We start from the raw sequence: 72089 nt of genomic DNA, 5'->3' as shown, positions 1-72089 counted from the left end.
GTATTTACTTTGGGTTCAGGCGCTATTTTATGGAAGTCTTCAAAGCAGGCTTGTATAGTACGTTCTACCTTGAAATCAGAATTCATTGCTCTCAAGTTGGCAGGGCAAGAAGCTGAGTGGCTGAGAAACTTTTTGACAGATGTTCCTTTATGGGGAAGACAAATATCACCAGTCTCTTTACCTTGTGACTCACAGTGGTAAAAAGATATATATTCGCATTAGATATAGTGCAGTGAAACAATTGTTGAACCATGGTGTTATTTCCTTGAAATATATAAGATCCGAAAGAAATTTGGCAAATCCTATGACCAAGGGTTTGACAAGGAAAATGATCCTTGAATCGTCGAGGGGGATAGGGTTAAAACCCATGGATTGAGGTAATATGGTGGATTCCCATTTGTGGTCAAACAAAGCCATATAATCCTTCAATAAATACTACATATTCTATCCCTATAACGCGAGGTAGTGTATTATAAGATTGAGCTTATTTTAGCTCTTAATGATCCATAACCTTAAGGTGGTCTATGAGATAGACTTGATGGATCACCTACGTGAGTGTAAAAGGCTGGTCACCTTTTTATGAAAGAGTTGGGTCGTTTTTCTAGAGAACTCATGAGACCCAAGGTTTGTGTACATGACCATAAAAGCACTTTGAAGTATCACGGAGGTTGCTTAAAATCAAGGATATTTGGAGGGTCTCAACTTATGTCCATCTAGTTCAAGAGTACTTCACTTTTTTGATATTTGTTATTTCCTCATATCACTACGTGTCAATTCAAATCAGAATATATTGACACTTAAGTACATGTTCCTTCCTTTTTCCCAAAGTTGTTCTATTCTCTATCTTTGCATTAGTGGGGGATTGAAGGATAATTCCTTCTTAATTAATGCAAAGATTAAAAACTCTTATAACTCTCCGTAATAAATTTGTGTGAACATCCGTAATTCATAAGAGTTAATAGGATATTGAAGTTACTACTTCATAAATGTACATTCATTCAAATGATGATTAAATGTAACTTTGTGAATGAAAGACATTCAGAAGTCTTGAAAGTTACGACCCTTTATGACTTGTCATTAATTTAAGAGTAATGTTAATTTATGTACATTAACTCTGTTTGTCTTCATTCATTCTTTTGATGAATGAAACGTAAATGATATACCTATTTAAGGAGTATCATTTGAGAACTAAAGATGAAAGAAGAAAATATAGGAAATAAAATACTCTCCCCACTTCATCAATTCTCTACGGTAATCTTGGCTTCCTATTCTTTGACAATTTTGGGCAATTGATTTGGGAAACCTCCAAACTTTCAGCCATGAGTGGACGTGTTTGGAAGTAGCTGTGGAACCTTGGGGAGCGATTGGCTAGAAGGATTTGCACCGGAGTCGGGCCAAAAGCACTTTCAAGGCAGTGGCTTGCATGACACAGTGTTTGTGACAACTCTCTTACTATCATTAATTTCATGTCCATATCAATATTGTAGCATTTTTTCCAACATAACATTTACCTTAAACTTTGATAGTGCATAAGTAGGCCCTTTAACTATACAAAACCTGAACAAAAAGACACTCCGATTTTGCAACTACACGCGTGCACCTCACTTGCTCTGACGTGGATTACTAATCCACTCATATGGTGCCACCTAATAAAAAATTACATTATTAGTATGATCTTTAACTTTGTTGGTGCACAAATAGGCCCTTTAACTATACAAAAGTTTAACAAAAAAAACTTCAATTCCAAATCGGACGCGCGCCGTTTTGCGTGTACATCACGCGTTTTGCCACATAAGATCGGGGTGTTTATTTGTTCAGGTTTTGAATAGTTAAAAGTCCTATTTGTGCACTATCAAAGTTTAACGTTAATGTTATTATTTGGTATCAAGATTAGTGTCATATTTATGTATTATGCCTTGAATATATCATAGAACACGTCCTACCACTCCGTTAGGTATCCCCTGGAAAATTGATTGCTGAAACAAATTCCTAATGTAATTTAGCATTGTTGGGCGTTCTTGAGATTTTTATAAACTATCAGTACTTGAGAGGATTTATAGCAGATTGGGAGATGTATTCTAGATTATATTAATCTTTAATCTCTCATGCATGTTCAAGAATTATATGTTATGGTGTCACCTAAACTTTTGCACATTAAATTCATTGGGCTGGAGTAATTATAGTTTGAATGTATGAATCGTGGAAATCTGAGGCTGTAATGCACCTGCATTGAGGAGCGGAGCCACAATTTCAACTAAGTGGTTTCAATATTCAAAGAAAATTTAGTCAAAGGGGATTCAACACCCACTATAACCATATAAAAAATAATTTTAATCATGTATAAATAGTACTCCCTCCGATTAAAAAAGAATGACCTACTTTCCTTTTTAGTCCGTTTCAAAAAGAACGAACCCTTTCCTTTTTTGCAATACTTTAATTTCAACTTTCCACATGACATATTTAGGACCACAAGATTAAAGGGCATTTTGGTACATTGGACACAACTGTAATTTAAGGTCACAAGATTCAAAAGTCTTTTTTATTTTCTTAAACTCTATGCCAAGTCAAAGAAGGTCATTCATTTTTAAACGGAAGGAGTATATTTTTCCGTCGAAGGGGGTTCATTCGAACCCCTAAAGAAGGTTGGCTCCGCCCCTGATTGAGGGGTGTGAAACTGAAATGGAGCAAGATCCTGTTACCTAAGTATAGATTCCTATTGCGATTAGCAATGCAAGGAAACTGCTCACTAAAGAGAGGTATACATTGTGATGATGATAAGTGTGTACTATGTGATCAGATGCAGATAAAAAATGCCTCTCATCTTTTTGTAATCTGATGTGTATCTGTTGTACTACTAGAGTTTTGATGATATTACTGGAGTTTTGATGATCTGCAAACTATACCATAAAAAACTTGATTGGTTGCTAAATGACAATTGAGTATAGCCGGAGTCTGGAGACTGCACTTTTGGCGGAGAGTTGGTGGCACTGCAGTAGAGGTAGCCAACCTCAACCAATGGCAAGCATTTTATGTTTCATTCTCTTTTATAAAGGGGAACATTGACAAGGAACAAAACCTAGTTTTTGCAATGACGATTACTCTCAAAAGCAAAAGGTCATTTCACAAGAACACTGCTCATACTCCACCAACAAGGGACCTGATCGAGTGTTGACTAAGTATTGTTATGTCTTTTCTCTTACATTGTAAATCTACTCCCGAATTATAAAGGATAGTAGATCAATAGCTTATCTAAGTATTAGCTTGAATTGCCTCAATTAGAGTTAATTGATCGAGTCACTTTGTATTTGGTCAAGTTTATTTTCACCTTGGGTGAAGTGTTTTCCGGGTAGAGTTACTTAGGACTGTCGGCTAGAGCTAGTCGACAAGGAGTGTGATAAAGTTGTGACATCAGTCTTGTAGTAGAGTTATTACAAGAGGCTAGGATTAAGAGTTTAATCATTTGTGATTATTTGAATCTGTAATCACTTTTTTTCTTGAAGTTAGTGGAGAGTTGTAAAATTCTATGAGAAGGGTCGTGTTTTTTTCTCCCTTGAGTAAGGAGATTTTCACATAAACATCACTTGTATTTTATCTTTTGCGTTATCTTTCTTTTATAACTGTAATACTGTGTTTGTCCGTAGAGGGACCTGGTCACCTGTTACTTGGTGGATGGATCCCTACGTTTCATCAGTATCTCAGCAAATCTACAAACACAGTGTAAGCTTTCTCCGATTTGGTTGTACGATTTATCCTTTAATTCAAGTAATTGGTACTTGTTTACTTCATGATCATACATATACCATAATGATTCGGAAACTCCCAGCTCTGATATCAAATGAAACTATGTTATGTATGATAAAAACATAAATTAAAATCATCTAATAAATAGACAACTTCGCTTTGCAAACTCCTTCCCTAAACGAATATATGTAATTCGTGAAGAACTAAAATGAAAGAGTGCCACATACATGAGACGGAGGGATATATATATATATATATATATATATATATATATATATATATATATATATTTTCTTTTCTAAAATTATGAGTAATAGTTTTTTTTAGGAATTTGATTCAAATTATTTGCACCGATGAGTACATTAAGATAAGTTTTTTTAATTAATTAATGTGTTACATTTTTCTTAAAAGATTTTGGCATTTTCTCACTCACATACATTAATTCTAATTTTTCTACTCATAACAAACTCACCTTTTAATTTAATTCAATTTTTCTGAGATGACTTTTTATGTTTTGACACTTTTGACTAATTCATAAAGTGGAGAGCAAGTTCATTGAAATTATAGTACATAAGTAAAATAAAAGATTAAACATGTAATTGAATTATTAGAAATGACTCTTCTATGTCATCTATTAAAAGTTTGGCTTATTTATGTCACTGTCATAAAAAATCTAACTCATCTATATATCATTGACATTATAGAAAAGTTTTATTCGTGCTATTACTTTCTGGTGATGGTTTTGCAAATTCATTTTTTCCACATGACCTCTTATTAGAAATACACGTCATCAAATCTAAATTAATCAATATTAATAAAAATTAAAATTAAAATTCGAACCTAATAAATAAAATCCAACCCACACCCTACCCAATTAAGGTGAGTGATTTATTATGAAACTAAGTGTAAAAATAAATAATGAAATCTATTATTAAGTGTTAGTGTTAGAGATTTGTTTAAATTAATTAGGTAATTGTCCATAGTGCAAAAGCCATATTAATAGAATTCACTTCTTTTTTTAATATTTTTTTTTTTAGTGACATCCTTCAATGAAAGTTTCTTTCTTTCTTTTTTTTTTTTTTTGAAAGAAAAGTGTGATTGGAGTTAATTAGTAATAAATGAATTTGTTTAATTTTAGAGAATATATAAGTTGTAATTTGTAATCTTTTCTTATTATTTTCAAGTCAAATTTTTCTTGTTGGTTTCTATCGTTTCTTTTATTTAGATTTTGCATGCTATTAACTTCTCTTCAATATATAATTATAATCTTGTTTTCTCTTCTTGGTATCTTTTTTTTCTGTCTTTATCCACTATTCTCTCTTCTTCTTTTCTTCACTTTCATTTTTTTATTCTCTTTTTTCTTTTTCTTCTTTAGTGATTATGGGTTCGTGGAGCAATCAAATGATGTAAGTTTTTGCATAAAAACTATTTTTCTAATTAAATTTTTGATGTTTTCTCCATATGTGTTATCATGATTTTTTTTTTGTTAACTCTAATTTTTTTTAATGATTCTTTGGTTATATTCATTCTTTCCTGTTTTTATGTTCACATAATTTTAAGTTTAAATGCTCATTTTTAGTCAAATAAACTTATATGACATGTTATATCTTGATGATTTTTTGGAAATATTTTTTTGCTTATGTTTTGATAGTTATTTTTAAGTTATAAAAGTAGGGAAAATGTATATATTTTGATTGAAACAAGTGATATGAGATTAGTGTGGAATAAATAAAATGTCTCACTTGGTGGTCTTAAGAAAAAAATTGGGTTCTATTTGAAAGGATTAAATCGGGCCGTATTAATAAATGAATAGGATTAAAACTTGTTCAATTATTTTTGTGCACATTTATATTTTAGGTCACTTACAATTTCTTTAATTTTATGTCTTTTTTACGAAAGATCTTAATATTTACTCAAATGAGATTTGAAAAGATCATTTTATGTTATTTATTTATTTATAAGTGACCAAGAAATCTTAATTCCACAATTTTTGACCAAGAAATAAAATAATGTACACATCACTCTTCTCAGACTCCATCTATAAAATTACACTGAATAGATATTACTATTATTATCATTTTAATGAGATAATATTAAATTTTAATCCAATTTTAAAGAGTAAATAGGAGTAACTACTTTTTTCCTAAATAATTTGGACACTTAAAAGTCCACTTATTCAGATAAGACCTCAATTAATGATGGGATCAAATATGAGACAATTCATTAATTCCAAGGCAAGGAATAGACACAAAAATCTAATTAATGATAAAATTGACCAATTTAAAATAACACAAGGGAAAATTTTAATAATAATCAATAATACAAATTTGAGAGTAAATTAAATTATTTTTTCATCGAAATTTTTTATCTAATTTTTAAATACTTAAATTTACTAATTATATTAATTTTATTTCATAAAACTTAAACTTTTTATGACTAAGTTTAAATGTCAAAATTTTGATTACGCCACATAATAAAATAATTTATGATTCTCTATTGGAAATTTCAGGTTTGACAAGTATGTGCATGATTACTTGGTTAAAAAGGGGTTGCATCTGACTGTTGATTTATTTCCCATTGAAGCTAATGTTGTTGATCCCAATCATGTTGGTAAGTTTTTTTTTAATAAAAATTATTTTTGATTTGAACTTATTATTGTGCTATAATATAATCTTAATTATCGTTTGGCTATTAAACCTCTTTAAATTTTCAATTTGCAAAATGATCTACTGAAATTGTTTGGCTATTAAGCCTCTTCAAGTTTTCAATTATCAAAATGACCTACTTCTATTTTTTCATTTATTAGATTGATAATTGATCTATTCACATATAGGTTGGAACGATGATCGATCTGTCGAATTGATAATTGATCTGTCCATATATAGGTCAGATTGATAATTGATTTATCGGATCGACAATCGATTTGTTGGATCGATTTAATCAATCTGTCTATATATCGGTCGAATAAATAATAGATGTCTTAAAAATGGGTTATTTCCCTTAAAAAAACTTGTAATCTATTTAATTAAAAAGAAGAGTTGAAAAGGTCATTTAACAAAGAATCCCAATTATCATTTATTAAAAGTTGTCTAAAATCTTGCATAAGTCATGGGTAACCATGAAATTATTTATTGATGCTTGAGTTAGAGTAGGCTGTGTAGGTAACTTTGGGTGAATGCAGGATGCTTAGTGCATCGAGATTATCACTCATTTGGAGTTAGCTACTGTTGTGTGGGTTAGGGTAGCCTACTTAGGTCACATCCCTTGGATCTGCAGATCCTTTTCCCGGACTTTGGATGAATGGGTGATGCTTCGTGCCTCCTAATTATCATTCATTTGAAGTTACCTCTGATGCTTGGGTTAGGATAGGCTACCTAGGTTATATCCACTTGGGTGGGGGGACTTTTTCCTTGACTCTGGGTGAATGTAGGATGCTTTGTGCCTCGAGATTATCATTCATTTAGAGTTAGCGAATGATGCTTGGGTGGATGTAGCCAACTCCAAATGAATGATAATCTTGAGGCACGAAGCATCCTGCATTCGCCCAAAGTCTGCAGCCCAAGGGTATGTAACATAGGTTGGCCACCCTAACCCAAGCATCAATATCTAATTTCAAATGAATGGTAATATCGAGGAACAAACCATTGTGCATTCACCCAATGTCCGGAATAAAGGCCCCCCACCCAAGTGGATGTAACCTAGGCATCCTATCCTAACCAAGCATCATAGCTAACTTCAAATCAATGATAATATTGAGGCACGAAGCATCATGCATTCATCAAAGTCCGGGAGAAAGGCCTGCAGCCCAAGGGGATGTGACCTAGGTAGGCTACACTAACCCAAGCATCTATAAATAACTCCAAATGAATGTTAATCTCGAGGCACGACGCATCATACATTCATCCTAAGTCTACGAAAAAAAGAGATGTGAATCGATAGCCAACTTCAAATGAATGATAATCTCGAGGCACTAAGCATCCTGCATTCACCCAAAGTGACTAGAAAACCTACTCTAACTCAAGCATCAATAACTAATTTAAGAACTCTGTTTATTCCTTTGATGTCATTTTAGTTTTATACGTATGAGTACATCAACAATAACATACCAAGTGTAATCCCACAAAGTGGGGTCTGGGGAGGGTAGAGTGTACGCACTCCATACCACTATCTAAGAAGAAGTAGAGAGGGTTTTTCTGGTAGACCCCGACTAGTTTTATTTATGTGGCTAATAAGGAAAGTGTTCCATATCAATTTTTCTTGAAAGTGTTTTTCGTGTTTCTAAATTGCATTAATTGCTATTTGTTAATTTGGAGGGACGTGGACCATGTATTGACTGATACTTTTATTTGTGGTGATGTGCTAATGTACAATTATTTGATTTCTGCCATTTGTTTTAGCTATTGAATCCCCGGAGGGGTTTCTAAAGGAGTGGTGGGATTTTTCTATGACACATACACGTTTCGTCAGGCTGAGCGTGCCCAAGAATCCAGTACTGAGGTGTTACCTAAACTTTTCCAAGTTAAGTTCATATTTTTCAAAGACTATTATAATCTAAATGAATGATTTTTTTGAACTCTCAGGCAACAAATACTATTGGAAATGTTGTAGCTAATATCCCCTCCGCTCTTTCGGCACTGTCGTCTCATTCTACCATGCTATTGTTTGAGCATAATATATCTCCTATGGTGCCGGTCTTCCACCTGACAATACCCGACTATGTGCTGATGTATGCTTTAAGCTTTGTTGATACGCATCATCCAACTCAGCTGGTGCCATTTGAAACCAATTTTAGGTAACAACATGTTTTGTTTATTGCTTATCCAGACAAACATTACTGCGCTTGATATATTTTATATTGTTTGCACTCCTCACTTAACATTGTGTTATATCTATTCTGCTTCGTTCTTGAACAAAATCACATTTCCATTAGGTTTTGTGCAATGCAATTATGACTGTAAAATTGAATTTATTCAATTTTGTGTTGCATAGTGAAAGCATGAATTTTGTTGCTGAAGTTCGTGAATCTGTACATTTCTAACTCTTTTTGATGTTCATATGTCATACAGCTACCCGATGGAGCTGATACCAGATATGCCTCACCAATGGGAGGCAAGAGTATGTGTTTACATTTCCAAGACAGCAACATATTTTTTTTAAGTTGCGACATAACTGTCGGTTTTATTCCTTACGGGATGAAGGAGAGGGACTTGGTATTTTCGCTGAACAAACTAAGCAGAGGGAACCAAATTACTCCGATGCTCTTGCTACGACTATGCTTCCGATGCCAGATACTTCTGAAGCAGGTTTTTTTGTATTGGTTTCAAATGCCTGCGTTTTAGAAAAAAAGAAAGTCTTTTACCACAAATTAAATTTCTAATTCTTTATTTAAATTTATGTGACATAGGGAGTGATTTTAAGAAAGACAGGGAGTCTTTTGAAACATGATGGTTAAAATAAAATTTTTATTATAGTAAAATCAGAATTTTAAAGTTAAATTATTCTTATTCATATAATTGATTCATTTTGTTAAGGAAAAACTAATAAGGAAAGTTTGCCATATAAATTAGAATTTTGTTGTTGTTGTTGTTGTTGTTATTATTATTATTTCTAAAAAGAAAAGACTACTCATAGAAAAAAGATTGTATGGAATGATTGATAATGTCATTCTTTGAAGTTTTTGGTGCACTTATCGGAAGTTATTTTTTTGCATTAATTGCTATTCTTTATTTTGGAAGGATGTACACAACATAGTGACTGATCATTTTGTTGGGCTAATATACAATTATTTAATTCTGCGATTTATTTCTACAAGATTGGTGGTATGAGTTCTACAGTATGTTAAGCTCTAATCAGGCCGAGCATAACGAAGAACCCTATGCTGAGGTGTTCTCTAGACTTTTCCAGGTTAAATTTAACTTTTTTTTGAGACAACTATAATATAAATGATTGATTTTTTATAAATTCTCTGGCTGCACAAACTATGGAGAATGTAGTACCTCAAGTCCCATATGCTGTGCCAGGTAGCTCTCTTACTATGCATCGTTTGGTCCTTATTTTATAGATTACAATGTCTCTCTTCCGATGTCAATCTTTTGTCCTAACTATAGGCACATAACATATTATCTGCGGTGCGGGCGTTTAGTCCTGAGAGATCACAAGGGCAATGCCCTTTTGATCAAACTGTGCAGATGGAACCAAGTCCCTGTGCCCATAAAAATATTAAGCTTTCGGTGCCAGAACCTTCGGAAGCAGGTTCGTTGTATTGGTTTCAAATACTTTGAGTTTATGTTTTAGAATCTTTTATCTTTGATTTTGATAACACATATGAGCTCACCTAAGTAGTTTATACTCTTATACATTGACTTAACATGCATTAAGATGATAACCAAATACTGCTAGAAAGAATGTATCTATGGCCTAGATTATTTGGTCATTACAGAAGTGACTCAAAAAGTTTTTTGTTTTGACTTGTCAAAGTATGCATTTTGAACCAGGATACTGATGTCAATTTTTGTTAGTGTATGAAAATGTTATGGCTGTGTGGATGATTTGATTGTCAATTATAAGCTCTTCAGCGAAAATTAAATAGTTCTCTATTATAACGGAAACTCATGTCAGATTCTTTGTTGATTATCGTTGTTAGGTTTTTCCATTGACTCCAGGTCAGAGGTACTGCGAACTGATCAATATCTCGCGATTTCTGATCTTAATCTTGGCATGGCATTAAGAAGGTGATTATAATTCGTAGCTGTTATAAAGTATATGTAGGCTATATATGCCATGAATAAAGACAGCTGAATTTCTTTTACTTAATTTAAAGAAACAATATATTGATGGTACTTGTATTCAAGTCCATTGTTAGGTATATATAAAAGATCGTATTCTTCCTTGGTTGTGAATTAGCCTTTCTTAGATTAGCGAGAAGCCTAGTCAATCATATCTATAGATTACTTTGATGCATGAAGGATTCTGTGTTTACGCAATTACTTTGATGCATGAAGGATTCTGTGTTTACGCAAGGTTTGGGGAGGGGCCATATCCCAAGCGATACAATGTAGGCAGCCTACTCTGATGCGAGCATCAATTGCTGATTCCATTGCTCGAACTTGTGAACTAAAAGTGACACAGTGGCAACTGGTGCACCAAGCATTCCACATTAGAAGGGTCTAGGGAAAGACCGGATTGCAAGGGTTGTGATGTAGATAAGCTATCCTAATGCAAGCATTAATGGTTGCTTTGACGTCTCGAACCCATGACCTGTAGGTCACACAGAGACAATTTTACTGTTCTTGCTAAAAAATTTTATTACAAGTGATTTATATGTGTGATCTCTTGAGATTACCTCAAGAGTAGAGTAGACCAAGAATTCTTTCTCAGAGAAACGGATGAACTAGACTTAAAAGAGTAGAGCCTTCCATATGAGAACACTAGTTTGATTCGCCCACTCTCGTCATTATTGATGTAATGATCACGCTGTCAAGCAAGCTTAGACCAATAGGCTCCAATGTTTTGAAAAGCGAAAAGCACAAAAAGGAAACAAGATGTATGGGCGTGAAGCGAAAAGTGAGAACTAAAGCGCATGCTTCTGTGAAGTAAAGCACATGAGTTACAGAAAACCAAAAAAAAACTAATATATATGAATTTAATGCTATACTAAAGCTATATTAATCCAATTCCTCATATTTATGCCAAAAATAACTGCTTATCAGTGGAGTTATTTTGCGCATCATCATTTGAGCGCACATTTCTCTAAAACATCGTCTCTTCCTCGTGAAGAGATAACTCCTCGCTTGGCGTGCTTTATCGCTTTAAAAGGGAAAACTCTGACCCTTAATAACACTATGAGTCTTAGCTGATCTTGCCATCATAACATGAAGGAAAGTTTCTTTTATTTACTTTGATCACTTGTGCAAGTAGCTTAGTATAAATCAAACATATTTTAATCTACTTTGGCTTTGCAAGTAGTATAAAACCTTTTTATCTTGGACATTCCAATTTCAGCAAGTTATTAGTAGAGGGGTCCGACCTGGTACAAGTAGTAGTGATGGAGAATGTTATAAACTAAATAGAAACATTCCATTTGTGACTTCCTTCCACTTTTCGTTATAATTTTCATAATATAGAATATAAAGTACACAATGAAGTAAAACGCAGAAGTTATGGAAACTAAAATAAGAACAATACATGTATGAATTTAATGATATAATTAAGTTATGGTTAGGATTTTTTGCGTGTCTTCATTTGAAGCGCATTGTTTCGCTCAGAAAGCAACAAATCCTCGCTTGAATTGCTTCTCGCTTGAATTGTTTTTCGTTGTTATAGTCCTGTTGCAAAAAGTCCCACATCGGTTATATAGGGAGCTGATGTGGGGCTTATATGACGATGGGCTTTCCCACCTTAATAGCTAACTTTTGAAGCGTGGTTCTCCTAAGTTTGTATCAATGGTATCGGAGCCACCCATCACCCTCCATGCCCACCATACCTTGGGTGGTGAAGCTGGTATGGCACTGTTCGGCCAGAGCTAGCAATATCTAGAGCATAGCCCTCAAGGCGCCTAGCACCTCACCCAAAAAGGGCTAATTGGGAAAAAGCTACGTACACAAATAGAGTGAAAGAAACCGAGAGTGGAGCCGTTAAGGACGATAGATGCGGAGTGTGGTGGTTTATTATGATCCTATTGCTAAAAGTCCCACATCGGTTATATAGGGAACTGATGTTGAGCTCTCCCACCTTAATAGCTAGATTTTGGGGTGTGATTCTCCTAAGATTGTATCAAAAATCTTGCCATCTTAACATGTCTGAAATTCATTTCCCATTACATTGATCGGTTTCTATATTCTTCAAGTAGTCTAAAACACTTCTACCTCGGTCATTCCAATTTCCACAAGATAATACTAGAGGCGTCCGACTTGGCAAGTTGTATTAGAGAATATTGTAAACTAAATAGAAATATTCCATTTGCGACTTCCTTTCTCTTGTCTCTTATAATCATCATAGGGATAGAGCATAAATTAAACATATAAATATATAATGAAATAGAAACCTCTGTTTTTTCAGTTTTCAATTCAACAAATCATCATAAATGCATAAACAATAAAGGCTCAATCTCATTTTATTTTCTAATGACTTGGTGGTTGTTGCGCAAGGTTGTTTGAATACGTGGTCTTAATAGTAAGTGTGGCTTTCCATAAGAGGCGGGTATAGTGTTGTGGTCCTGGTTTCATCTGCACACATTACTTTCAATGCAAAATATGACTTATGCGTAAAAATCTAGTAAAATTTTGATGACTAGTATGTATGAATCAATAATTTCAAAAATACAATGGGTTCGATATGACAAATATTAACGGTTGAACCTATAGGGCTTAAATTCAAGATTTGCCTCTGCTTTTCTTTTACGTCTCATAGCTCCCTATCATGCTTTCTGATTACTTTTTACAAAATCCTATAAGAAATAATATACATTTAAACATATCTTGTAGCACACTGTTTTCATGCTTATATTATGGTCTACGTCATCCCACGCCAACATAAAGTTGGGTTAGTTAAAAATATCATTGTATCCTCCCAGGGAAAAAATATGTTCCTCCATATTTGTTGTTTACTAAATTTAAATTACGCACAACAATTTGAATGAACTGTTTCATGCTCGCTATGTAATTCTTCAAAAAAAATAAAAGATCTTACTGCTATACTGACAATTTTAATGTGCTTCTTTTCATTTTTTGTGCTTCAGGTTTGTCAAGTTATTATAGTAGTGCCTGCAATAATTAATATACCTTCGCACTGCAAGAAGATGATTCTTCCCATCTGTCCTGGTGGACAGAGTCACCTGTTGCTAGTGGATTTAATCGAGGTACGTGAAAGCTGGCCCGGACACCACAATTATCAAACAAACGAAAAAAAGAGTGAGCCATCTATGTGGATTTAAATTGGAAAATATTTTGAGATATGATCTGGCTTAATAATAAAATGACACTTAGTTTTTCTCGTATAAGTAAGTGAAGAGCTGTGGTTATAAGGAGCTGAAATTGATTCTTCAGATGATACCTAAAATATGCACTTTTTGGCCATTGACGTTGCTCATTGAGTTTCTGTTGTCTGATGATTGACATGCCTAAAATATGATCCGTTTCTTTCATTTCAAGAAACAGTCAAACGAATATTACTTCTTGTCTGATTTGAATATTTGATCTAAATGGCAACTAAGTAACCATGCGTTGAATAGTTCCTTCCTTTTGCATGATTACACAGATAACTGTACGATGCTTACCAATAATGGCATAAATTCATGATTAAATGATGAGATCGCAGAGGGTATATTTAAGTGACAGTGTTAGGACAAAAGGGAGGTAAGACTAGTGACGTGGTGCCATCAGCTGACGACCTTCCTCTCCATCCAAAGTATATATAAATCATAGTAGAGTTGAGTTTAGGGCTTCAAAAGGAACACAAATTTAGGGGTTGAGTAACCCTATGCTAAGTTGCTCGGACTCTCCAAAAATTGTGGCCGCACCTATGTCGGATCCTTCAGAAGTGCACTACTTTTGAAGGATCCGACACGGACCCAATGACATTGTTGGAGAATCTGAGCAACATAGATCCTATGATAGAGGTGTTTTGGAACTTTATGATTTTGGAAACATACGGGGATAATAGGCTTTCGGGATGACTTAAAGTGAAACCGTGATTAATGGAGGTTCCAGATTGGAAGATCTGGTTCTTCTTTTCAAGATAAGAAGTTGTTTGCTATCGGTCTGCTTGGTCCAAAAACTAAGTTGGCATGCTTGTTTGGCCATCATAATAGTTATTACTTATATTGCATAGTGATAATTAGTTATTACTTAGATATTGCATAGTGAAAGCATCGATTTGATTGTTGAAGTTCTCGAATCTGTAGATTTCAAACTCTTTTTAATGTTCATGTGTCATACAGCCACCCGACGGTGCTGATTCCATATATGCCTCAACAGTGGGAGGCCAGCGTATGTGTTTACATTTCCGAGACGACAACATATTTTTTTTAAAGTTGCGACATAACTGCTGGTTTTATTCCTTCCAGGATGAAGGAGAGGGGCTTGGTATTTACACTAAAAAAACTACGCTAATGGAACCAAACTCCGATGCTCCTACTACGGATATGCTTCGATGCCAGATTCTTCTGAAGCAAGTTTGTTTGTATTGGTTTCAAATGCCGTGCATTTAAGGAATAAAGGAATTCTTTTACCACAAAATTATTAATTCTTTATTTAAAAGCTATGTGCCTTAGGGAGTGATTTTAAGAAATAAAGGAAGTCTTTTGAAACATGGCTGCTAAAATAAACTTTAGACATGTGACTATAAATTATTATAGTAAAATGCGAATTTTAGAGTTAAATTATTCTAAAATATATAATTGAGTCATTTTGTTGAGGGCAAACTAATAAGGAAAGTTTACATAGGATAAACGGAGTGTTAACATATTAAAAGTATCCTTGATATATAGTAGTAGGTTTCAACATGCCATGTCAATTCTTATATTTACATATCATTAAAATAAAAATATTATTAAAAAAATTTAGATATAGAATTTTGTTGTTCTTGTTCTTATTATTATTTTTAAACGGTCTAAAAAGAAAAGACTACCCATAGAAAATAGATTGAATGGAATAATTGATAATGCAACACTTTGAAGTTTTTGGTGCACTTATCGGAGGTTAAGTTTTTCTGGAAAATGCTTTTCATGTTTCTAAATTTGCATTAATTGCTATTCTTTATTTTGGAAGGATGTTCACAATATAGTGACTGATCATTTTGTTTGTGGTGTTGTGCTAATGTACAATTATTTAATTCTGCGATTTTTTTCGACTGTCGAATCTCAGGAGGTATTCCTAGAAGATTGGTGGTATGAGTTCTTCAGTATGTTCAATTTGAATCAGGCCAAGCATGCTGAAGAGCCCTATGATTAGGTGTTCTGTAGACTTTTCTAAGTTCAATTTAGCTTTTTTTTTTTTATTGAGACTACTATAATCTAAATGAACCTTTTTTTTAATAAATTATCACGTTGCACAAATTATGGACAATGTGGTACCTCAAGTCCCATATGTTGTGCTAGTTAGCTCTCTTACTATGCATCGTTTGGTCCTTATTTTATAGATTACAATGTCTCCCTTATGATGTCAATCTTTTGTCCTAACTATAGGCACATAACATATCACTTGCGGTGCCGGTCTTCAGTCCTTAGAGATCGCAAGAGCAATGCCCCATCGATCAAACCATGGAGATGGAACCAAATCCCCATGCCCTTAAAAAGATTAAGCTTTCGGTGCTAGAACCTTTGGAAGAAGGTTCGTTGTATTGGTTTTAAATACTTTGTGTTTGTGTTTCAAAATTTTGTCTTTGATCTTGATAACACATGTGAGCTCACCTAAGAATTTTATCCTCTTATATGTCGACTTAACATGCATTTTTGAACCAGAATACCAATGTCAATTTTTGTTAGTGTTTGAAAATGTTATGTCTGTGTGTCTGATCTGTTTGTCAATTATAAGTTGTTCAAGGAGGATTAAATAGTTCTCCGTTGTAACGGAAACTCATATTAGATTCTTTGTTGATGATCGTTATCAGTTGTTCCGTCGTCTCCAGCTCTGGGATGCAGCAAACTCCCTAGCCTAATAAATATCTCACGATTTTACGATCTTCCTCTTGGCATGGCATTAAGAAGGTGACAAGTTTGAGAAAGATCATAATTCGTTAGGTGTTAAACCGTATATGTAGGCTATATGTGTCATGAGAAATTCATCTGTCTTAGTTCATGATACATATAGCCTACATATACGGTTTAACAGCTAACGAATTATGATATTTCTCAAACTTATCACCTTCTTAATGCCATGCCAAGAGGAAGATCGGAAAATCGTTAGATATTGATTAGACTAGGGTGTTTGCTGCATCCCAGAGCTGGAGACGACGGAACAACTTATAAAGATCAGCAACAAAGAATCTAATATGAGTTTTCTCTACAACGGAGAACTATTTAATTGTCCTTGAAGATCTTATAATTGACAAACAGATCATCCACACAGTCATAACATTTTCAGACACTAACAAAAATTGACATTGGTATTGTGGTTCAAAATGCATGTTAAGTCGATGTATAAGAGCATAAACTTCTTAGGTGAGCTAACATGTGTTATCAAGATCAAAGACAAAAGATTCGAAAATATGAACACAATATATTTGAAACCAATACAACGAACTGCTTTCGAAGGTTCTGGTACCGAAAGCTTAATCTTTTTAAGGGCACGGGGATTTGGTTCCATCTCCACAGTTTGATCGATAGGGCATTGCTCTTACGGTCTCTCAGGACTAAAGGCCTGCACCACAGGTGATATGTTATGTGCCTATATTTGGGACAAAAGAGTGACATCATAACGAAGACATTGTAATTTATAAAATAAGGACCAAACGATGCATAGTAAGAGAGCTAACTGGCACAACATATGGGACTTGAGGTACCACATTGTCCATAGTTTGTGCAGCTTGAGAATATTTAAAAAAACCGTTCATTTAGATTATAGTAGTCTCAATAAAAAAAAAAGCTAAATTTAATTCATAAATCTTCCCGTGGTGCCGGCATTTACTCCTGAGAGATTGCAAGAGTAATGCCATTCAAGGACAACGGATGAGGGAGAAGTGACATCTAATTTAAGATTTCTTGAGATTCGTCGCAGTAAGAGGGCACGATTTGTTACCAATTCTAGGTAACATCTTGATGTATTTTATAGTGTTTACTTGTTAACTTAACTTCATGTTATATTATGCTGCTTTGTTCTGAACAAAATAATGTTTCCATTGGGTTTTGTGCAATACAATTATGACTGTAAAGTTGAATTTATCCTATTCGCTGTGTTAATTTCCTTGAATAACTAGTTATTTCTATGATATTTCATTAGTGAAAGCATCAATTTTGTTGTTGAAGTTCTGATGAGAAGATATATAACTAGTTTTGATTTTCATGTGTCATACAGCCACTTGATGGAGCAGATTCCTAGTATGCGTCAACAGAGGGAGGCGACAGTATGTTTACATTTCCGAGACAACAACATTTTTCTTTTTTAAGTTGTGACATATCTGACAAGGTTTGATTCTTTCCAGTATGAGGGAGCAGAACTTGGTATTTACTTTGAACAAACTATGCAGATGGAACCAAACGCCATGCTTCTGGTGCCAGATCCTTCTGAAGCAGGTTCGTTTGTATTGGTTTCAAATACCTTACGTTTATGTTTCAGAATCTCTCGTCTTTCGTCTTGATAACACATGTGAGCTCACTTAAGTAGTTTTTACTCGTATATATTGATTTAACATGCATTAAGATTGTCACACCCCCTTTTTAACTCCGAAAAGATGGATTTTAGTTTCGAAAGGGTTTTATTATTAAAGTGACAAAAGATGAAAATTTGTTTCGAAAAGGATTATTTACTTTTAAACTTAGAGTCGCCACATGACATAATTAGGTTTGCCAAGTCACTTTTGGGAATCCTTTTTCAAAACTGTTTTTGACTCTTTTAAACTGATCCGTGAACAGAGATTCTGGTTAAGGAATTCTGTTGACCAAGGGGAAGGTGTTAGGCATCCCTCAATCCCGTGGTTCGACAATGGTCTCTTGGTGGAGCATATCGGCTAATTCGATACTAAGAGTGTATAAACCACACAAAAATATATAAACCAATCAATCAATAATACAAACAAACAAATTCAAAATTATAGTGTCTAGTCCAATTATTACAATCCAAAAATAGAAAAATACAAAAAAATATAAATCATATTCTAAACTAATCCTAAAATATGCTCCGAAGTTTTACCCGATGCCTTGCGCCTTGATTGAGATCCGCCTTCTTCAACATGATACTCGGTGAATAAATACATCAATCTTCGGGGCATTCCCCGGCCAAATGAATACACTTCAATTCGAAAACATAAACCAACACATTTCAACAAAACACCTTCAACATTCAACGATCGCAAGTCATAAACTTTGCCTAACCCACTTATATTTATCTATCAATGGTCGACCTAATGTTTATTCTGAACTAGACGACATATCACGTTCAACGTCAACGATTAATCAAAATACTATAATATTCAATTTTATCAATTTTCGATTCTTATTCCCCAAATTGCTTTTCAACACAAATTTCTTTTACGAGACATGATTATCCAACCTATACTAATCATCAAATTTGTTCCACAATCAATTATCCATAAACAAGAAATATCAACGTTGATAAGATCATCCAATCAAGATCATCAAACACATAATCATAGCCATTTAAAAAAAATAAAATAAAGAAGAAAGAAAGGGAGTAAAGAGATGGACCTCAAGAGCTTTCGATTGATTTTAATAAGAGAAATAAGATCCCGTCCAAGAACCTCAAAGAATACTATGAAATCTCAACTCTCAAATCAGTTCGAACCGTAACAGACCCGAAACTCGACTCGTAATAGCACTTTGCGAAAAATAGATGAATACCAACAATGAAATACGAACAAACCGAGACTGGCAGATGAGATTTTAGAATTTCAAATTTTGAACTCAACAAAGAATGACCTGGACTGGATTTCGGTGAATCTGCTAAACCCGAAACAGAAATCACTGAACCAGGAGAGATTCAGATCAGATTTGGATGGAATCCAACGTGAGACGGAGTTGGACTTGATTGTTTCCGTGTCACCAGAGCTTCAACAAGCTCCATCGAGCTCCGAGAGTGACAAAAAATGAAGAAAGAAAGGACGGCAGTGACATTTTCCGGCTAGAATCGCCGGAAAAAGAAAGAAATTCTCTCAACTCTCTCTCCCACTATTTCCGATATCTCCCTCTCACTCTCATTTTGTCTCTTTTCTTTTCACTTGATTTCCGTCCCCAACCTGGATATGCGTTAATGGTGCCAAGACTGGGTTCTGTGTTGGTCTAGTTGTTACCAAGAAAAGGGAGCCCCAAAAATGAGAATCCATTTTGTGTATGTGTATATGAGTATATGTGTGTGCAGCTTGGGGATTCGAAAAAATGGAGTCCTTTCTTTGTTAGGTGTACCCTGTGGGTCCCCATTCTTTTTGTTGTTAATGTATTGTGTGAGGATAAAAATGTGAGTGGGTAGGGAGGTGGAAAATTTTGATTGGGTAGGTTGTTAGGATAAGATAAATTAGTTAAGAGGTATTGTTTTTGTTTATTTTTGTATTTTTGTGGGATATAATTACATGGGGTTGGAGACATGGTAAGGTGAACTAAAAATGAATAAAATTAGACTTCGGGAGGGATAAAATTAGGTGTCTACAAAGATCGTAACTAAATTTTGCAAGTAAAGCTTCTTTGATGGAGCAATCAGTTGCATACTCGTTCTTGTATGTGTATTGCAATTACCAAGACTAAATGAATTTCAGTTTAATTTCGTATCTCCGATCCTGAACACCAAGTACTTATATGGAGTAGGATACAGCCTCGTTTCTATCCAGATTTAAGGATATGAATATTTCCCCTAAGATGAAGTTTAATTTGGCTTATACAAGATCTCTCTGTACGTAACGGAATGTATCTACAGCCTAGATTATTTGGTAATCGCACAAGTGAATAAAAGAATTGCTTATCTGAGAACGCCTTTTGACCTATAATATATTGTCCATTTTTGCTAGTGTATGGAAATGTTGGTTGGTTATTAGTCCTTTAAGGACGATTAAACAGTTCTCTATTATAGCTCCTGCTCTGTGATACAGCGAACTCCCTAATCAAAGCAAGATCTTCCTTGTGGCATGTAATTAAGAAGGTGATATCTTGAGAAAGCTTACAATTCATTAGCTATTGTACAGTAATATAGGCTATAGCCGTGAGGAATGACAGATGCATTTTGCTACTTCTTGATTGTTCTAAGCTTTTAACATTTTGTAATCCAAGATTTACTCATGAGTACTCGATCAAGAGGGGAGTGACATTCAATTTTGTTGCTTTCTCTCGATTATAAACTGACTGTTGCATATTTTTTTTATCAACATGAAGTTTTGGGAGAATGGTTCTTTAAGAAGCATCCTGTTACTTTTCGTACAAGTGGGAAGAACGACAATATCATTATAGTGCACAAGTTAAAGTGCAGTGATCAACATACCCGGTGTAATCCCAGAAGTGGGGTCCGGGTAGGGTGATGTGTATACGCAGCCTTGAAGTGCAGTGTCTTGACAGTGAATGTTAAGCTGCTAATACATTGAGATGAGGCATAGAGAATTTAGGTTTCAACACTGAGAGAACATAACGTTGATGGCCTAAGGTTATGACGTTGATGGCTTTGGGCGTTAGTGATTCAGTATAAGGTTATGCAACTTTTGGTATTCATATTAGCAGCTTTGATCGTTGATGCTTGAAGTAACTTTATGCTAATGATATTTAAGCTTTTGCAAATTAGACTCCAAATATTCTTAATGTTGATGGTACTTGTATTCAAGTCCATTATTAGGCTTATATTTGGTCATTAATAAGCTGTCATTAGATTAGCGAGGAGAGGAGTCAATCAAATCTACAGATTTAGTGTCGAAATGATAAAGGCAGCCTGATGCATGCAGCAGCGTCTTGCGTTACCGCTGGATCCAGGCAAGGTCCATACTCCATCGATGTAGGTAGACAGCCATCACGATGCAAACATTAATGGCTTATTCCACGGAGAACAACTTTACTGTTGCTTCAAGGCATCCCTTCTTACCGTCAAAATCATAAAAACGGAAAGGGACTGTGCCTGCTTTTTCTGCAGAGATGTTCTCAAGAGTATAGATTGAGGAAAGTTTCTCAAGAGGGACTGTGCATCATTTGGTGGATAAGATAGGAAGGAGAGTGAAAGAGGAAGAGGATCGCATATTGGTAAAGGGGAAAAGAAAATAATGTTAGCACCTACTAGCCCATCCCTATTTAAGCTCGAAAAACAAAGACCAACACATAAGATTGATACGAAGTATTACAAATTTGCCTCATTGAAAGTCAAGTTGAGTTGGGGGGGGGGGGGGGGATTGAATTGAAAAATTCTTTCCTGAGTCCACTGATTAGTCTTGACAGTTAACTCACCTGCAGAATAAAGTACTGAACACAAGATAAAGTTTAAATTTATAAGCAGATAAATAAGTAAATGACACAGAGATTTATCCTGGTTCGGAACACCAATGTGGTGCCTACTTCCAGTCCCCTTGGGTTTCAATTATTTCTTGAGTCTTTCAAAGTAGAGTCAGAGTACAAATATAGTAAACAAGTTCTGAAGCTTATTTTGGGATTCAGATCATGTGACACAGTCTCAATAGGTATAACTAAGTTGACTCGATTGTTCTCTTTTGTAACTATTGCAAACTAAGAAGTACAAAGCTTTATTGAGACTAAGATTGACACACTAAGAATTTCTCGTGAAGTTGCGTGGGTCTTCGGTCTTCAATCTTCTCTTTTACAGCCTTCAGCTGATTTGGCTTCTTGCTCTATAAGGAAACCCAAGGGATTTTTTCTCAATCAAGGATTTGAATTGATTCCTTGATTGAGGAATTGCACCATCACAATATGATATTCCATATCAGGTATGTCCGTGCGTGCAAGGCATCCTTCTTTTCTCAAACACGAGTTCAAAACCATACATTTTCATGTCAGATATGTCCATGTAGAGGATGTGATCTTCTTTACTTGCATAAGGTCTATGGGCTTGAAGCAAAAATTTAGTAACTTAAGGGTAAAATTTCTTATTTTGCTATAATATAATAATCCTGATTATCATTTATTAAAAGTTGTTTATAATCTTGGGATTCTTTAAACGACTTTTCAAATCTTTTTTTTAATTAAATAGTTAATAAGGTTTTTTTTTTTGGGGGGCGGGGGGGGGGGGGGGGGGGGGAAGAGGGGGGGGGGGTGCGGAGAGGGGTATCGATCCGAAAAATCGATTAGAAAGCAATAACTAAGTCGTACGACCAATGACAGTTCACTTCGGCTAGATTTTGTTTAAAGTATCCTGATTTATTTGCTTCATCCCTCTGCCTTCCACTTTTCAGGTTTGTCACTATTAAGAGGCATGGAAATGTACAAATACTATATATCTTTTGTTTCGTGCATTTTAAAGTTCTCTTTAAAATGGTCTTTTTATTTCACCAATTTTTTTCCACTAATATATATATTAAAAAATAATTTTCTAATCCATATTTAAATTGGCCGATGTCTCTAAGTGTCAGATATTCTGCTTAATCTTGTTGTTTTTTGTCTCTTGAGCTATCATATTTCAGCATTTTTTATGTTGCTCATCTGCTTTTCACTTAGCTGATATTTTGAGTTTGTGCTGCTGGTATAGCGGAGCTTTTGGAATGGAAATAGTGTCATCTTTCAAAATCTTTCATCTAACAAGATCCGTGGAATCATGATTACGTCTTAGGAAACAGTCTATAAGCCATTTTGATAGGAAATACAACAGTTGAAAAGTGATAATATGGAATGATCAATCCTGAAAGACAATTTTTTCGTCTAAAGATGCCTAACTCCTACAACAATCATTACAAATTTCTTGGGTCGTTTAGCAGGGAGCAGATGCTTCCTAAAGAGTTAATGGAGACATACGTGCAAAGGGATGCCTAAGCTAGCATCCTGCTCATGGGAATAATGATCTAAAACTGTGTATTGTCCGTAGAACTGTGTATACCAGAAGAATTAGCTACTACAAAAAGTAACAAGATCGAGAACAACGGACCTTCACCTCAAAATGTCAGAATAGGAAAATAATTTATTAGAAAGCAATAACCAAGTCGTACAACCAATGACAGTTCACTTCTGCTAGATTTTGTTTTCAGTATCCTGATTTATCTGCTTCATCCCTCTGCCTTCCACTTTTCATGGAAATGTACAAATACTGTAGGCTCTATATATGTTTTGTTCCGTGCATTTTAAAGTTCTCTTTAAAATGGTCTTTTTATTTCAGTAATTGTTTTCCGCTAATTTTTTTTCCCCCGACCGGCGTTGAATTTCTTTCTTTTATATTACCTTGAGCTGAGGGATCTATCGGGAACAACATCTCAACCTCCCAAGGTAGGGTTTATGGTCTGCGTACATTCTACCCTCCCCGGACCTCACTTGTGTGAAGTTCTATCAAAAGCCTGCACGATGTAAAGTCCAGATGAGCAGTCTCCCTGTAAATTGTGTGCCGAAGACAATTTATTGGTAATTTGGACACTGACGGACAAACATAAGGGGAGAGGAAGAAGAAATTGGGATATGTGACACTCCAACATGTTAATATCCCTTTAACACTTACAAAAATAAATCATTCTATTTCAAGATTTTGGTGATCAATTAAGTTTTTGTTAAAAGGAAATAGTGAGATTTATTCAACCAGCTAGAATTTCTGAAAACAGAATCATGCACAAATAAAGTGCTAAAACAAAAGAGAAAGAGGCAATATTACAGGAATCCAAAACTAATCAAATATTTGCGGCAAACAAATTATTTGGAACAACAGATTCCAACAACATGCTCAACATGCTAGAAGTTGAATCTTGATCTTCTGTAGGATCCCTGCAACATCTTTCATGTTGGTCCTTCTTGTTGGAGATTTGTTACAACAATCTAATGCAACTTTCATGATTGATGCCACACCATCTCGCTCCTTATTTAAGCGATTACCAGTTGATGTTAACAAGTTGGCATCTACGACCTCCATGACGGCATTTGGAAGTGAATAACTCACCCATTGCTTCAAGCTAAGATCTCCCTCAAACTCATTAGGCTTTCTCCTAGTAAACGTTTCCAGAAACATGACCCCATAACTATAGACGTCACACTTTGTTGACACTAGTCCTTCCAGTCCATACTCTACAGTCAGACAATTCATTTAAAGATGCAATATGCTTTCTAGGTTGGAAAAAAAGAAAGGAATATACCCGAATGTTGCTAAGGTTTTAGTGTACAAATCACCCTGATCTTCACCAAGCAGTTTTGAAATGCCAAAGTCGCTGAGGTGGGCAACCATATCTTCATCCATCAAGACATTACTAGGCTTCACGTCACAGTGAATCACAGGCAACGAGCACCCATGGTGAAGATATACCAAAGCACATGCCACATCTATCATTATGCCTAGTCTCTGCTTGATGTCGAGGAAGTAGTTGTACGAATAAAAATACTTCTCAAGACTTCCATTAGGCATACACTAGAGCACTAAATCCTTGAAATCAAGATTGGAACAACTAGTAATTGACTTTAACGAGATTCCTATGACGAAGGCTGCACAAAACATCACATTCGGTATCAAAAATCTTGAATGCCGCATCCAGTTGCAGGTTGAACACTTTAACTGCAATGGCAGTTCCACTTCTGAGAACACCTTTGTAAACAGAGCCAAAACTTCCAAAACCAATCAGATTACTCTCACTAAGGTCATCCGTTGCTTGGAGCAGTTCATCGTATGAAATTCTTTCTCGTGTTACGGTAGACAATGACTCAGCTTGTTGAGGCGCACTTTTACCTCTTCTATACCTTATCCATAGGAGCACAAAGGCCATAGTAACAAATACAACTGCAATTGCGAGCAAAAGAAAAAGAACAAGCAATTTTTCCCTATTTGATTTGTGCTTTGGTGAAGTGGGGCATGGCGGGACCCGAAATCTTGAAGAACCACACAATGCTTCATTGTGGATGAAAAACTGACTCGAGAGATTCTTGAAAGGACCCCAGAGGGTATTTCAACATACAATTTGTTGACAAAAACATTGAAATACTTCAAGTTTTGAAGTTTCTCCAAAGACTTAGGAATGATTCCAGATATATTATTGTGAGAAAGGTCTAGGAATTCCAAACCTACCATGTTGCTCATTGAGTCAGGTATAGCTCCTTGTAACTTGTTGTGTCTCAAAGAAAGGTTTGCCAGATTTTGCAAGCCTCCAATTTCTGTAGGAATTCCATTTGAGAATTGATTCATTGACAGATCTATCAGTGTCGCAGCCTTTAGATTTTCAATTTCTGGAGGTAAAGAACCTACCATGTTGTTTGACGATAAGTTAAGAACCACTAGATCTTGAAGGTTCCCTAAGCTTGGCGGTATATTTGAACTCAATTTGTTGGAACCGAGATGTATCTCCCTAAGGGAAGTAATATTCCCTAAACAATTAGGAAGAGATCCTGAAAGTTGATTTTGATCCAAGTAAATATCACCCAGATGCTGCAATTTACATATATGATCACCAACTAATACTGTAAGTTTGTTGTTACTCAAGTTGAAGCACTAAATGTTTTTCAAGCTGCCAATTGATGTTGGAATCGATCGTACTAAGTTATTTCCAGAAAGATCAAGGTCTAATAAGCTGCTTAAGTTCCCAACTTCATTTGGAATTCGCCCTTTGATTTTGCAATTGTTGGCGTAAAATCTTATAAGAGATGTGGAAAGGTTCCCCGTGGAGGCTGGAAGAATGCCATTTAGAGTGTTCAAAGATAGAGAAAGATTTGTCAAATTTCTGCAATTGGTTAAGGAAGTCGAGAAGCTTAACAATGAGTCGCTGGTTAAATTGTTTCCCTCCAAGTTTAGGAGTTGTAAATAGTCAAATATCCAAGAGAATTTGGAATCAAGCTAGTGAGTTGGCTCTTAGAAATATCTAGATGAGTAAGTTTTGAACAATTGGAGATGGAATGAGGAATAGTCCCAACAAGATTGGTAAAGGACAGATAAAGATCTTCAATGTTGGGTAAGATAGAACACATGTTTGGTGGTGGGAGGCTTCCTGATAGATTGTTGGATGAAAGATACATCATTCTCACCCCTGATATGTTGAAGATCTCCATATCAAGTCAACCACTAAAACTATTATACCCAAGATCAAGTAGCTCCAACTCAACGAGATTGCTTATCTCTTTGGGTATTTCACCTGTCAACACATGAAGAAAAAATGAATACACGTGAGATGAACTAGTTAGCTCAATGCTTATCTATGTAATTCATGCTTTAGTTTGACCTGATGAAAAGGTGTCGACAAGAATGTTAAGTGACAAGAATGTTAAGTGTGGAGCCTAATTAATATGTAATGTACTGATTATATATTAATGTTCACGCGGTTCAACCTACGGGTGTTAATTTTAGGCATTGTAGAACTGTACTTTCTCATTTCTCCATTTGTCTGTATAATTGTTCATACTCCGAATCATTAATATAAATAGCCCGTCCTCCATGGAGTTTACCTATGGGTGTTACCACGAAATCATTTCTCTCTCTCTCTTATTTTTTTCTCAGCCTCTCCACAGATCTATAGTGAGTGTAGAAGCAAATCGATCCTAACAAAGACCTCAAAAAATTGTTATTGATCAAAGTCCTAAGAAGGATGTACTTATTATACATTTTTTTTCTCCATTAAAATTCATAATTTAATTTTCTATGAATTTCTGATTGTGCAGGTTTGTATTTTTATATGGACTCAAATATATAAACTGATACTTTATTAGAAGTTAGCTAACTACCAACAGGAGTTCAAATTTGCGCTTGAATATTTATTTATAATTGTTATATTTCATTACTCATTACATGCATAAATTCATAAAATTTTAATAGTTCCAATGGATCTATAAAAATTAACACGAGACACCATTAGAATATATATGTACCTATAAGCTTATTTCCACTAATCCATAGATGTTGCATCTTGGTTAAGTTGCCAATCTCCCGTGGTAAGAATCCACTAAGATTGTTCATCGACAGCGACAAAATTTGCAGCGACGAGATATTTAATAAGGAGATCGGGACAGAGCCAGTAATCTGATTATACTCCATGGCTAACTCTACCAAACTAAGATTTCCAATTTCTTGTGAAATTATCCCTTAAATTAATGTGGGAAAAAATAAAATTCTGAGAGAGTATTCATAAGATGGAAGTACCAGTGAAATGGTTAGTTCCCAGATACAGTATCTGCAGGTTACTCAATCTTCCTATTTCACTATGTATTGGTCCATCAAACTCATTGTCCGATAAAGACAAAATTTGAAGTTGTAGGCATATGACCACGAAGCTTGTTAGAAGACAGATAAAGCCCTTTGAGTATTGGGAGACCATTGCATAAACCATTGGGAAGACTTCCTGATAAGCTATTGCCTGTAAATCTTATATTTTCAATTCTAGAAATGTTGAAAACTGACAGTGGTATAGAGCCCGGTAAGTTGATTAGTTTGTATGGACAACAAGTTCATGTTGTGAAGATTGCCGATCGCTTCTGGAATGTTTCCTTGAAGTGAATTGTAAGATATATCTAAAGTCTCCAACCTTGAGGCATTCGAGAGCGACAGAGGAATAGAGCCTATGAGATTGTTACCCCTCAACTTTAATTCTCTAAGGTTTCCAATCACTTTTGGTAGCTGGCCCTCTATGGAATTGAAATTCAGATTCAAAGTATCAAGTGTGGATATATTAGAAAATGAACAAGGGATGGAACCAGTGAAACTATTATTCCTAAGATTTAGAACTTGAAGTTGGTGTAAAAATCCAAACCAAGACGGAACCTCCCCGCTGAAGTTGTTGACACTTGAATCAAGAAACTTAAGCCAGCGCAAGCGTGCCATTTCTTTAGGTAAATTTCCATGGAAATTGTTTCTTCTCAAGTCGAGAGAGACGAGAAACGTGAGGTTTCCAAATTCACGGGGAATCCTGCCTTCAAGGGCCCTGTTTGAAAGAATCAAGGACTTCACTCTCTGGTGGTGAGAGCCACAAGTGACTCCAACCCAATGGCAAACGGACATAGCAAAAGACCATTGTGGTTTCCTTGTTAACCATGTTAATTTTGAATGGGTATTGTGTAGAGGTAGTAAGTTTGGTGGCAGGTTTCCTTGTTTGAATGATAATGATATGTGGGTAAGGTGGACCTTAGGATCAATAGTGGCTCCATATTTGATGAGGTTCTTTGTGGAGGTAATGAAACAAATGTATCTTATGGTTCCTAAGCCAAAGTTAGCCTTACTTTTTGGGTGTAGTAAGGCCATCAAGACCATTGTGGTTTCCTTATCTCTTGGTATTTGCCAAAACCATATCCTTTGTGCCATTCATGCTAAGCTTTTCATGACACACACAAAGGACCTGTGGATATTTTTCAAATGTGAACAACCTTGGTTTATTGATATATGTGATGGTCTCAGGTTGCACTCCTCTTCCCTTGATGTCTATCTTAGCCAAGTCCTTTGTGATGCTTGTTGTAAGTGTTTCATGATCATAACAAAGGATTGGCATGATTAAATAATTTGTGACACTAATGCTAACCCTCATACCATGAGGATTGTGTGCTTGGGTCCCTCTCTTTTGGTTTGCAAGGTGTCAATTTGAGGACAAATTCCTTTCAAGATGGAGAGGATGATACAAGAGTAAAGAGAACAAAGATTACAAGTGATACAAGTGAAAAGAGGGTACAAGCACAAGCAGCCATACTCGAACCATATCCAAGAAGAAGGAAGAGTGTGAAGACCTTTGCAAAAGAGTGGCAAACGGGTATCGAGAGCTCAAGACCATTCCATAGGAGCCAAGCTCGGGAACTACAATGTCTTCAAGGCACATTCATGAAGATGGATGTGTTTGAGCATGTCTTAAGTTTGTCCAAGGTAGTGTATGTATTAAAGTGTGAAGACATGCCTTGAGTGTCATAAAAACACTACAAGGTAGCCCCATTTATACACTCCAAACCCAGCCCCTTCATTTAGGGTAAAGGTGTAGTTTCCCATTTCTTTTGTAATAGACTATAAGTAGAACCCCTTCGTCTTATTTGCTTAGTTAGCTTATTTTTGGAATGAAGATTGTAACATTGAAACACCATTTTCCTCTCAAGAAGAGAGTAGACCACCAACTTTGAACATCACAAGTGAAAGGTTCCACTTGTGTTGTGAAACGGCTAGTAACGTGAGTGCTTGAGTGAAGCGAGTCCCTCTTGTGTTTACGTAAGAACTTGGTGCTTGTTAATATGATTTGTAGAGGTTTTAGAGTTTGATACACTCTTTAGTTGCTACATTTCGTATTCTCTTTGTGTCAGGTTATCTATCTTCTTTATCTTTCAAGTTTGTGTTTGTTGTTTCCTCTTGGTGTCTTGTATGTGTGGACTGTTTTTGTGAGTTTGTGGACTATTTCGTGCTCTTGTAGATACCGTTTGGTATATCACATGGTGCAGATATTCCAAATCATATGCCACATCTATCATTATGCTTAGTCTCTGCTTGATGTCGAGGAAGTAGTTGTGCGAATACAAATACTTCTCAATACTTCCATTTGGCATATACTCGAGCACTAAAGCCTTAAAATCATGGTTGGAACAACTAGTTATGACTCTTACGATATTATCCTATGGCGAAGGCTGTGCAGAACTTCACATTCTGTATCAAAGCTCTTGAATGCCGCATCTAGTTACAGATTGAACACTTTAACTGCAATAGCAGTTCCACTTCTGAGAACGCCTTTGTAAACAGAGCCAAAACTTCTGGAACCAATCCAATTACTATCGCTAAACGCATCAGTTGCTTGGAGCAGTTCATAGTATGAAATTCTTTCTCTTGTTATGAAAGCCAATGAATCAGGTTGTTGAGGAGCTCTTTTACCTCTTCTATACCTTATCCATAAAAACACAAAGATGCTAGGAACAAATACTAGTGCAATTCCCAGCAAAAGAAACATAACAAGCACTTTTTTCCTTTTAGATCTATGCTTTGATGAAGTGGGGCATGGAGGGACACCAAATCTTGAAGAACCACACAATGCTTCATTGTAGATGAAAAACTGACTCGAGAGGTTCTTTAAAGGACCTCCCGAGGGTATTTCACCATACAATTTATTCCAAGAAACATTGAAATACTTCAGGTTTTGAAGTTTCTCCAAAGACTTAGGAATGATTCCAGATATATTGTTATGAGAAAGATCTAGGAATTCCAAACCTACCATGTTGCTCATTGAGTCAGGTATAGCTCCTTGCAACTTATTGTGTCTCAAAGAAAGGTGTGCCAGATTCTGCAATCCTCCAATTTCTCTTGGAATTCTATTTGAAAATTTATTCATTGACAGATCTATCAGTATCGCAGCCTTTAGATTTCCAATTTCTAGAGGTAAAGAACCTGCCATGTTGTTTTACGATAAGTCAAGAACCACTAGATCATGAAGGTTCCCTAATCTTGGTGGTATATTGGAACTCAATTTATTGGAACCCAGATGTATCTCCCCAAGGATAGTAATTTTCCCTAAACAGTTGGGAAGAGATGCTGAAAGTTGATTTCGACCTAAGTAAATATCACCCAAATGCTGCAATTTACATGTAACCAATAAATCCTTTAAGTTTGTTGTTACTCAAGTTGAAGCGCTGAAGGTTTCTCAAGTTTCCAATTGTTGTGGGAATCGGTCCAGCCAAGCTGTTTGCTGAAAGATCAAGGTCTAATAAGCTGCTTAAGTTCCCCAAATCATTTGGAATTCTCCCTTTGATCTTGCAACTGTAGGCAACAAATGTTCTCAAAGATGTGGAAAGGTTCCCCGCGGAGGCAGGAAGCATGCCGTTTAGAGCATTCAAATATAGACCTAGAGTTGTTAATTTTCTGCAATTGGTTAAGGAGGTTAGGAAGCTCAATGATGAGTCCCTGGTTAAATTGTTTCCCCCTAAATTTAGATACTGTATATGAGTCAAATATCCAAGTGAGTTGGGAATCAAGCCTCTGAGTTTGTTGCTCGAAAGCTCTAGAATAGTAAGTTTTGAACAATTGGAGATGGAATGAGGAATAGTCCCAACAAGATTGGTTAAGTTGCCCATATAAAGCTCTTCAATGTTGGGTAAGATAGAACCCATGTTTGGTGGGAGGCTTCCAGATAGATTGTTGTTTGTAAGATCAATTACTCTCAGCCCTGATATGTTGAAGATCTCCATTGGGAGTGAACCACCAAAACTATTAAACGCAAGACGAAGTTCCTCCAATTCAGTGAGACTTCTTATCTCCCGTGGTAAGAATCCACTAAGATTGTTCTCCCACACAGACAAAATTTGCAACAATGAGATATTGAATATGGAGATCGGGACAGAGCCGGAATCTGTTTTCTCCATAGCTAACTCTACCAAATTAACAAGATTTTCCATTTCTTGGGGAATTATCCCTGAAATTAATGTGCAAAAAAATAAAATTCTGAAGTCATAAGATACAATAGTGCTAGTATTCATTATATTGAACGCACCAGTGAAACGGTTCATTCCGAGTTCTAATATCTGTAAGTTAATCAATCTTCCAAATTCACTATGCATTGGTCCACCAAACTCATTATCTGGTAAAGCCAAAATTTGAAGTTGTGAACAATTCGACAAACTTGTAGCCATATGACCGCAAAGCTTGTTTTTCCTGATAAGCTATTGCCACTAAATGCAGTGACTTCGATTCTAGAAATATTGAAAATTATGAAAGGTATAGAACCCATAAGTTGATTATCTTGTATGGATATAACTTTCATGTTGTGAAGATTGCCGATCTCTTCTGGAATGTTTCCTTGAAGTGAATTATAAGATATATCTAAAGTCTCCAACCTTGAGGCATTCGAGAGAGACAGAGGAATAGAGCCTATGAGGTTGTTATCCCTCAACTTTAATTCTCTAAGGTTTCCAATCACTTTTGGTATCTGGACCTCTATGGAATTGAAATTCAGATTCAAGGACTTCACTCTGGTGGTGAGAGCCACAAGTGACTCCAACCCAATGCAAACGGACGTAGCGAAAGACCAACTTTCATCCAAGAAATGAAAGGGGTCTGAAACAATTTGGGATTTCAGCGTAAAAAGAGCCAATTGATCAGTAGTAATGTTGGTTTTGGTCATGGCTGAACTAGCCATAACATAGTGAAGCAACAAGGAAGTAAGAGAAAAGGGGAGAACGCTTTCTCCATAGTTGCATAAATTTCAAGGAACTTGTTATGGCCAATAAGGTGGTTGTTTAGAGACTTTAAATAGCAACAGTATCTCCCTTTAAATATAGCCTCTGGGTACACGTGTTGTTTGTGCCGCGTGTAACCCGTCTTACAACAGTAAGAAAATACAATGGGCCAAAGATTTATGTCACATTACAAGATCATAATTATAATATAGAAACATCCAACTCTTCAAATTCTCACATTTCAAAGCAAATTCAAAATTATTAAAGGAAAAAGGCTTAAATATGTCATCCAATCTCTTATTAGAAATGACATCTTATCGTCCGTTAAAAATTTTTCTCATCTATGCCACAATCATTACAAATTCTAAGCTAAAATTAGTGGATCCAAAAGATTACTGGCTCGTGTCATAGTTGAATTATCCTGTTATTTGGGGCATGTAATGGGTCGAGTTAAGTAATAATCACAACTTTTGCAAAAGCAAATTAAAATTCTCCGCCAAGACAAGCAAAAATGATTTCTAAGGTTAGTGGTGGATGCATCACAGAGATATTAAGTTTATTTGAATCCAGTATTGGAAGTAGATACTTTAAAATGGCTAAACATTTTCAAATTGGTTGGTGACCCATTCAATTTGCCCAAAATTTTAAGGATTGAGCAAAGTATATTTTCATGTTGACTGATTTTAGCTCAACCTAACATAACCCACCTCCAAGGGGTCATTTACACATGAATTATTTTGGGGTGATATAATTTTTTTTTTCCTTTTAGCTCTTTAAGTTAAAAGAAATGGCTGAAAATGCCCTTGAAAGTAAAAAACAAAAAAACAAAAGACCGCAAAGCAAAAATGGATTAGCATACTCTCCCACAAGCTGGAGATTGGTAGACATCTAGTAGTTCCACAGCCTATGGTGATCAAATCCGCAGTTTGGAATGAGTAGTGTGCACATATTGAGGTTTAATCAGCTGTTATTTGATTTTCTCCCTGACAAAATGACAATCTATGTTAATATGCTTAATCCTCTCATGAAATATGAGTAACAAAATTCTTCAAGCTTGTCCGTACTCCCCGTGGCCAAGAAAATACCCAATAAGGGGTGAGATTGTTTTGGTACAATATCTTGACACTCCCACCCAAGCTGGAGCATACATGTAATATTCTCCGAGCCTGCCATAAATGTATTCAATCCGAGCTCCTCTTAGTGATTTAGTAAGAATAGCTGCCAATTGGTCATTTGAACCGACGAAGCTAGTGTTAATGCATCCGGACTCAATCTTCTGCCTAATAAAATGACAATCCACCTCTATATGTTTTGTTCTTTCATGAAAATCTAAATTTGAGGCAATATGTAGCGCAATCAGATGGTCACATATAAGCTTCATTTGATTGAATTCAACACATTTTAACTCTTGGAAAAGTTGTTCCAGCCAAATAAGCTCGCATGTAGTAAAGGCTATAGCTCGATATTCAGCTTCTGCACTAGATCTGGCAACAACATCTTGCTTCTTACTTTTTCAGGAAATTAAATTTCCTCCAATCATGATGCAATACCCAGAAGTAGAGCGTCTATCAGATGGAGAACCTGCCCAATCCGCATCAGAATATCCAACAATGTCTGTGTGACCTTTGTCTTCATATAACAATCCTTGTACTAGAGCTTTTTTGATGTATCTGAGGATGCGAATCCCTACCTACCAATGATCATTACATGGAGCTTGGAGAAACTGACTAACCACACTTACTCCAAATGAAATATCTGAGCGTGTAATAGTAAGATAGTCCAAATATACCGACCAGTCTTCTATATCTACCAGGATCTTTCAATGTCTCCCCCTATCCAGGGACGAGTTTGATATTTTGATCCATAAGAGGGTCAATTGGTTTGAAATTTAACATGCATGACTCCTCTAATATGTATAAAGAATATTTTCTTTGTGAGATGGAAATACTTGTTTTGGATTGTGCTACTTCAATTCCCAAAAAATACTTTAACTTCCCCAAATCTTTGGTTTGAAAGTGATTGAACAAATGTTGCTTTGCATGAGATATTCCTTCTGGGTCATTTCTAATTATGACAATGTCGTCAACATAAACTACCAGAAAAATGTTCTTTGCTCGACCATCAGGTCGATAGAAAATAGTGTGATGTGCTTTACTTTGATACATCCCGATCTATTAGACAACAGAACTAAATCTGCCAAACCTTGCTCTCGGAGATTGCTTGAGTCCATACAAAGAGCGTTTGAGATTGAAAACTAAGTCTGACTCCCTCTGAGCAACGAATTTGGGAGGTTGCTCCATATAAACTTCCTTAGCAAGTTCGCCATGCAAAAAGGCATTCTTAATGTCTAGTTGATGAAGCGGACAATGATGCATTGCTGCCAAGGATATGAGTAGTCGGACAGATACAATTTTGGCAACTGGAGAGAATGTATCATCATAGTCAAGATCTAAATCTGTGTGTATCCTTTGGAAACAAGGCGAGCTTTCAGCTGATCAACTATTCTATCTGAACCTACCTTTACTGTATAGATCCATCAAATTCCAATAGTAGATTTCCACCTTCGGTAACTAGACAAATTCCCAGGTGTTATTGGTCTGTAAAACATTCATTTCTTCAATCATAGCATCTCTCCACCCTTGATGTTATAATGCTTCGCTAACATTCTTTGGTATAGGTACATTAGATATCTTAGAAACAAAGATATAATATAATGGGGACTACTGATGATAACTTAAACAGTTATATCTCTCTGGTGGTTGATTTCTAGTAGTGCATACACCTTTGCGTATGATGATTGGTCAGGTCACTGCAACTGATGAAGGTATGAATGGAGCACGTGACGAAGGAGCATGAGATGAATCATCAGGAGCTACCAATGCATCTAGACTAGGAGTAGTACTATCATTAGTACTGTTAAGAGGACAATCACATCGGGTGTATACTTGAAGAGGATGGGGAGGAACGGTTTTGGTGTTGTCTGGAAGACTAATTTATTGTAGAGGAAGTATGGGTACTAACAAAACTTGAGGAATTAAACTACTACTTGTACTGCTTGGCGTAAAATAGGGAGATATTTCAAAACACATCACATTTGCACTGATAAAATATTTATTTGATTTTGGATCATAGCACTTGTAACCTTTTTGGTGATGAGAGTATCCTAGAAAGACACACTTAATTGATTTCGGTTGGAGTTTATCATTTCTATTACATTGATCATTGACAAAGCAAGTACACCCAAACACTCTCAAAGGTAGATGATAAGGATTTTGACCAGGAAAGAGAACTAAGTAAGTACTTTGTTGTTGCAACACATTAGAAGGCATTCTATTTATCAAATACCAAGCAGTGGGGACAACATCCCCCCAAAAACGAAAAGGAACATAATGGTGTAAGAGTAATGTTCGAGCTATCTCAATGAGATGTCTATTTTTACATTCGGAAACTCCAATTTGTTGAGGAGTGTATGCACAAGAAGATTGATGAGTGATTCCCTTAGACGACATGAAACTGGCAAAGGGTGAAATAAGTACTCCTTTGCATTATCACTGCGTAATACCTTAATTGAAACACCCAATTGATTGTTTATTTTAGCATAGAATTTTTGAAAAATAGAGAATACTTCAGAACAATTTTTCATTAAAAATACCTACGTGCAATGAGAAAAATCATCAATAAAGGTAACAAAATACTGAAATCCTAAACTTGAAATAACACGATTAGGACCCCGTACATCTGAGTGAATATTGTCAAACATATATGTTTCCCTTTTATTGACTCTTTTGGGAAATGAAGTGAGACTATATTTTCCAAGTTGACGAGACTCGCATTCAAATGAAGACAAAGTGGAAAGAGTAGAATTAATTTTTGAAGTTTTGCTAGACTCGGGTGACCAAACGGTTGTGAAGAAGATCAGTTGACGCAACAGAAGTGAAGGAAACTGGTGGTGGTAATTTTGACATGTGATATAGTCCCTATGACTCATATAATGTTCCAATCATCTTCCCTGTTCTCCGGTCCTATACAACAACAGATTCAGCCAAAAAAGTGAAACTACAGTTTAGGTGTTTGGTTAATTTGCTAACAGAAATCAAATTAAATGAACATTCAGGAGCAAATAAAACTGAGTTTAAGGAAATAGAGGAAAGAAATTGCATGTCCCCTATTCCTTTTATTGTAGTTCAGGATCCATTAGCAAGGGTAACTGTGGTGAGGGTTGTGGAATGAATAGGATTTGAGAAAAGATTTTGATTACCAGAGATATGGTCAGATGCAACAGAATCCAATATCCATTGGCAGGAGGGTGAAGATCTGGTAGACAAGCAAATAAATTAGTTTTTGGGGTGCCAGGTAAAGGTGATTATCGTGTAACCGCTTTATACTGCAAGTAATCACTAAAATCTACTCCAGACAAATTAATAGAATTGGAAAGTTGACCATCTGTGTCTTTACGGTCTGAACCACGTGAGCTGTACTAGAATTGTTAGTACGTGGTGTTCGACCATGCAATTTCCAACAAGTTTGTCGAGTATGTCCTAGCTTGTTGCAATAGTTGCAAAAGGGTCTAGAGGTTTTAATGTTTCCCCTTTCCTGGATATTTTGATCCTGTGGATTTGCATTTTTCACAGCTAATACAGATGTCTCGACATTATTGGTATCGTTTGTTTCTGAACCAATATGAGATAATTGTGCTGAAACATCAATTAAGGAAGGAATTAACGAACTTTCCAAAATTTGATCCCATATAGGACTCAAATCAGATCGAAGTCCTTTCAGCACTAGAACCATAAAGAATTATCTCTTTGTTGCTCCTGTGTGGTGACACTTTCAGAAAGTGGAATGAGAGAGTCAAATTGATCTTTCAAGGTTTCTATCTGTCCTAAATAACTCGCCATATCTTGATTATTTTGCTAAAGTTGGACCAAGTCTGATACAACCTTGTATATGCGTTGTATGTCATTTGTATACAAAGTCTTAGCTTTAGCCCAAACTTCATAGCAAGTTTTACAATATTGAAATAGATTGAGTAATTTAGGATCCAAAGAGTTCCATACGAGATTGCATAATTGAGCATCAATTCAAGTCCACTTATGACTTTCACTCGCGACAATATCACTAGTATTTTTAACTAAATGGTCCTCATATCCTTGTCCCAGAAACCACATCTGAACAGATGAAGACCATGGTGTGTAATTAGTACTACCTTCAAATTTCATGGTGGTAATAACAGGAGAACTTGAAATGGAGGAAAACACTGATTTGAATCACTTGATTCAATTTTCTATGTGACATTGGTTACTACAGATTCGCCTTTCCCTGCCATTATGACTTTGACAGCAAAACAAAATACCAAGAAAAAGATTGGTTAAAAGAAATCGAAACAGAGGAAGGAAAAGATCAAGGCTCCTCTTGATGACAGTGGATCTGGTAGGAACTTTTTTTCAGATCTGTACTGAACAAGAACCTTGCAGGAAAAAGAAGAAGCAGCCGATGTAGAGCTGCTTTTTCTGGAAAATTTTCTGGTTGCTGAAAATTATAGGAGTGATGGGTAAAACTAGAATGAATGAGTGAGATGGATGGAATAGAGAAAAGAAAAAAAAATGCTAGAAGTGGCTACAATTTAGAGAGATTTTATACCATGTTAATGATGCAAGTGTATTTCACTTCAAGCTCAAAATGATAGATTACATCAACAATATATACACAAAGCTAGACATAAAAGGTCAAGAGCATATCCCTAAGATCATGCTTCTACCTACAATAATTGACTAACACACAATATGAAAAATACTGCCATATCTTGACATTTATACAATATCTTGACATCAACAACCACCATATCTTGAAAGCAACCAACTCAAATAAAAGCTTTATGTGTTGTATACAACACACTTTATTTATGTCTCCAACAGGTGACAGCTAGATCATTCATGATCAATGGAGAAAATGTGAAAGAGAAATTCAACTTTATTGATCCATTAGTCTTTTCATTGTTGTTGTTGCTCTTATTAATAGACAGGTTGTTGAGCTGAGTGAGATTCTATTCAGCTCATTGCCAGCTCAGCATAACCGACTAACAACCTAACAACTTGTCTAACAACTTCTACAACTAACTATGCAGTTGACTCATCAATTAACCACCTAACTAACTACTTCATTAATGTAACAGTAACTCTGTACATTTGCATATACAAGCATTGATGCATTGTGGATCGAAACACTCCCCCTCAAGCTGCAGGGTGCATTATGTTAAGCACACCAAGCTTTCTTAACAAGTGTGTATGTTGATCTTGACTCAATCCCTTGGTGAGAAGATCAGCAACTTGATCATGAGTGTGAACATATGTAGCCTGTATTAAGCCATTCTTGATCTTGTCCCTAATGAAATGGCAATCTATTTCAATGTGTTTTGTTCTTTCATGAAACACAAGATTATTGGCCAATTGTATAGCTGAATTGCTGTCATTGAATACTGAAATGGGCAAGGTAATGGGATTATTGAGTTCCTGAAATAATCCAACCAGCCAGGTTACCTCTGCAACTTCTAAAGCCATGCTTCTATATTCATCTTCAGCAGTACTTCTGGACACACTATGTTGTTTCTTGGACTTCCAAGAGATTAGTTATCCACCAAAATAGATAGAATATCCAGCAACTTAACGTCTAGTGTTAGGGCGGGGAGCCAAATCTGAGTCACACCAACAAGTAAGAGTGGCAGAAGGGTCAGCTTTTAACCAAATGCCTTGACCCAATGAACCCTTGAGGTCTCTGACTACCCTAATAACAGCCTCCCAATGTGAGTGTTTAGGATGCTGCATGAACTGGTTGAGGGTTTGGACAATAGAGATAATATCAGCTCTTATGATAGTAGCATACATGATATGAGTTTGCCCATCAGTCTATGATAAGAGGAAATATTAGACAGTAACTCATCTCCTTGTACACCTGTGGATTGGACTCTAAAGGAGTGAAGGCAGGCTTAGAACCACTAAGTCAGGAGATACTGCAGAATACAGGAAGTTTTGGACATGAGCAACAACATGTGGAAAATCAAGAAATCAAAACTTAGAGGAGTTGTGGTGTAAAGAATTGGTTAATTCGGAAAATCTTTGAAGAACGGAGGTTGACTTTGTACTGTATTGAAAGAAGAGAAATTTAGGAACTTAGTTATCTTTCTTCCTCATTTATCATTGAGGGACCTATAGGTCACAGCATATTCAAGTCATGAAATCAGATGTTTGTGTCAGGCAAGTTGCCTGTATTAAAATCCTTGGGTGTGACACTTGTCTATATCTTGCGTGAATGCAAGATGCTTCATGCACCAAGCTACCTTTTTTTTTCATTGCTCTTTCTGTTTGTATTTTTGATGTTATATGTCATCAGTGTTTCCCATGAAAAGCATTTACTGTATTAATTGCTATTTGTATTCATGTTAATTCCTCTAACAATTTTAAAAATTCTGATTGAGATTTTCAAGAAGATTAATTTGGTTTTTGTTATTAAATTTATATTTACAAGTTCCACCATTTTGCAACACTAATATTATGAGGAAATCAAGTGCTAAAACAAAGCAAAGAAAGAAATGTTTACATTATTCCACTAATTTATCAAACATTTGCAACAAACAAGTGACTTGAAGCGACGAGAGATTCTAAGATCTTTCATGTTAGTCTTTCTCGCCGGAGATTTAGCACAACAATCTAATGCCACTTTCATGATTGATGCCACAACATCTAGCTCCTTCTCTAAGCGATTGCCAGTTGATGTTAGCAAGTTGGCATCTACCACGTCCATTACTGCCTCTGTAAGTGAATAACTCACCATACTCTATAGTCAAATAATTCATTTAAAGATGAAATATGCTTTATAAGTGGGAAAAAAAAGAAAGGAGTAATTAATGTTCAAATAATTAGCAAAACAAAGAGATGTACCCGGAGCAATATAACACAGTATTGCTAAGGTTTCAGTGTATAAATCACTCTCATCATCACCAAGTAGTTTTTAAATGCCAAAGTCTCTTAGGTGGGCAACCATATCCTCATCCAGCAAGACATTACTAGGCTTTAGATCACAGTGAATCACAACCGACGGACACCCATGATGGAGATATTGCACACACTTGTTTCCTGTAGATTCTGATTACTCATCTGCAGCACTACTTCTAATTGGTATACAGCTTTGCTATTGTTTCGCACACCATTATATATTCATAAAGTTAACTCTACCTTGATCACAAACTAGTTGGTATGGAATGAATCGCAGGCCTCCATTCCACTCTATTAAGAACATTTTGTTACACTAAAAAAAATTAAGTTCTCTAAAACTTAACATCCTCTATGTCACTACAGAAACAAAATTACTCCATTAAGACAACCAATTGCAACCAAGATAACCCATAGAACTGAATAGGTGTCATTTTCCTTTATGTGTTGTTCTCCTCATATCTAACCTTTCTAAGTTTCCTTTCACGGGTAAACAAAGAGGTGGAGTTCCAATAAAGTGCGCAAAGAATCCAGCCTAGAGTTCGACTGATAATACGGCAAAGAGCCCCGAAGAGAAAAACATGCATTTTTAAACTTGACTTACACCATAACCTGTACCAAAAATGTATAAAGATGAGTAAAGTATGAAAGCTTCTATTGATTTCATTTACATGTATGTGTATATAGACAAGAGAATACAAACTAAATAAGGAAAGAATCAACTAATAAAGAATTATGATCTTCTCCTAAATAGAAACTAAATCACTATGATAGACTGAGATATGGAAGATCTGCTGAGATAGGGAAGATCAATCACGAGATATCTCCCAATATAGGATGTATGCACCAATACATCCCCCTCAAGATAGGCAATGTGTAGCAAAGCCTAGCTTGAATAGGTGTTTATCAAAGGCTGGCTTTGGTAGAGCTTTAGTTAGAGTATCCGCGATTTGTTCTGCAGCATGAATATGAACAATGTGAACTTGATTCTACTGAACTTGTTTGTGAACAAAGTGAAAGTTTACTGCAATGTGCTTCATGCGGCTATAAAAAACTAGATTTGTACTCAAATAAGTTGCACCAACATTGTCACAGTAAATGGTTGGTCTTTGAGGGAGTGAAACATGTAATTCTTTTAGCAGATTTGTCACCCAATTGGTTCATCTAGCACACTTGCAACAGCATGATACTTTGCTTCAGTTGATGAGCGAGCAATTGTTCTTTGTTTCCTAGAAGACCAACTTGCAGGATTTTGTCCAAAAAACAATATGTAACCAGTAGTGGAAGCTCGATCACTCACATCTCAAGCCCAATCCACATCAGAGTACATCTGTAGACTGAAATCATTACCTCTTTGAATGTGAAGAGCTAACTGAAGTGTTCCTTAGAGATACCTGAGTACTTGCTTGAGTGCTTTCCAGTGCACTTCAGATGGAGAGTGCATAAATTGAGGCAATTTATTCTCAGAGAAGTTAATGTCTGGACGAGTAAAAGACAAGTACTGTAGTTTTCGAAGAACTCTCCTGTAGCGAGTGGCATCAGTTGGTTCCGCACCATCATGTAGTTGAGGCAACTCAGTGGCACTCATTGTGGTTTTTGCTGAATTACAGTCCTTCATGTTTTCGTTAGAGAGGATTTCATTGATGCAGTTGTACTGTGATAAAGAGATTCCTTTGGCAGTTCAGTTCACCTCCACTCTAAGAAAGAAGTTTAGATTCCCAAGATCCTTAATGCAAAAACTCCCAGCAAGACAACCAATAACCCGATTAACCTCGGAGTTGTGATTCCCTGTAATAATGATATCGTCTACATAAACCAGTACGTAAAAAATGTTGTTTGACACTTTTTGAATAAAGAGTAAGGCATCAGATTCTGACTTGACAAATTCTAGATAAAGAAGAAATGTCTTAAGTTTATTGTACCATGCCCGAGGGGCTTGTTTGAGGCCATATATTGATTTTTTTAGACTACATATGTGGGAGGGAAACTGCTCATCTGCAAAACCTAGAGGTTGGACCATGTATACTTCTTCTTCTAAATGACCTTGCAATAACACATTGTTAACAGCAAGATAGCGTAGGGGCCAATTCCGTTGGACAATAATAGAGAGAACTAAAGGTACAGTAGTTGGTTTGATGACCAGACTAAACATGGCATGATAATCAACTCCAGGACGTTGTGTAAACCCCTTTGCAACAATTCAAGCCTTGTAGCAATCAATTGTCCCATCAGCTTTTCTTTTTAACCTGTATAACGATTTGCAAGAAACAATGTTTTTTGTGGGGTCATGTGGTACCAAATCCCATGTTTGATTATTCAATAATGCATCAAATTCATTTTTCATTGCTCTTTGCCACTCTGGGTGTTTGTTTGCTTGTTTGAATTTGGTCGGGGTAATGGAGGGGGATAAGTGAGCCATGAAGTAAAGTTGGTTTTTGGTTTGTAATTGTTGTGCTGTAAATGGATCACAACACGATTTGGAGTAGGAAGAGAAGGTTGTTAAGGTTCTGTGGCTTGAGCAGTGTGAGGGGGAGGTTTTAGAGAAAGTGAGGTGAAGGGATGGGCAACGGCGTTTTGGCTAGCAGATGAATTATTTTATTTCTGCGACTGTATACAATTGAAAAAGCTGATGATTGAGGCAATGGGGGTAAGAGTGGGTGTCACAGATATCAGTAGGAACAACAACATTTGTAGGAGGAGGAGGAGAAGAGTTACCTGAACTTGCAGATTCTATTGGAGCGTAGACAGAGGAGACGGTGTCTTTGAGAGCATTGCTACTATCTGAACTTGGGATAAGTATAGGGCTGAGTAATCGTTGCTTATGGGAGAAGAAAGACTAGGGGATGTTGTTGGGGTAGTGTCAGTTGGGTTTTCCCACGCAAGCTCTTTGCAAGTTGAAGAAATATTTAAAAATATATTTTGGAAAGGAAAATTATTTTTCAAAAAAATTCACATCACGATATAAATATATTTTAGAAGATTTCGGATCAAAACATTGGTGACAATAATGAACTAAATAAAATCCTAAATATACACATGGTGTTGATCGTGGCTCTAATTTATTTTTTGAATAAGGTTTGAGCTAGGGATAACAAAGACACCCAAAAATTTTTAAGGAATTGTAATCCGGATTATGACCAAACAACATTTGAAAAGGTGATTTATTTTGTAAAAGTGAGGTTGGCAAGCGATTCATCAAATAAAATGCATGTTGACAAGCAAAAGACCAAAGAGTCGATGGAAGTGAAGCTTCATAAAGTAAAGTACGAGCCGTCTCAATAATATGTCTATGACGTCTTTCAGCAAGAGTGATTGTTTGAGGGGTGTATGGAGGGGATAAAAGATGTTCAATACCCTGAGATCTTAGGTATGGGTCAAGAATTTTATAGTCGCCACCACTATCTGTATAGATAGAAAGAACTTTCGTATGAAAAATGACGTTCAATTAATGCTTGAAAGTTTTTGAAAAGGTCTGTAACCTCACTTTTATTCTTTAATGTGTAAAGCCAGGTGTATCGAGTATACTGATCCACAAAAATACAATAGTATAATTTTTTGTTAATCGATTGAACTGGAGAAGGACCCCATAAATCACTAAATATTGTTTGAAATGGTTTGATACTTGACAAAGTAAAATGTGTAAAAGGATGGCAATGAGCCTTATTGGAGGAACAAGAATTTCAAACTGAAATTTTTTCTCACGAGCAAGGTAGCGAGAATTTATTCAAAAGAGAACACAACACTCTTACATTCGTATAACCCAACCGACTATGCCTGGTTGAAGTGGATGTGCTGGTGGAGGTCATATGCACATGAGGAGAAGACATGGAGGGTAAATTTGGCCACTCATAGAGACCATCCTTATTCTGACCGTGCACCAACGAAGTCTGTGTTTTCAAGTCCTTCACAAAAAAATGAAAGGGAAAGAATTCAACAGAGGTTAGGTTATCTTGACAAAATTTAGAGACAGAGAGTATATTACATTTAATGCTAGGAGCACAGAGAGTGTTAGCGAGTTTGAAAGATTTATTTGAGTTGAACCAGTGTGAGTTATTGGGATTTTGTTACCATCACCCATGGAGACCTGCTCCATCCTATTGTATGACTGCAAATTTTGAGGTTCGGCAGTGATGTGATGAGACGTGCCGGAGTCGAGAATCCAAGGATTTTCTGATGCCCATAATTCTGAAACATAATTGGCTTTCACCTCAAAGTGATTGTGAGATTTCGATCGACAAACACTTACAACATGACCTAGTTTATTGCACAACTGACAACGAACACTATCAGAATAGTTGTTGGTGGTGGAAGATTATCGTGGATTGGATGAAGTAAAGTGATTGTTGGATCGTCACTGTTGGTTGTTGCCATTGTTATTGCTGGGGCGATGATTGGTGTGATTGTTCGAAGTACCAAGCTTGCTGGAGGTAGCAGAAAAGGTAGCAGCAGTAGCAGTAATCTGATTGGGACCTTTTTTTGACTCTTCATGTCGAAGGAAAAGCTCATGATCCAGAAGCTTTTCGTAGAGTTCTTCTTTAGTAATAGTGGAGTCCCGAGCACGGATTGAAGCAGAGATCTCACAAAACTCTGGACCCAAACCACTGAGGATCTTGATAATAAGTTCAGAGTTGGAGACCGGAGCACCACCAGTAGAGATTTCATTAGAAATAGATCGAATAGTTTGCAAATATTCAGTGATTTTCTGGGAATCTTTGGTCGGACGCATAAGTCGATCATGTAGACTGAAAATTCTGGTTTGGGACTTGTTCGCATAGGCGATGTGCAGCACATCCCAGTTTGTCTTTGCTGAGGTAGCCGCTGTAACAGTTGTGGCAATTGTTGGATCAACAGATGCCATAAGTGCATTTTGAATAAGCTGGTCTTGTTGAAACCAAAGAGTAAACGTAGGATAGACACTAGGGACTGTGCCATTTATGATAGTGTGAGATGGGGAAGGTGTAAACCCATCAAGATGACCATAGATATCATGAACATGCATAAACATGGAAAATTGCGCCTTCCACGTTGCAAAATTGTGGCTGCCAAGTAATTTAATAGCCAATTGGGATGCAGGGTTAAATTGAACAACCATCGGGATGACGTTGTTGTCCGCATTAAAAACTCGAGGAGTGTCTGCCATTTGTGGAGGGTGGGTGGGACAGAAAAAGAAATCTTACTCGTTAGAGTATATTGAGGCTTCAAATACCATATAAAGATGAGTAAAGTATGAAAGCTTCTATTGATTTCATTTACATGTATATGTATATATACAAGAGAATACAAACTAAATAATGAAAGAATCAACTAATAAAGATTTGTGATATTCTCCTAAATAGAAACTAAATCACTATGATATACTGAGATATGGAAGATCTGCTGACATAGGGAACATCAATGATGAGATATCTTCCAAGATAGGATGTATGCGCCAATAAAATGGACTGTGAGACATTACTAGAACAGAAGGTGGAAGATTAACAGGAGGCATACCTGGAGCTAATATAACTAACTGTTAGAACTTAAAATCATGCGCAAATCAAGTGCCAAAACAAACAAACCAAACAACAATCTTTACATGAATACAACAATTTAGAAAAATTTGAAACGAACAAGTGACTTGGAACAACAGATTCCAAAAGCATGTTCAACATGCAAGAGGTTGAATCTTGATCTTCTGCAACATTGCTACAACATCTTTAATGTTAGTCCTTCTCGCCGGAGATTCAGCACAACAATCTAATTCCAATTTCATGATTGATACCAAAACATCACATTCCGTATCAAAACACTTGAATGCCGCACCCAGTTGCAGTTTGAACACTTTAACTGCAATGACAGTTCCACTTCTGAGAACGCCTTTGTAAACAGAGCCAAAACTTCCGAAACCAATCAGATTACTCTCGCTAAGCGCATCAGTTGCTTGGAGCAGTTCATAGTATGAGATTCTTTCTCGTGTTACAGTAACAATGACTCAGCTTGTTGAGGTGCACTTTTACCTCTTCTATACCTTATCCATAGGAGCACAAAGGTCATAGTAACAAATACAACTGCAATTGCAAGCAAAAGAAAAAGAACAAGCAATTTTTCCCTATTTGATTTGTGCTTTGGTGAAGTGGGGTATGGCGGGACCCAAAATCTTGAAGAACCGCACAATGCTTCATTTTGGATGAAGAACTGACTCGAGAGATTCCTGAAAGGACCCCCAGAGGGTATTTCACCATACAATTTGTTGACAGAAACATTGAAATACTTCAAGTTTTGATGTTTCTCCAAAGACTTAGGAATGATTCCAGATATATTATTGTGAGAAAGGTCTAGGAATTCCAAACCTACCATGTTGCTCATTGAGTCACGTATAGCTCCTTGTAACTTGTGGTGTCTCAAAGAAAGGTTTGCCAGTTTTTGCAAGCCTCCAATTTCTGTAGGAATTCCAAACCTACCATGTTGCTCATTGAGTCAGGTATAGCTCCTTGTAACTTGTTGGGTCTCAAAGAAAGGTTTGCAAGATTTTGCAAGCCTCCAACTTCTGTAGGAATTCCATTTGAGAATTGATTCATTAACAGATCTATCAGTGTCACAGCATTTAGATTTCCAATTTCTGGAGGTAAAGAACCTACCATGTTGTTTGACGATAAGTCAAGAACCACTAGATCTTGAAGGTTCCCTAAGCTTGGTGGTATATTGGAACTCAATTTGTTGGGACCGAGATGTATCTCCCTAAGGGAAGTAATATTCCCTAAACAATTAGGAAGAGATCCTGAAAGTTGATTTTGATCCAAGTAAATATCACCCAGATGCTGCTATATACATATATGATCTCCAATAAATCCGGTAAATTTGTTGCTGCTCAAGTTGAACCTCTGAAGGTCTCTCAAACTGCCAATTGATGTTGGAATCAATCCGACCAAGTTGTTTCCAAAATGGATAAGGTCTAATAAGCTGCTTAAGTTCCCAACGTCATTAGGAATTCGCCCTTTGATTTTGCAAATGTCGGCGACAAATGTTCTAAGAGAGGTGGAAAGGTTCCCCGTGGAGGCAGGAAGCATGACGTTTAGAGAATTCAAATATACAGATAGAAATGTTAAATTTCTGCAACTGGTTAAGGAAGTCAAGAAGCTTAACGTTGAATCACTTGTTAAATTGTTTCTCTCCAAGTTTAGGAACTGTAGATGAGCCAAATGTCCAAGAGAATTGGGAATCAAGCCAGTTAGTTGGTTGTTAGAAAGCTCTAGAATAGTAAGTTCTGAACAATTGGAGATAGAACACATGTTTGGTGGGAGGCTTCCTGATAGATTATTGTTTGAAATAGAAATCACTCTCAGCCCTGATATGTTGAAGATCTCCATATCAAGTGAACCACTAAAACTATTGCCCGAAAGATCAAGTACCTCCAACTCAACAAGATTGCTTATCTCTTTGGGTATTTCACCTGGAAACACATGAAGAAAAAAATGAATACGAGTGAGATGAACTATTTAGCTCAATGCTTATCTATCTGACTCATGCTTTAGTTTGACCTGATATGAAGACTCTTGAATTTTAATTGGTTCTAAGAGAAGGTATCGACAAGAAATCAGAAAATTATGTAATAACTATATACTTCTTTTTCCTATTGTTATTGATCAAAGTCTTAAGAAGAATATACATATTATATATTTTTTTTCTCATTAAAGTTCTTAGTATAATTTTCTATGAATTTCTGATTGTGCAGATTTGTATTTTTATATGGACTCAAATATATAAACTGATACTTCATTAGAAGTTAGCTAACTACCAACGGGAGTTTAAATTTACTAGTTATTTCTTAAACAGATTAATTTTAAACATTAAGAGACGCTCCTTATATGGTTTTTGTTGTCATATGCTTGAAGATTTATTTATAATTGTTACTGTTTATTACTCATTACATGCAAAAATTTATAGAATGAGACACCATTAGAATATATATGTACCGATAAGCTTATTGACCCCAAGCTGTAGATTCTGCATCTTGGTTAAGTTTCCAATTTCCCGTGGTTAGAATCCACTAGATATTTTATTTCATTAAAGAGAAAAGAACAATAAAATTTTGGAATTAATCAATTCATTGAATTAAGTATATAATGAAATGATAAAGACTAAACATACATAATACTTGTGAGTTGTAACTTGCATGCATGACTTATATATTGTTTTTATTCAATTTCTAATTAGTATTGGATCAATTAAAATTAATTATATAAGGATATAAAACTGTGATGTCTCACCAATTTTTATGTAACTATATCATTAAATCAAAATGTAATTTAAGAAAAATATAATTGTGATTTAGACAAATATTCTACCTCCAATGATTAATGTTGATTGTCAAATAATTATCTTAATATATGATTGCATCCAAATTTTAAACGACATATTAAAAAAATGAAAGGGAGCAGTATAATGATTGTTTGAGAGAACAATGTCCCACGTGAAACGTAAAAAAAAAAATATTTATAAAATGTCGGATATTTAAGGTCTCTTGAAAAAAAAAAGGCAATTTGGTTCAAAGCGAATGATATCATACAATATTAAAAGTATTTTATGGTAATTAATTAGCACAATAATTGATATCAACGCCACTGTACAGAATTTTTTGTAGGATGGGTATAAGGATGATAGAGTGACAGCATGAGACGTATTGTGTTATTGTCTTTGCTTGTTTATGGATCAATTTACTATATTTGACCACAATTTTAAGCCGCATAAAATAAAAAAAAAAAGTCGAAGAGCTTAGTAACTATAAATACTCGGATGATATGAGGCGATACACAAATAATCTCAAAATTAACTCATTAACAGTAATTAATCAAGTAAAACTTAGTTCAAAGGGAGATGATCATATTATTGATCCGTATTGTGAATAAAGTCACACGTGAAAGCGAGAAAAGGAAAAAAAACTATTGATATGGGGCAATATACAAATAATCATGAATTTTAAAAGCATACATCAAATTAATTTTTAATGGATCAAAAAGTTGGGTGGATTCTTTTTAATGCATAAAAAACAGTAAATTTTTTTTAAAATTAATTTTTAAAAAAAAATTAAAAAAGACGTGGACCTTTAATATGCAGCCACATGTCAAAGCTACTTTCTAAAAATCGGTTGTTAAAAGTAATGGCATGGATGAGCCAGTTTTGTAACCATGATGGGATGAATGAGCCCAACTTTTAATGGATGACATAAATGCACCATTTTCTGATAGTTCATTGGCATATTTGAGCCTTTTCCCATATCATATTGAATAGTGATTTATTTTTGGTAAACCAAAATTTAACTAGTGTCAGCTATAGGTTCACAGGGATTTATATCTTTGATACGAAGTTTGATATATATATGGAAAAAGCTAATAAAAATACCAACAACTGTTAAGTTTGAACCCGTGATTTTAAAGAATTTCTCGGAGTAAACTTATGCAAGCCCTGAAGGTCTCTTAAGTTGCCAATTGATATGGGGATCGATAGATCCAACTAAGTTGTTTTCGTTGAGATAATGGCATGTTAAGCTGGTTAATGTAACAATTACAACGTATATAACTTCAGATGCAAACGATGCGCTATAACTTCTTATTCGAGGAAATTCATGGTCACTTAAATTTGTATCTATTACGCAAAAATCACTTTTCATTGATTCATTACACAAAAATCATTTAACTTTGCTCCGACCATCACAAATGTCACTATGACCGAATTTTATAATAATCCCATAGGAAAAATGATGTGGCAACTTTAATTAGTTCTTAATTTTAATGTATGTGAATATATAATTTATTACTCATATTTTGACTCTTTATAATTTGTGCACAATCCAATTTTCCTTATGGAGGTTTTACAATAAGCCCATCGGTTTAATGATGTGGCAACTTTAATTAGTTCTTAATTTTAATTTAAGTGAATATATAATATATTACTCATATTTTGACTCTTTTTATATATGCACAACCCAATTTTCCTTATGAATTATTTAATGAAAGAATACCAATTTCATAATAGATTAGGCTACATAATGAAGACTATTTTAATAAAAAAAAAATGGCTGATATTTTTATGAAATATTTCAGAATATGGCATTCATATGCCAAGAAGGTGCATTGAAAAAGAGTGATAAACAAGATAAATTCTTCGAAACATATAAAATGTAATACATGTATAATATTATTTTTAAAAAATTATTTTAAATTTTTGTAGATAAATCAACATGCTAAAGATAGTTTTAAAATAAAATCTTTTTAATTGTGTAATTGAGTAAGTATCGTCAAAATTTGTACAAATAATGTTATAATAATAGTTGTGTTAATAAAAGTTATAAAATATAAATACTTTAATAGATAAAGAGATTATAGGATATTTAATTTTTGTATTTATCAATTAAATTAATTAAACCCTATGTAATTTATCAAAAACTGAATATTATGATTTTAAATTTTAAGAGAATCAATCGATTAGTCAAACAATTAAAAATATAAAAACAAACTCAATAGATAAAGTAGTTTAGCATATTATTATGCTATACCAAACGAAAAGGCCCAAGTGGCAAGAAAAAAAATGTACGAAAAAAATAATTTGATCAACAACATGTCATAATTTTAGAGTTAGAAAAATAATTTTACCAACAACATGTCATAACATTACAAGATAAAATAATTAACAACATATTTCTCAACTCTAGAGGATTTGGCCTCAAAATGCCCCGTTCGCGCCATTTCGTCCGTTTGACCAACCAAATGGATCCGTCCATACAAACGGGAAACACAGGGATGCTACCAGCCTCCCTGGCGTACCCGAGCCGATTTTTGTCCCATGGCTCCCCGAACCCCGGGTCCACCCTCGAAATATTGGGCTAAAGCACACTGATTTGGCCTTAAAATGCCCTGTTCGCGTCGTTTCACTCGTTTGACCAACCAAATGGCCCTACCCACACAAACGGGCAACACTGGAATGCTCCCCATCCTCCGTAGCATGCCCAGATCGATTTTTGACCTACGGCACCACCAAAACTCCGGGCCCACCCCCAGAACCGTGGGCAATAGCAGATCGATTTTGCCTCAAAATACCCCGTTTGCGTCGTTTTGCCCGTTTGACCAACCAAATGGCTCCGCCCACACAAACGGGCAACACTGGGATGCTCCCCAGCCTCCCTGGCATGCCCGGCCCACCACCAGAACTGAGGGCAATAACACACCAATTTGGCCCCAAAATGTCCCATTCATCCTGTTTCGCACGTTTGGCCTACCAAATGGCCCCGCCCACACAAAAGGGAAACACTAGAATGCTCCCCAGCATTCCTGGAACGCCCGGGTAGATTTTCGGCCCATGAAACCCTCAAACCCTGGCCCACCCCCGGAACTGGGGCCTATAGCACAACGATTTGGCCCCAAAATGCCCCGTTCATGCTGTTTTGCCCGTTTGACCAACCAAATGGCCCCGCCCACATAAACGGACAATACTGGGATGCTTCCTAGTCTCCCTGGCACGCCCTGGGCAAATTTTGGCCTACGGCACCCGTGAAATTGTGGGCTATAGCACACCGATTCGGCCCAAAAATGCCCAATTTCCACCATTTTGCCAGTTTGACCAACCAAATGACCCCGTCCACACAAACGAGCAACACTAGAACGCACCTCAGTATCCCTGGCATGCCCTGGTCGATTTTCGACCAACGGCACCACCGAATCCCGGGCCCACCCCCAGAACTGTGGGCTATAGAACACCGATTTGGCCCTAAAACACCTCATTCGCACTGTTTCGCCCAATTGACCAACCTAATGGCCCCACCCACACAAATAGAAAACAATACTGGGATGCTCCTAAGCCTCCCTAGGATGCTCGGGTTAATTTTTAGCCTACGATACCGCCGAACCTCGGGCCTACCCCTAAAATCATGGGCTATAGCACACCGATTTAGCCCCAAAATGTCTTGTTCACCTCGTTTTGAGCATTTGACCAACAAAATGGCCCCTCTCATACAAATGGGCAACACTGGTATGCTCTCAGTATCCCTGGCATGCCCTGGGTGATTTTCGATCTACGGCACCCCCGGACCCTGGAACCACCCTCAAAACCGTGGGCTATAGCTCACCGATTTGGTCCCAAAATACCTCATTTGCGCTATTTCGCCAGTTTGACCAACCAAATGGCCCCGTCCACACAAACGGGTAACACTGGAATGCTTTCCAGCCTACCTGGCACACCCGGGTCAATTTTTGGCCCACGAAATCCCCAAACCTCGAGCCCAAGCCCCAAAACTAGGGGCTATAGTAAACCAATTAGGCCCAAAAATGCCCTGTTCACACTGTTTTTCCCTTTTGACCAACCAAATGGCCCCGTCCACACAAACGAACAATACTGGGATGCTCCCCAGCTTTCCTGGCATGCCCGGCTCAATTTTTCGCACACAGCACCCCCACCTCGAAATCGTGGGATATATAGCACACTGATTTTGCTCCAGAATACATCATTTGCGTCATTTTGCCCGTTTGACAAACCAAATGGCCCCGCCCACAAAAACGGGAAACATAGGGATGCTCCTCAACTACCCTGGCATGCCCGAGTCAATTTTTGGGCCACATCTCCTTTGGAACCCGAACCCCACCTCCAGAAACGTCGATTATAGCACATCGATTAAGCCCCAAAATGCTCCGTTCTCATTCTTTAACCCATTTAACGAACGAAATGGCCCTGCCCGCACAAACGGGAAACACTAGGACGCTCGCCAGCATCCCTGGAATGCCCAAGGTTATTTTTAGCCCACGGCACCCCTAAAATCGTGGGATATTGCACACTGATTTGGACCCAAAATACCCCACTCGAGTCTTTTCACCCGTTTTACCAACCAAATTGCGTTGCCCACACAAACGGGAAACACTAGGATTCTCCCAGCCTCCCTGGCATACCCGTGTTGATTTTTGGCCCACGGCTCCCCAAACCTCAAGTCCACCCTCGAAACCATGGGCTATAGCACACCGATTTTCCCTCAAATGCTCCATTCACGTCGTTTTCCTCGTTTGACCAACAAAATGGACCCTCCCAAACAAACGGGAAACACTAGACGCTCCCCAGCCTCCCTAGCATGCCTAAATCCATTTTTGGCCCATGAAAACGCCGGACCCCGGGTCCACCCTCAGAACCGTGGGATCAATCATACCGATTTTGCCCCAAAATACCCCATTGCACTATTCTGCTCATTTGATCAGCCAAATGGCCCCGCCCACACAAACGAGCGACACAAGGATTCTTCCCACTCTCCATTTCATGCTCGAGTCATTTATTGGCCCAGGAACACCTGGATCCCGGGCCTAGCCTCCCTAGCATGCCTCAATCCATTTTTGGCCCATGAAAATGCCAGACCTCGGGTCTACCCTCAGAACCATGGGATCAATCATACCGATTTTGCCCTAAAATACCCCGTTGCACTATTCTGCTCATTTGATCAACCAAATGGCCCCGCCCACACAAACGAGCGACACAAGGATGCTTCCCACTCTCCGTTTCATGCTCGAGTCGTTTATTGGCCCAGGAACACCTGGATCCCGGGCCCAGCCTCAGAATCATGGGCATTAGCACACTGATTTTGCCCTAAAATGTCCTATCCATGCCATTTCGACTATTTGACAAACCAAATGGCTCCACCCATACTAATGGGGAACACTGGGACGCTCTCCAACCTTCCTGTCACGCTCGGGCAATTTTTGGTCCACGACATCCCAAGAACCGTGGGCTATAGCACACCGATTTGGCCCCAAAATGCCCCGTTCATGTTATTTCATCCGTTTGACCAACCAAATAGCCCCGCCCATAAAAACGGGCAATAATGGGATGCTCCCCAGCCTTCCTATCATGCCCGAGAAAATTTTTGTCCCACTATACACCCGGACCCCGAGCCCACCCTTAGAATTGTGGGTTGTAGAATACTAATTTGGCCAAAAATACCCTGTTCTCTTCGTTTCTCCTGTTTCACTAACCAAATGGCCCCATCCATACAAACGGGCAACACTGGACCCTTTCCAGCCTTCCTGTCACACCCAGGTCAATTTTTGACCCACAACACCCTCTAACCCAGAGCCTACTCCCGGAATCGTGGGCTATAGCACACCGATAAGGCCCCAAAATGCCCTGCTTACGCCGTTTCTCCTATTTGACCAACCAAATGGTCCCGCCCATATAAACGGGAAATACTGGGAAGGTACCCTACCTCCCTGGCATGCTCGAGTTAATTTTTTTCTCACGGGACCCCTAGATCCCAAGCCCACGCAGGAACAGTGGACTTTAGCATACTGATTTGGCCCAAAAATGCCCCGTTCTCACTGTTTCGCCTGATTGACCAACCAAATGGCCCTTCCCACACAAACGGCCAACATTTGGCTGCTCCCCAGCCTCTATAGCATGCTCGAGTCAATTTTTGACCCACAGAACCTTGGACCCCGAGTCCAACCCAAAACCGTACGCAATAGCATGACAATGTGGCATAAAAAGGCCTCGTTCGCGTAATTTCACCCGTTTAATGAACCAAATGGCCCCGGCCACAAAAATGGGAAACACTGAGATGATCCCCAGTATCCCTGGCATGCCCAAGTTGATTTTTGGCCCACGACACTCTCGGGCCCTAGCCTCAAAATACCCTGTTTATGCTGTTTCTCACGTTTTACCAACTAAATGGCATCACCCACATAAACGGGTAACACTGGGATGCTCACAGTCTCCCTGTCATACCCAAATTCATTTTAGGCCTACAGAACCTACGAACCTCGGGCCCACCCCTAAAACCGTGGGCTATAGCACACTGATTTGGCCCCAAAATGCCCTGTTTATACTATTTCACCTGTGTGACCAACCTAATGGCCCCAACCACACAAAGGGAATCACTGGGAAGTTCCCCATCCTCCCTGGCATGCTCAGGTCAATTTTTTACCCAGACACCCCCGGACCCCAGGCTCACCCTCAGAACCGTGGGCTATAGCACATCGATTTGGCCCAAAAATGCCCTGTTTGTAGTGTTTTGACCGTTTGACCAACAAAATGGCCTCTCCCATACAAACGGGAAATATTAGAATGCTCCCCAGCCTCCATGGCATGCTCGGGTGATTTTCATCCCATGGAAACCTAAAAACAGTGAGCTATAGCACACTGATTTGGCCTCAAAATGCCCCATTCATACCATTTTGCCTATTTGACCAATTAGATGGCCTCTTTCACATAAACGGGAAAGACTGGGATGCTCCCCAGCCTTCCTAGCATGTTCGAGTTGATTTTTCATACATGGCACACCCGAATCCCGATCCCACCCTCGAAACCGTGGGCTATAGAACAACGATCTGGCCCCAAAATATCCCATTCATGCTGTTTCGCCCGTTTGACCAACCAAATGGCCCCACCCATACAAATGGGCAATAATGGGACACTCCCCAACCTCCTTGGCAAAGATGATTCTATTTTTGGCCCACGACACTGTCAAAATCTAGGCTGACCCCTAAAATCATGGGCTATAGCACATCGATATGGCCTAAAAATGCCTCATTCACACTATTTTGCCTGATTGACCAAACAAATAGCCCCTCCCACCCAAACGAGAAATACTGGGATGCTTTCTAGCCTCCCTGGCTTTCCCGGGTTAATTTTTGGCTCACAGAACCCCCAAACCCCTAGCCTACCCCCGAAATTGGGGACTCTAGCACACCGATTTAGCCCCAAAATTCCCCGTTCGCACTATTTTGCCCGTTTGACTAACCAAATATACCTATACATACAAACGGGCAATGCTGGGACACTCTCCAACATCCCTGGCATGCCTGGGGTGATTTTTGGACCATGGCACCTCCGAAACTGTGGGCTATAGCACACCAATTTGGCCCTAAAAGGCCTCATTCATGTTATTTTGCCCGTTTGACAAACAAAAATGGGCAACACTGGGATGCTCCCCAGCCTTCCTGGCATACCTTGGTCAATTTTCGACCGACGACACCCTGGAACCCAGGACTGCCCCTGTAACCATGGGACATAGCACACTGATTTGGCCCCAAAACCCCTCGTTCGTACCTTTTTACCTATTTGACCAACCAAATGGCCCCGCCCTGAAAAATGGGAAGCACTGGGCTCCCTAGCCTCCCTAGAACGCCTGGATCAATTTTCAGCCCACGGCACCCCCAAACCCCAAGCCCACCCCCAGAACTAGGGTCTATAGCACACCGATTTGGCCTTAAAATGCCTCCTTCACGCCGTTTCACCTGTTTGACAAACCAAATGGCCCCATGCATAGAAATGGGAAAGACTGCGATGCTCCCCAGTCTGCCTGGCATGCTGGGTCAATTTTTAGCCTACGGTACCCTCGGACCCCAGGCTCACTCCCAGAACCGTGGGCTATAGCACACCGATTTGGCCCGAAAATGCCCCATTCGTGTGGTTTTGCTCGTTTGAACTACCAAATCACTCCAACCACACAAACAGGCAATAATGGGATGCTCTATATCCTCTCCGACATGCTCAAGTCAAATTTTGTCCCACATCACACATGAACCCCGCACCCACTCTTAGAACCGTGTACTATAGCACCTTGGTTTTTCCCCAAAATGCTCCATTCGCGCCTTTTCGCCCGTTTGACCAACCAAATGACCCATCCCACACAAATGGGCAATAATGGTATGCTCTCCAGCCTCCCTTTCACACCCGAGTTGATTTTCAGCCTATGGTACCCCTGGACCCCGAGCCCACCCCACGAACTGTGGGCTGTAGCACACAAATTTTGCCCTAAAATGCCCCATCTGCGCCATTTCTCCCGTTTGACCAACCAAATAGCCCTGTCCACACAAACGGACAATATTGGTTGCTTCCCAGCCACCCTGGCATACCCAGGTCAATTTTGACCCATGGAACTTCATGAACCCAAACCCCACCTCAAAAAACATGGGCTGTAGCACACCGATTTGGCCCTAAAGTGCCTTGTTCTCGCCTCTTTACCCATTAGACCAACCAAATGGCCCCACCAACACAAACAAGCAACACTGGGCTGGTATACAGCCTTTCTGACATGCCTGAGGTAATTTTCGGTGCACAGCACCCCCAAAACTATGGGCTAAAGCACACCGATTTTGCCCTAAAATGCCCCGTTCGTGCTATTTTGCCCGTTTTACCAACCAATTGGCCCTACCCACATAAAATGGAAACACTGGGATGGTCCCAGCCTCTCTGGCATGACTAAGTCAATTTTTACCCATGGCTCCCTGAACCTCGAGTCCATCACCAAAACTGTGTGCCATAGCACATCGATTTGTACTCAAAATGCCCCATTCATTCGATTTCACTATTTTGACCAACCAAATGGCCTCGCCCACACAAACGGGCAATAATAGGACATTGCCAAGCCTCCCTGGCATACCCAGATCAATTTTCATCCCATGACAACATCGTACCCCAGGCCTACCCCCTGAACTGAGGGCTATAGACATCGATTTCTCCCCAAAATGCCCAGTTCGCTCTGTTTTGCCCGTTTGACCAATCAAATGGCCCCGCACACACAAATAAGCAACACTGGGATGCTCCACAACCTCCCTGGCATGCTTGGATAAATTATTGGCCCATGACACCCCTGGAACCCGGATCAACTCCTTGAACCGTGGGCTATAGCACACCAATTTGACCCCAAAATGCCCCATCTATGCCGTTTCACCTGTTTGACCAACCAAATGGCCTAGACCATATAAATTGGAAACGCTATGATGATCCCAGCCTCTCTAGAAAGCTTAAGTCAATTTTTGGCCCACGACTGCCCGAACCCCAGTTCCACCCCCGGAATCGTGGGCTATAACACACCGATTTGGCCTCAATTTGCTATTTTTGCACCGTTTTGCCCATTTGACCAACCAAATGGCCCCGCTCACATAAACAGGAAATAATGAGATACTCTCCAGCCTTTCTGGCATACCCCAATTGATTTTCGACCCACGGCACCACTGGACCCGTGGGTTAAAGCACACTGATTCGGCCCCAAAATGCCTCATTCACACTATTTCGCTTGTTTGACTAACCAAATGGACCCACCCATAAAAAAGAGCAACAATGGGATGTTTCTCAACTCTCTTTCCATGCCCAAGTCGATTATTAGGCCAGGTACCCCAAGATCCCAGGACCACCCTTGAAACCATGAGTTATAGCACATCGATTTTTCCCCAAAATGCCACGTTTGTGTCGTTTTGCCCGCTTGACCAACCAAATGTCCCCATTCACATAAATGGTCCAAATGCTCCCCCACCTCCCTGCCATGCCAGGGGCAATTTTTGTCCCAAGGCACCCCCAGAACCATGGGCTATAGCACACAGAATTGGCCTCAAAATGACCCGTTCGCGCCATATCGCATGTTTGACCAACCAAATGGCCTCGCCCATACAAACGGGCAACACTTAGATGCTCCCCAACCTCCTTGGCATTCTCGAGTTGATTTTTAGCCCATGAAACCCCTGGACCCCAGGCAAACTCCCGCAATAGGGGGCTATTGAACAGCGATTTGGCTCCAAAATGCCCCATTCATGTGGTTTTGCCGATTTGACCTACCAAATGGATCCGTCCACACAAACAAGCAACACTGGGATACTCCCCAGCTTCCTTGGCATGCTCTAGTAAATTTTTAGCCAATGGTACCACCGAACCTCGGGCCCACTCCCAGAATCGTGGGCTATAGCACAATAATTTAGCCCTAAAATGCCCCATTCACGTCGTTTCTCCCGTTTGGCCAACAAAATGACCCAGTCCACACAAACGGAAAATACTGGTATACTCCCTAACCTCCCTAGTATGCCCGAGTTGATTTTTGGCCCATGACAACCCAGGACCCCATGCCTACCCTGGGAACCGTAGGCTATAACACACCGATTTTGCCCCAAAATTCCCCATTTGTGCCATTTCTCCAGTTTGACCAACCAAATAGCCCTGCCCACACAAAAGGGAAACATTGGGATGCACCCCAGCCACTTGTCACACTCGGGTTAATTTTTAGCCCATGGCACCCCTGGAACCTAGAACCCACTCCTAAAAACGTTGTTTATAGCACACCGATTTGGCCTCAAAATACCCCATTCATGTTGTTTCATTTGTTTGACCAACCAAATATCCCTGCCCATACAAAAGGGAAACACTGGGATGCTTGCCAGCATCCCTGGCATGCCCGAGGCAATTTTTGGCCCACGACACCCTCAAAACTGTGAGCTGTAGCAAACCGATTTGGCCCCAAAATGCCCCGTTCACGCCATTTCACCCATTTGACCAACCAAATAGTCCGCTCACACAAATGGGAAACACTGGGATACTTCCAGCCTCCCCGGCAAGCCTGAGTCAATTTTTGTTCCACGGCTCCCCGAACCCCAGTTCCACCCCCAGAACCGTGGGCTATAGCACACCGATTTGGCTTTAAAATGCTTTGTTTGCACTGTTTCTCCCATTTAACCAACCAAATAGAGCTTCCCAAATAAATGGGTAACACTGAGACGCTCTCCGGCCTCCTTGGCATGCCTTGATCGATTTTTATCGCATGGCACCGTCGGACCTTTGGTCCACCCACAGAAACGTGGGCTAAAGCACACCAATTTGGACCTAAAATACTTCATTCACACTATTTCTCTTATTTGAACAACAAATGGCCCCATGTAATACCCCATATTTTCGTGTTTGAATTCTAATCGTCGTTCCTGCGCGTCTAAGCTCTAATCCAAGGGATTCTCACATAAATACAAGTTGCATGATAATTATCCTAGTATATAGAGTAGTTTATAGGTGAAAAATATTTATAGCAATGACCTAGAACAAGGTTGAGAAAAGACCAATTGATACATCCAAAGTTTGACATTTAATTCTATATGGGTCAATATCAAACGTGTATATCTATTAATATACATGAAATTTTTCATACCAAGACCTATCCGATTGTATATAATTGAATTACCTTTCTAATGATACCAATTTCGTAAAAATTTGATACCCGATCAAAGAGTTATGCCCATTTTTGTGAGAGGCAGTAAGGGTGTGTAATGGTCAATGTGCTGCCCAATCAAATATGTGAGATTGAGAGTGCAAGACATACTTAAATATCATCCATAAGGTGTGCGACGCACACCTTAATGTCTGCCATGGGTTGTGCGCCACATACCTCACTTTCAAGTGCCAAAAACACCCTTATATATGTCTATAACACGGGATTAAACTCCCATAACACCAAAATAAGTTGACTTTCTCTCAAAAACATCAAGAACATTCATTAGGGTTTCAACCTAAAAATTCAAATATCTCAAGATTCAACCATGAGTTTTCAATAATTCTTCGAGATTCGGAATCCCCATTCCGAGGGCTACAAGAAACACTCATTATTTCCACAAAAAGAGTCCCAAGGTCAAGAGTTCATTCAAAGCTTCAAATTTAAGGTATGTGGGGTTTTTCAACAAGAACACCCTTTCGTTCTTGTGCCCAAATTGATTTTTCTTTTATGAATACACATGATTTTACATGTTTTGATATGAATTTGAAGCAAGAATTTATAACCTATATTGTTTTACATGAGATTATGATACTCTCTATGTTTTGGAAGTTGAATTGAATGCGAATGATGAAATTTTTGTACATAAAGCTGAATTTTCCAGATTTTAAAGTAAGTTATATATATATTTATGATGAAAAGCATGAATCTTAATAAAATTTAATATGATTTTGATATATGAAACCTTGAGTCCTAATTGGCATTGTACTTTGAGAAATTATGTGCTATAAGCACTATGGGATTTGAATCCCAAAGCTAATTTTCTTTACAAAGATGTATGTTTATAAAGCTGAAATTTTAAGTTTTAAGTGATTATTTTTGTGCTTATGTCATAAAGTATGAAACTTTAGAAGGTTTTATGTTGATATTGGTGTATGGGTTTTTGGAACACTATTTGAGATTATTATTTTGAGAAAATCATGTGTTATAAACACCTTGAGTTTAAATAATTTGAGATGATAAAGAAGCTTTGACCTTTTGGTCATAAAAAGGTTGTTTTAGAAATCGAGATGAGAAATTTATTATGAAAGGGGTAGCATGATGGCTCCGGTTGTGAATTGTTAAAATATTTATTAGTGGATTTTCTTTTGAAAAGATTTAAGCTAAGTTCGGGAGTAGTCTTTAGCACCGAGCGGGAGGTATAGCAGGATTGGTACTTCCCTAGAACTACGTGCCCCCATAGGTTGTGAGCCTAAGGCTGATTTATATAGTGATGATTAGTGTTTGAATTGATGATTTAAGGTCCTACTCTGATGGCAAGGATAGGACAACTCTCTCCAACATGGGTTAGACGTTCGACTCCATTAGCTTACATGGTTTATGTCGGTTGTAAGAGACTCCCAATGTGTGTGTGTATTCTCCTATCTAAAATGAAAAGTCTTATTCTTCTATCTGAGATGAGAACATATTTGTTTGAAAGACTGAGTTTGAGAAAGTCATTGTTTTCGAAAGATTTAGTGAACATATATTCCAAAGAGAATTGTTATGAGATTTGATTGCTTTGATGATTTGGAATCGAGATGGAAGTGAGTTGAGATTTATTATGATGACTCACATGTTTCACTCGATATATTTTACTCTCTTATGATTATGATAATTTTAATTCGAGCTAAGTGAGTCATTTATATCAGCATGCATAATTTTATAAATTGTGATGATATTAAGATATTATTTTATATATGCATTTCACCCCCATATGCTCGGTACATTTCCATGGTACTGACCCACATATTTGTATGTGGGCCACATTTTCTTGGAATGTAGGTACAAGGTATAGTGTACATCTTCAGATCCAGTTAGTTCATGGCATCCAATAAGTAAGTGATGAGTCCTTCTTATTCAAGGGCTTGAGTTAGTTATACATTCAAGACGTGTTTTATTTTATTTATTTAGTCATATTGAGTTGGGTTAGTCAGGAGTCATGACCCGACTACCTACAGTCAGTACTAGTAGAGCATTCATAGATAGTCAGTAAAAGTTGATGTATTCCATTTCAGTTTTGGTTGTAAAAGCAGAGTTGTAATCTTGTAAATTTTGTTTTGTATCTATCATATTCAAAAAAGAGTTATTTTCTGCAGATTTGTATAGATTTATACTTTTTGTTCAGTTGCTTATGAGTTATGCCAGTAGAATGGTTAGCTTGGGGTCACTTGTGATCTTAAGAACCGTGTGATATCTCGGGACCCGATTTTGGGGAGTTACAAACTTGGTATCAGAGCACAGAGTTCAAGTGTCCTAGGGTGTCTATGAAGCCTTGTCTAGTAGAGTCTTGCAGAATGGTACGGAGACGTCTATACTTTTATTTGAGAGGCTACAAGGCATTTAGGAAATGTCTCCATTCTTTCAAGTCTTAAATCGTGCAATAGAAAAGTTCTCCAAGAAACTTGTACAGATTCTCATCTTACTCTAGTTAGGCCATCTCTGCCTTATTTCCAAGGTATCAGAAACAGTTGAGCTTTATTCTCCATAGATAGTTATGGGACTGTAAGAGAGATCGAAAGTATCCTGTGAGTACTTTTGAGTTCCAAAAACTGAATTGCTTTGTCATGCCTGTAGAAATCGTGCCCAAAGCCTGAGTCAGATATGCTTTCAAATTTCTCCTCATAATCCATAATGATAATCTATACTTCTCTAACTATGTTCTTGATGTAACATATTTGGCAAGTTCCAATTTCCTCCCCAGATAATGCTCTTACATTTGTTGGCAGAAGTTTCAGAAGTTTCATAAAGTTTCTTGAGAGGAGCCTTCTAGTGTGTTATAAGTCCTTCAAATTTAAGTTATGCCCTCGTTATTATGAGTTATTTAATTAAGACAGAGTAAGGTGTGTTCTTAGATCATTAAATGTTGTATGCCAAGTTTCTATTTCTTGTATTATGTAATCTTATTATCATTATGTTTGTGAAAAATCAAAGTCTAGTGAAGCCGTGTGAGGCCTATTTTGATTCACTAGCATAGTTGCTTTGTTATTCATATAATTTTCTTAATCAAAACACAAAACCAAAGTCTAGTGAAGCCATGTGAGGCCTATTTCGATTCACTAGAAACTTGTTGTTTATCTTATTATTCTGGTGTTAGTTGAAAGTGTGGGTTTCTATGTAGTGAAATAAGTAGTAACATTTAGTTGAAAGTCTTGTGTTAGTTGAACTTGTGGGTTTAGAAGTGTAGTGGCAAGAATAGTGGTAAGGACGATTTATTGAATATGTATAGATGAATTTTTTCTTATGATTGAATTAGTAATGAAGTGATATACCCTTGTTTGTTAGTTTAGTGAAGTTAGATAAGGAGATTATTAGTTAAGGTGGATTGTTGTTTTCTTGAAGTATGAAAAGAGTTATTAATGGTATTTGTTGTGCTAGGAAAGTATAGGTTTTGATGGAACTACTTGGTGGTTGAGTATTGTTAATTTAGGCTTTCTTGAGATTGCAAGAGGAAGTTTAGTTGAAATTTATAGAGCTATGAAAGTAATTTAGGTGTGAAGATGGGTAAATAGTAATGATGTAAAGAAGGAGGATGTGTTAATAGATTATGAATAAGATAGGCCATATGATTATGATCGAATGTCATTGTGTTCTAGTTTCTCTTAATGCTATGTTCTATAGTTTTAAAGTGAAAATTGTGTGTGAGATTGGGTTGTATATAATGTTTAGCTCTAGACATTAAGTTTTAACAGTTGATGGTTTGGTTGTTGATGCTAATTATATGGAGGTGATCTAGTAGGCCTGAACAGTGTATGCAAGAGTATAAGATCATGTGTTCGTAATTAAGTATGGTGTAGAGGTGTGCCCAAGGTGCTATGGGGATGCATTATTTTTTGAGAATTATTGTATATTGTATGGTTAGTAGTAATGTTGAGTTGCTAGGTGGAGAAAGTCTAGTTAGATAATTTATGTTGTTCTTGATAGCTAAGTTAAGGAGATATGATTGAAGATGTTGAGTCTTTTTAGTATGATTTTATTCTCATGGTTTGGGAAAAATATAAGTATAGAGGTATGATTTTGGTAGGCTATCATTATGTGATTAGAGATTTAGATATGGTTGCAAATGAGAGTGTAAGTCTTTGAAGATAATTATTGAAGCTAGGAATTAAGGATGGCATATGGATGGGTTGTTCAAGAATGAAGTAGGTAAGTTCAAAATTAGTTTATTCTTGTGAGTTTAGCATTTATGTGTAGATAATAGAATGATGAAATTATGGCTTAATCTCGAGGATATGGAGTAGACCATCATACTTAGAGTACCTGCTTTGACCTAATGGGGAGATGGTTAGTGAAGAACCAAATTGAGTTTTGAGAATTAGATTGTGATACATGTCAATAATGAGTTATGATGAGATAGTGATACCTTCTTACTCTAGAGTATTCCTTGGATTTCAGTCATTACAACACCAAATCCATCACTTTCTTGACAAATCCATGCCACAGGCCTATGCTTATACCTATCATGTGTGCTCAAGCCCATTCTCAGCTTCTAGCAAGCATGTAACAGCTTCACTCTGTGATTCGAGTTATATCTTATGAATCTATGAACTCCAGTCTTATGTTGAATAGCTCATAATAAGTATAAACTCATGTTTTAGAGTATGAACAGTTTTTAAACTCATGATACTAGTGAAGTTCGCATTATATCATGCATGTCCTCAGCTTAGATTTCTTTAATGAATCCATTCCTTTGATATTTTATTCCTTAGGACAAAGATAAGTGTTAATGTTATGTATTGTAGTTTTTGTGCTTCTGTTTCATATGTGTTAGCCCTTCAGTGATATCTTCCTATGTTAAGATAGTGGTAATGATAGTGGATAAGCAATGGTTTATATGTGAGAGAGTTGATGACCCTCATTAAGAAAGATTATTTATGCTTTTCTATCTAAGGCTAAAGTGTGAAGTAAGATTGAGGCCAAGTCTTTGATACATGTCATGGTTAGTTAGAAATTGTGTGTATGTTTTTAAGAATAGTGCAAGAAAATTGTTGTTGATAAAGGTTTAGAGAATATGTGAAGTATGCCTTTAGGGGTATTTGCCTTAAAGTTATATGTGATTTTTAATGATAGGCTTGAATGTCATGTTGGATGTAAGATGATGAATGCAATATGCACTAGTGAATCCACATCAAGAGTTTTAAATTAGTCGTTGAAGTGGTAAGGCATGTTATGCTTACGGTGTGAGCTCTAAGAAGATATAGAATATCGAACCTTGTGGTTTAGACTAGTATTGTGGTTTGGCATGTTGTATCTTGTGATTTAGTGTTAGGCTTGACATGGTGAGAGAAGCTAGTTTAGTTTAGACCTTAGTAGAAAGGTTTCGCAGTGCCAATATAAGAATTATAAGTTGAATCAAATGAGTATGGTATTTAAGGGGAATAGTATAGTTGAGAGAGCATTTGAGAAGTGATGCTAAGCTTGAAAGTAAGAAGTTGCATTGCCTACGGCCTAGCAATCCTATCCTAGTTTATGAGTTATATAATTATATTCCATGCTATAAAGTTATATCAATGTTGTAATTTCTTAGTCAAATGTCTTTCTCAGAGCATGCCCAAAATTCTTTGCTTCCTAATGTCAATAGAATTTCGTAGAAAAGTGCTAAAGAAATACTCCATTTGAGTATGGGTAGTTAGTATGATCCAGTCCATATAGCCTGTAATCTAGTTTAGCAAGCAAGGAGATAAGCTCCTATAGATTCTTAATTTTCCAGCTAGTCTTACTATCCGCAATCTTATACGTATGTACATTCCAAGAGGAAATGTGTTTGTATCCAATTAAATTATGAATTTAGCTCAGTTCATGCATCAATTTCAGTTTCAAATATTATGTTATGATTCAGTTTATAAGTATCCTGTGTAGTATCACAGTCTCTTCCTAGTATTTTCATCAAATTATTATCATTCGGGGATGAACAATCCCAAGAGGGGATGTTGTAATACCCCGAGTTTTCATGTCATAAACCTCTCATCCTTTCTCATGAGATCAGATCCAGTGCAAAGTAATGGTTACTCATAAGTTGACACTCTCGTTTCTATCTTAGCCATATAGTTATTTTTCTTGAGGATTCATGCACTTGCAGACCAGTTGAGTGGCTCATTATTCTTGAGATCCAGTGATTCAGTTCTATCAGTTACACATGATATCTTGAATACTAATATTCCTCTGTGTTTCAGGTTAATTATCCAAATTCGAAGACGAATGTTCCCAAGGGGGAGATAATGTAATACCCCGTATTTTCATGCTAGAATTCTAACCATCGTTCCTGCGCGTCTAAGCTCTTATCCAAGTGATTCTCATGTGAATAAAAATTTCATGATCATTACCCTAGTATATGGAGTAGTCTAGACATGGAAAATGTTTATAGCAAAGACCTAGAACAAGGTTGAGCTAAGACCAATTGATTCATCTAAAGTTTGACATTCGATTCTACAAGGGTCAAATTCAAACGTGTATATCTATTAATATACATGTAATTTTTCATCCCAAGACCTATCAAATTGTAGATAATTGAATTAGCTTTCCAACTATACCAATTTCGCAAAAATCTGATACCCGAGCGAAGAGTTATGCCCATTTTTGTGAGAGGCAGTAAGGGTGTGCGATGGGCAATGCACCAACAAATCAAATGTGTGCGATTAGGAGTGCGAGGCATACTTAAAAGTCTGTCATAAGGTGTGTAACGCACACCTTAAGGTCTTCCATGGATTGTGCGCCGCATGCCTCACTTCCAAGTGCGAAAAACACCTCTATATATGTCTATAGCACGGGATTAAACTCCCTTAACACCAAAATAAGTTTGCTTTCTCTCAAAATCACCAAGAACATTCATTAGGGTTTCAACCTAAAAATTCAAATATCTAAAGATTCAACCATGAGTTTTCAATAATTCTTCGAGATTCGGAATCCTCATTTCGAGTGCTACAAAAAACACTCATTATTTTCACGAATAGAGTCCCAAGGTTAAGAGTTCATTCAAAGTTTCAAGTTTAAGATATCTGGGTTTTTTCAACAAGAACACCCTTTCGTTCTTGTGCCCAAATTGATTTTTCTTTTATGAATATACATGATTTTACATGTTTTGATATGAATTTTAAGTATGAATTTATACCCTATATTGTTTTACATGAGATTATGATACTCTCTATGTTTTTGAAGTTGAATTGAATGCGAATGATGACATTTTTGTACATAAAGCTGAATTTTCCAGATTTTAAAGTAAGTTATATGTATTTATGATGAAAAGCATGAATCTTGAGAAAATTTAATATGATTTTGATGTATAAGACCTTGAGTATTAATTGGGATTGTACTTTGAGAAATTATGTGCTATAAGCACAACGAGATTTGAATCCCAATGATAATTTTCTTTACCAAGATGTATGATTATAAAGATGAAATTTTAAGTTTTAAGTTTAGATTATTTTTTATTCTTATAGTTAGGTTATTAATACCTGGAAGGTGAAATCAAGATTATCTGCTAAAAAGGACCCTGATGACCTTTATGGTAAGATGTCACACATGTGACGGTTTACCAGAAAATAACGGCAGAGAGGTCTAGTATGAAGAAGTGTCTGCCTAACCCTGACGATATTGCCTAACGAGTTACCACAACTCTGACGACATTTCTCTATGTCGTCAGGTATTACGGGCCCAGATGTTAAGTTGGATCCGACCTGGACCAAGCTTAAAATCTTCACCTTCCCATTAGTTTTTTTGGTTTCCATGTTTAGTTATTTCCTTCCTTAGTTAGAATATCTAATATCTTCCTTACTTCTCTAACTTGATCCCAACTAAGCAAGAAAACATTTCCCTTGAGAGATTGGATTGAAAGAAAAGTAACCAACTTTCTTCTCTCATCCACATTCTCTCACCTCAAGTTCACACTTCACACGTACTAAACTCCATTGTTAAGGAAGTGTGCAAGTCGACAATCAGGTATGCTCGATGCTTAAAACTCTTCTTTCTTTTGGGTATGTATAATTGGAGAAGTTTAACCTTGGTTCAAAGGAGCTTAAGTTGATTAAAGAATTACAAGCTACTTTGAATCTAGGGTTTCACTGAGTTCTAACTGAAAAAAAATCTGAAGTGCGGCTCAAGAACTCAACTTAAGTTAAAATCAAGATGAAATTGAAGTTAAAAATCAATAAAAAAGATAGTTCAAAGTTAGTGTTCTGAGATGACGACATTCATGGTAGGACATCACATCTGTGATGGCTTACAACAAATGTCACCATAAGATTAAGAAAAAATGATGAGGTTCTGTTAAGGTTTGACGACAAATCTGATACGTCGTCACAGGTGTGACGTCTTACCAGAAATTGTCATCAAAAGTTAAGAAATCGTAGTAGTCACTGCTTAAGGCTGACGATGTCTATGGTAAGCCATTATAAATACGATGAATTACCAGAGATGCCATCAAGCCTCTGAACTAAAACTGTAGTGAACCTTTTTTGGGGATTCTAAGCAACTACTGATGCATCTTGTTTATTTATATGATTTAAAACACTAAAAATTGACTCTAACTTGCTGCAGGAATAAAAATGGCACCCAAAAGAAAAAGTCCTAAGACTCCAAAGAATGTGACAAAGCCAAAAGTGTCTCGGAAGCTTATTAATGAAGACTCCGACTATGAAGATGAAGAACCACTTCTCAGGTGGAAGAGAAAGAAACCAAGACCAAAGGCATCTCCTCCACCTAATTCATTCAGGTGGAGGATAGTGATAATACTGAAACTACTACCCCACCTAAGGGTGATTCCTCTGATATAAAGGGTTCCAAGAAAATCGAGTCCAAATAGCCTGAGTCTGAGATGGCTGAATCTGAAAAGCAGGGGTCTGAGGAGACAGAATCGGGATAACCATCCTTATAAAGGCATAGTGATGAAGATTATTGAATTCAGAGAGCTTTAGGGAGATGCAAAAACCCTACGGTTAAAGATAATGTCAGATGGCTCATTCCAGCAGCTGAGAAGGTATATCTTGATGGTCTACGTAAAACTCAGCGAAGACCTATTTGGAGACCTATCTTTGAATAAAAAAAATCATTACCAAAGGGTTGATAATCTACCCAAATGTGATGAAAAAGTTACAAGATTATGGCCTATAGTGGACTACTAGAATAGGAGATTTCTACAGTCCAGCAGTAGTACGGGAGTTTTATGCAAACTACCAAGCGGACCTGGAAAATAGATGCAAGGAAGGTGAGAGAATATCAGACATGCCATTACTAGAGAAAACTGCAGTGAGGGGAGTGATGGTAAGTATCTCGGATACAACAATCAACCAATTTCTTCATGGGCCGACTTCAATGTTTAGGATACTTCACCTATATTCTATGCCCATTTAAAAGATAAGGCAAATCAGTGCAGATGATTGGCTACTCACATAGAAGAGGGAGATCCTATTTGGGCGACCAACCCAAATGAAAGGATCTACAAAGCTTCTTTGACACCTAAGGCAAAGTTCTGGTGGGGCGTAGTGCACACGCACTTGATCCCTACAGAAAATGATAATCTACTGGGAGATGACAGGGCCTTACTAGTTATTAGTCTAGTGACTGGGATGTCCCTGGATTTTGGTGAAATTATTGCAGAGGAGATAAAGATTCGAGTGTCTAGGACCGACACTGCATATCCATTCTCGTGTTTGATTACTAGGCTATGTGGAGCAGTAAATATGCCTGAGATCACAGGTGTGGATAAGGATGTCGCTTCTAGAAAGACTCACAACTCAATCAGAAGTGAGAAAAATCTACCTGCATTGAGGCTTGAGAGGGAAGAATAGGTAGAAGTTGAGCCTCCTATTCCAGATTCTAGTTCAGTGCCTACTGTGGAGGCACAAGCTCCTGAGGAAGCAGCAGTATCACCACCACCTTTAGCATAGGCAGGTTCAGTTCCTGCAATTGAGTCATCTTCTGTAGCACCAGTAGGACTTGCTTTCAACTTGTCAAACTTAAAAAAGATCGCTAGAAAATCTCAATGGTGCGAGGCTCAGCTAAAGCAGTTTGGAAAGAAGTTTGCAACTGCAGTAGATAAGAGAATCTGTGCTGCACTTGAGCCTTATGAGTCCTTGCCTGCTAGGTTTTGTTACTTGGAAAATTGGTTTCATATGAGAGAAAGAGAAATGTCAAGTACAGAGCTAAAACAGTCACATTTGAGTTTAAGTAGATAAAGACGGAGTTTGGAGTGATTAGAAAGCTCCAGTGCATTACACTAATAGAAGATATGTCTGAGGAGCCTGAAGGTAAATTAGAGTTGCTTGATATTACTGAGGAGCCCGTACAAAATAAGAAAAACAAAGAAAACAAAGATGAAAAGAGAGAAGGAAAAAAAAGAGACAAGGAGATGATGAGAATGAGGGAAAAGCTGAGAAAAAGGCAATGAAGAAGAAGAAGAAGGCCCAGAAAACAGGAGCAGAAGAGACGACAAAAGCAAGTGATGAGGTAGCAGCCACTGACAAAGAAAACCTGAAAAGGGCAATACAAGCATCCGTGGAGGACTACTTGAGAAGGGAGGAGGAGCTCTGACATAGAGCCGTAGAAGCCTCATCCAGTGTACCTCCTTCAGATGCAGTGGTGGCTGAGCCAGTGCAGCAGCAGGCTCCAAATATAAGTGTCCCGACTGGAGACACTAATGTGGGGGTAAAACCCCATGATCCTCGTACTTGATCTCTACCAGGTACGCCCTAAACCCTTAGTTTTATTTTGTTTTAATTTTAAGTTGAGGGTGTAGGGTAGCATGTTGTTGTAGAATATTCTGTAAATAACTAGGAGTAGTGTAGGTTCTATAGGTAGTCAACTAATTTTTTTGATTTTGAACACCTCTCTAAAGGTTTATTTTGCATGACTGTGTGAACTGCCTCAAATTGTGACTATTGTGCATCTCGTTAGGGCATTAGTTTCGTGCTTAGAAAATCATAGCTGAATAACTACATGAACAAAATAGGTAGTAGTTAGTGAGATACTGGTGTGCCAAGTGTGTGTGAGATCTTACTGTGTTCCCTGTGGTATTGCTGAATATAGAACTTTCCCAGTTCATTTTGCCTAAGGTGAGAGATAGGGGTTAGGAAAAGATCATAGAACGTTTTTCAATTTAAGTCAGTCTTAACCTAAATGACCTTCGCTGTAATACGTTATATCCCTTGGTCCCCATTTGAACCTTAATTTACCATTTTCTTTCTATGAAACCTATCACCTTCCCATTTAGATCATAATCAACCTATTTTGGCTCTGGTCCTCCTTGGACAATGTGAAACTCAATGTAGGCAAACAACCTAAGTTGAGGGTGGCTATCATAAGGGTGCATGATATATGTTGGGTATGAAGAAGGGTAGAGTAGAAGAGAAAAAATCAAAGAAAAAGAATAAAAGGTTGGGCGCTGGTGAAAAAGAGTAAGAATAGAATATCTGTTAGAATAAAAAGAAGTGCACCCATCCTTAAAGTATGATCAAGAAAAGAAAAAGAGAGAAAAAAAGGTTAATAAGTGGAC

The 72089-nt window shown here is 37.4% G+C and overlaps 5 protein-coding genes across 5 annotated transcripts; all 5 read right to left on the bottom strand.

Moving 5' to 3' along the window:
* Window positions 1–24957: 24957 nt before the first annotated feature.
* On the bottom strand, window positions 24958–27524 carry LOC107853254 (probable leucine-rich repeat receptor-like protein kinase At1g35710). Its single transcript, XM_016698252.2, has 5 exons — window positions 27359–27524; window positions 26574–26628; window positions 26037–26220; window positions 25391–25928; window positions 24958–25286 (listed from the first exon to the last, which is right to left on the bottom strand). Exons 1-5 carry the CDS (start codon window positions 27522–27524, stop codon window positions 24958–24960), a joined length of 1272 nt encoding a protein of 423 aa, XP_016553738.2.
* A 185-nt stretch (window positions 27525–27709) lies between these two features.
* LOC107853252 (receptor-like protein 53) lies at window positions 27710–28484 on the bottom strand. The gene is made up of 2 exons (XM_016698251.1): window positions 27953–28484; window positions 27710–27843 (listed from the first exon to the last, which is right to left on the bottom strand). The coding sequence occupies exons 1-2, from the start codon at window positions 28482–28484 to the stop codon at window positions 27710–27712; spliced, it is 666 nt and encodes a 221-aa protein (XP_016553737.1).
* A 1642-nt stretch (window positions 28485–30126) lies between these two features.
* Window positions 30127–30834, bottom strand: LOC107853251 (probable LRR receptor-like serine/threonine-protein kinase At3g47570). The gene has a single exon (XM_016698250.2). The coding sequence runs from the start codon at window positions 30832–30834 to the stop codon at window positions 30127–30129; it is 708 nt and encodes a 235-aa protein (XP_016553736.2).
* Window positions 30835–31018: 184 nt separating this feature from the next.
* LOC107853250 (LRR receptor-like serine/threonine-protein kinase RGI1) lies at window positions 31019–32065 on the bottom strand. The gene is made up of 2 exons (XM_047411494.1): window positions 31927–32065; window positions 31019–31848 (listed from the first exon to the last, which is right to left on the bottom strand). The coding sequence occupies exons 1-2, from the start codon at window positions 32063–32065 to the stop codon at window positions 31019–31021; spliced, it is 969 nt and encodes a 322-aa protein (XP_047267450.1).
* Window positions 32066–46976: 14911 nt separating this feature from the next.
* Window positions 46977–48624, bottom strand: LOC124897898 (receptor-like protein 53). The gene is made up of 3 exons (XM_047411493.1): window positions 48549–48624; window positions 47405–48025; window positions 46977–47209 (listed from the first exon to the last, which is right to left on the bottom strand). The coding sequence occupies exons 1-3, from the start codon at window positions 48583–48585 to the stop codon at window positions 46977–46979; spliced, it is 891 nt and encodes a 296-aa protein (XP_047267449.1). The 5' UTR covers window positions 48586–48624.
* Between the last annotated feature and the right edge of the window lie 23465 nt (window positions 48625–72089).

Source organism: Capsicum annuum, chromosome 4, assembly GCF_002878395.1.
Source record: "Capsicum annuum cultivar UCD-10X-F1 chromosome 4, UCD10Xv1.1, whole genome shotgun sequence".
NCBI classification, from domain to species: Eukaryota; Viridiplantae; Streptophyta; class Magnoliopsida; order Solanales; family Solanaceae; genus Capsicum; species Capsicum annuum.
This window is presented reverse-complemented; position numbering and strand designations above follow the sequence as displayed.

What these genes read in the sequence shown, in the direction of transcription:
- LOC107853254 (XM_016698252.2), bottom strand. Translation starts at nt 27,524, where the DNA reads ATGGAGTATAATCAGATTACTGGCTCTGTCCCGATCTCCTTATTAAAT. An exon ending in TAGTGGAAATAAGCTTATAG is followed by an intron (nt 26,629 to 27,358) that starts GTACATATATAT and finishes ATGTGTTGACAG; the next exon opens with GTGAAATACCCAAAGAGATA. An exon ending in ATCTTTCTGGAAATAACTTA is followed by an intron (nt 25,929 to 26,036) that starts GTACGATCGATT and finishes TGTAAATTGCAG; the next exon opens with CATCTGGGTGATATTTACTT.
- LOC107853252 (XM_016698251.1), bottom strand. Translation starts at nt 28,484, where the DNA reads ATGTCCGTTTGCCATTGGGTTGGAGTCACTTGTGGCTCTCACCACCAG. An exon ending in AAACATTCCAGAAGCGATCG is followed by an intron (nt 27,844 to 27,952) that starts GCAATCTTCACA and finishes TAAGATTTACAG; the next exon opens with GCAATAGCTTATCAGGAAGT.
- LOC107853250 (XM_047411494.1), bottom strand. Translation starts at nt 32,065, where the DNA reads ATGGCTACAAGTTTGTCGAATTGTTCACAACTTCAAATTTTGGCTTTA. An exon ending in CGGAATGAACCGTTTCACTG is followed by an intron (nt 31,849 to 31,926) that starts GTGCGTTCAATA and finishes CATTAATTTCAG; the next exon opens with GGATAATTCCCCAAGAAATG.
- LOC124897898 (XM_047411493.1), bottom strand. Translation starts at nt 48,585, where the DNA reads ATGCAGAATCTACAGCTTGGGGTCAATAAGCTTATCG. An exon ending in TGGGGTCAATAAGCTTATCG is followed by an intron (nt 48,026 to 48,548) that starts GTACATATATAT and finishes ATGTGTTTCCAG; the next exon opens with GTGAAATACCCAAAGAGATA. An exon ending in ATTTATTGGAGATCATATAT is followed by an intron (nt 47,210 to 47,404) that starts GTATATAGCAGC and finishes ACAACATGGTAG; the next exon opens with GTTCTTTACCTCCAGAAATT.
- LOC107853251 (XM_016698250.2), bottom strand. Translation starts at nt 30,834, where the DNA reads ATGGCAGGTTCTTTACCTCTAGAAATTGGAAATCTAAAGGCTGCGATA.